The sequence below is a fragment of the Brachyhypopomus gauderio genome, chromosome 13 (genome assembly GCF_052324685.1).
Source record: "Brachyhypopomus gauderio isolate BG-103 chromosome 13, BGAUD_0.2, whole genome shotgun sequence".
NCBI classification, from domain to species: Eukaryota; Metazoa; Chordata; class Actinopteri; order Gymnotiformes; family Hypopomidae; genus Brachyhypopomus; species Brachyhypopomus gauderio.
In genome coordinates, this window is record NC_135223.1 from 20068862 (window position 1) to 20140170 (window position 71309).

General features: G+C 42.9%; 5 protein-coding genes across 21 annotated transcripts; 1 reads left to right on the forward strand and 4 right to left on the reverse strand.

Annotated features, from left to right (window-relative positions):
• Positions 1-1063: 1063 nt before the first annotated feature.
• On the reverse strand, positions 1064-5678 carry tent5aa (terminal nucleotidyltransferase 5Aa). The gene is made up of 2 exons (XM_076971596.1): positions 4931-5678; positions 1064-4573 (listed from the first exon to the last, which is right to left on the reverse strand). Exons 1-2 carry the CDS (start codon positions 5354-5356, stop codon positions 3794-3796), a joined length of 1206 nt encoding a protein of 401 aa, XP_076827711.1. The 5' UTR covers positions 5357-5678; the 3' UTR covers positions 1064-3793.
• A 7762-nt stretch (positions 5679-13440) lies between these two features.
• Positions 13441-32171, reverse strand: ibtk (inhibitor of Bruton agammaglobulinemia tyrosine kinase). The gene is made up of 28 exons (XM_076971597.1): positions 31833-32171; positions 29662-30577; positions 28978-29074; positions 28671-28795; positions 25960-26070; positions 25702-25872; positions 25497-25614; positions 24752-24932; positions 23041-23164; positions 22667-22844; positions 22426-22579; positions 21425-22039; positions 21254-21340; positions 21082-21164; positions 18907-18944; positions 18660-18756; positions 18456-18557; positions 18225-18342; positions 17906-17966; positions 17680-17807; positions 17083-17219; positions 16733-16863; positions 16527-16648; positions 16305-16400; positions 16030-16182; positions 15719-15913; positions 14234-14369; positions 13441-13976 (listed from the first exon to the last, which is right to left on the reverse strand). Exons 2-28 carry the CDS (start codon positions 29983-29985, stop codon positions 13845-13847), a joined length of 4014 nt encoding a protein of 1337 aa, XP_076827712.1. The 5' UTR covers positions 29986-30577; positions 31833-32171; the 3' UTR covers positions 13441-13844.
• Positions 32172-35406: 3235 nt separating this feature from the next.
• On the forward strand, positions 35407-44876 carry tpbg (trophoblast glycoprotein). 13 transcript variants are annotated; one of them, XR_013120702.1, is made up of 4 exons: positions 35428-35950; positions 39543-43090; positions 43717-43762; positions 44563-44876. XR_013120702.1 is itself a non-coding variant. In XM_076971603.1 (2 exons), the coding sequence occupies exon 2, from the start codon at positions 36057-36059 to the stop codon at positions 37203-37205; it is 1149 nt and encodes a 382-aa protein (XP_076827718.1). In that variant the 5' UTR covers positions 35473-35806; positions 35879-36056; the 3' UTR covers positions 37206-39190. The 13 variants fall into 13 exon arrangements, 1 of the variants encoding a protein (XP_076827718.1); XR_013120705.1 differs by having other exon boundaries at positions 35460-35950; positions 39543-39645; positions 42986-43090; positions 43717-44876; XR_013120701.1 differs by having other exon boundaries at positions 35425-35950; positions 39543-43762.
• Positions 44877-51842: 6966 nt separating this feature from the next.
• Positions 51843-65645, reverse strand: ube3d (ubiquitin protein ligase E3D). Of its 5 annotated transcripts, XM_076971601.1 has the most exons (11): positions 65458-65589; positions 64617-64743; positions 64265-64464; positions 63497-63587; positions 63152-63383; positions 62609-62684; positions 61688-61763; positions 61345-61453; positions 61045-61214; positions 59342-59480; positions 51843-52322 (listed from the first exon to the last, which is right to left on the reverse strand). In XM_076971601.1, the coding sequence occupies exons 2-11, from the start codon at positions 64667-64669 to the stop codon at positions 52302-52304; spliced, it is 1167 nt and encodes a 388-aa protein (XP_076827716.1). In that variant the 5' UTR covers positions 64670-64743; positions 65458-65589; the 3' UTR covers positions 51843-52301. The 5 variants fall into 5 exon arrangements, with proteins under 5 accessions (XP_076827716.1, XP_076827715.1, XP_076827714.1 ...); XM_076971600.1 differs by lacking the exon at positions 65458-65589 and having other exon boundaries at positions 64617-65451; XM_076971599.1 differs by lacking the exon at positions 64617-64743 and having other exon boundaries at positions 51848-52322; positions 62609-62681; positions 65458-65644.
• A 485-nt stretch (positions 65646-66130) lies between these two features.
• Positions 66131-70818, reverse strand: slc52a3-2b (solute carrier family 52 member 3-2b). Its single transcript, XM_076970504.1, has 5 exons — positions 70720-70818; positions 69487-69598; positions 67375-68457; positions 67152-67275; positions 66131-66752 (listed from the first exon to the last, which is right to left on the reverse strand). The coding sequence occupies exons 3-5, from the start codon at positions 68403-68405 to the stop codon at positions 66540-66542; spliced, it is 1368 nt and encodes a 455-aa protein (XP_076826619.1). The 5' UTR covers positions 68406-68457; positions 69487-69598; positions 70720-70818; the 3' UTR covers positions 66131-66539.
• Between the last annotated feature and the right edge of the window lie 491 nt (positions 70819-71309).

Consider the following 71309-nt stretch of genomic DNA (forward strand, 5'->3'; position numbering starts at 1 on the left):
AAGACCGGTTCCCTAAACACCAGATAATGACTTCTCCAAGTTGTGTTCTCTGCTATGCAACTGAAAGCAGAATATTGATTCATATACTTCAAATAAAATGTCATGTATATTGTCTTAGTATATTTAATACTATAAACAAAGCTTTATCACACAGTACCCAGCAGATATAACCAATAATTTGTTAATGACATTTCTTTGAATATGCCATTTATAAAATATGTTCAACCTACTTCTGGTCAATCGTACTTTGTTAGGAAATAATTCATAATCATAATGCAAGAATTTGAGAAGCTATATGCAAAGTCAAATATTTTGTCTGTGCATCATGCTTTTATGTAGACTACAGCATACAACATCGTAACTCACTGAGTGTGCCTGGCATGGCAGAGTAGTGACGGCTTGAAAGGTAAATCTACGAGGGTTTGAGAATCCGATGAGCAGGCGAAGATATTTACAGCACAAAAACGATGAAAATCACCCCCATTCACAAAGCACTTTTTGGCAGCTCCTAATATCTTTCTTTCTCACTCTATCTCTCTCTCTCCCCTCTCTCTCCCCCCCTCTCTCTCATCCTCTCTCCCTCTCACTGCCTCTCCCCTTCTCCCCGTCTTTACCCTCTCCCCCTGTCTCTCCCTCTTCCCCTGTCTCTCCCTCTCCCTCCTTCTCCCCCTTTCTCTCCCTCCCTCCCCTATGGCTGGAGTGAAGTGAACTCTGGTCTAGCTATTCCAGGCTAGGATTTTCCTTTGTGTGCTGGAAGCTTAGCCTAAAATTAAGGGATAATATGTACTTTTGAAACGAGAAATTTCTTGTATTAAAAGATCATATTTAGGAAAGCATTACATGAAAACATTATAAGATAACAAATGTTCATTTTGTTTTTGTTTTTTATTGAACTGGAACTACCCGTAAACTCAGACAATTGCATATTTCTATTTCTGGGAACAGTATATAAAATTAAAATCTTTTAGTTCCTCTCTAACCAGAGCTTAAGAACAACTACTGTGATTAGTGGACAACAAGTACAATATCAGGCTGTCAGGATACAAGGAATTCAGTGACACTATAAGTTTTAAATCTTTTTTTATTGAGGAGAAATCATTTAATTATTCGACCCTTTAAAAACATCAACATTTGCAAAAAAAAAGCAGTTCAGAAATCAACATTTAGCAGCTTTACCACAGAGTTCAAAGCAGAATGACAATTAGAGTGTGTAATACAGTCATTAAAAACAAGCTTAATAAAACACAGAAAAGAAGATGTCTCATTCAAAATTTTTGAACAACAGTTCAGAACACTGTGCAATATGGCATAATCTTCTACGTGCTTTTGCCAGTGGACAGGGAAAGCAACACTGAGCATTTGCAACCTTCATGGGGGGGGGTCCCAACTGTGATGCCCACATGTCATGGACAACATGTGTTACGAATATGTTACTAAACAAACAGCAAGGTTGGGCGTAAACAATGAATCAATCGACTCCAAAGCAGAGATGAGCAAATCAAATACCAGCACAGGAAAACAGAATGTTTACTTCTGCCTCAGTCAGCAGTAGCCACACAGCATAGTCAACGCACAGGCTGGTGTGCTTTAACTCTCAGCATCACACACACACACACACACACACACACACACACACACACACACACACACACACACACACACACACACACATAAGGGAAATAACCTCATCAGTAGAAAGCCTTTATGCGAAGCTGGCAGACGGGAGAACACAGTCTCTTGAGAGAATACTCGTTTCACGGTTATTCCCTCCACATTTCTCCCTATGTTGGAACATGACCTTGCTAACCCCAATCACTAAGGTCTTCTAACTTTTCACTAAAATGGACACACAAAACAAAAAGTTTCAAAGGTTAGTGATTATTAAAGCGTTCCCCATGCTACACTGCTGGCACTATGTATTTTTGTGCTATGTTAAAATAGTTTGTTTTCTGTCTCTTTAGATAAAGAGCCAGAACATTTTGAACTACAACAGAGATGGTTCCCATTAAAACTATTTGCAGGAGAAGATGAACCCCTTCACCAGTTGCACCCATCTCTCCAGTTCTCCTTTCCTCTCCTCTGCGGGCTTCACCTCCCCCACACACTCTTTCACACATTCTCTCCTTTCCTGACTTCTCTCCTTCTCCTTCTCAAGTGTAAATGCCTGCGCTACTGTCCAGACATGTTTCCTCTCTCCACTATCAATCAGGAACAGGTTAACTCTGTCTGCATGGGTTGAGCGCTGGGTTAATGCTGTGTACACAGAACGGCACGCTGAAGTGTGGAAGCATGAACACAGCCAGTTTTAGTCTCACCACTTCAGCGGTGGCTGTGGAATTCCCTGCTAGGGTGTTACATCAAATAGTGTCCCACCATCAGAAGTGCTTTGACAAATATTGTCCCCTATAGCAGCAGGAAAACACAGTCCCCTCTCTGTGTTAAATAAGACAGCTCTTTCTCTAACCCTTTACTTTTTCTCACCTGACACAGAGATTTTGTGTACCAGTCTGCTATAAGGCAAGCGTAACAGTTGATGAGAACTACGACCAAAATGTACAGCCAGCTCATGCTTCACAGCGAGACTGTCTTTTTGTTTTTCTTACCTTACAAAGCACTGAAAAGCTAACTTGTTAATAATCCTACATACAGTAACAAATTCATTCAGGGAGTCAATTCAGTTTGACTCTGGATTCTGCTTATAACAAGCAAAAATAAATTAAGAAATAGATAATGTGGCTAACATATTTTTTCTTCTTTTCTAATGCAGTATTTCAAATATAAAGCACCATAAATCTTGAGATGTCATATTTGATCTCTTTTCTAAACTGAAAATAGTCCTTTCTTTCTGCAATGTTACTACTGTCGGATTGAAATTTTACCAAAAATGAAACATCCTATACATTCACAAGCTTGGAGTCACTCTATTGTGTAGAATCATCATGGATGTGGTTTTTATTCACAAAACAACATATTAGTCTGCTTAATTGCCTTACTGTTTGCATTGGCGTTAGGCACTTAGATTGAATGTTTCACATATACAAATATAGACAACGATCTACAAATTTGGATGATAAAAACACACAATCATAAAATCTTTGGTTTTGTAAACACGTATAAAGAACATCACCTTTTTTCTGATATTAACTTTTTGCCTTTTGCAATGTAAATAGGTTAACGCCCCCCACCTCACTTGTGAGAGATCAAAAGAGCTTGATGGAGACTTGTTTTCCTTAAGCTCTTATTCTGTGCACCATACCTCTGAATGCAGACCACATGTAGAATGTTCGGGTGCATGCATGCAGGGAGATCTTCAATCCACAGCACTACCAGAGCCAGACTTCCATCCGGGGTATTGACTTTTAATGTTCACAACAGTGTTATCCAGTCCTAGGCCCAGTCTTTAACGACATCTCTTTTAAAAATTTGCATTCTCTAGAACTAGTTAGCTTAAGGAAACAAAAAAAGCTACAGATCATTCCAGAGATGGGCCAGAGAGGGCTACACTGCACCCTCGTGACATCCGTCATCAAGGCTGTCAAAAACTGCAGTTTCATAACAGAACAGGAACCCTGTCTGGAGCAAGGTCACAGGAGCTGATTATCATTTCTCCTTTTTAAAGACCAATTATGCTTTAATGCTTTAACACTGCGAGGAGCGTTTATTTCAGACTGGGAGTGGAGCTCAACTGCTTGCTTCAGCTTCTCTGAAATGCTCGGGACACATTACACATGGAGTTTGGCTTCTTTATGAAAATGCAAACTTCCTCACTCTCGTTCTCTAATTCTCCAAGCGCTCAGTTGCACGGTAACCAGGTGGAGTAGGCATGCTGCTGGCAGGCAAACACTGGCTGCACCTGAGCAATGTAGTAATTACTGAAGTTGCCATCTGCTACGTAAGGGGCAGGCTGGTAGTAGCAGGTGACATTCGCCACATTTGGTATGACATTCTGCTCCGCCAGCACCCGCACGGCCAGCATGGCGATTAGCCCTAACGTCTGTCTCCTCTCGTGTCCCATCAGGCACACCGTACTTTCGTTCACCACCCCGTGCAGGGTCATCAGATAGTCGTACTTGCGGTCCTCCAGCCCCACAAAGTGGTTCTGGAGGTAGGACTCCAGCTTCCTCTGCTGCTCGTTTATGTCTGAGAAGTCAATAAAAAAGCGTGAGCACATGTAGCGCTGCAGGGACTTCATCTCAGACTCGGAGGCGGCGTGGAAGCCCCTCACCAGCAGGTGGCAGTATTTCAACAGGCCCCCACCCCGGATCTCCTCGGGGTTCCGTGTGCAGATCACCTTGTTGCGTAGGTGCTCCAGGGCCACGGCGAAGTCTCCGTACACACTCTCGCCGATGATGGTGGGGTGGAAGGCCTTAGCCATGGGGTTCTCCGAGCACTCATAGAACAGGAGGAGAGAGTCCAGTTTGATCTGGAAGGAGTCCACGCTGAACTCAAACTGTCGCCGCAACGAGTCCACGAACTTGAGCTCCACGTTCTTGCCCCTGTTGTTGGAGAGGGAGATGAGGCTCCAGCGATCCGAGTCATTGCAAACTTTCACCATCTTCTGCACATAGGCTTCCTGTGAGGGAGACCAAAACCAAAACACCAAATCACATGCGTTGCCATCATTCGTCTTTAGTGTAATTTACATTCAAAACTGAGGCAGCGATGGTACCTACCTTTTCTGATATTGTCTAAGAAGCTGAGAATGCAAATTCAACTTTAAACAAGTTTAACACAATCCCATTAGCTATCAAAAAGCAATGCTTTACTAATAATATTTTGAAACTTATACAAATATAGCTGCACATCCTCTGAACCTACACTTTTTTTGTATTTTGCAACATCTATGTCCTGCATCTGAAATTCATTTGAAGGAGTAATAATAATAATAATAATAATAATAATAATAATAATAATAATAATAATAATGTACCTTTAACGTCAGCGGTGTAATTTTCTCTTTGTTTACCCCCTCGGGAAGAAAGTCCAGGAGACAGTCCAAAACTATGTCTTTCACGATCTGAAATTCTGTCTCGCCTTTGATGTCAGCACAGAATATGAGGTCGAGGTCTTTGTAGCCAAGTCCACTGTCTTCGTGCAGGACGTGGCTGGCGGCAGAGCCGTTCAGTCGCACGTCTCGGACGCGAATCTTACTCTCCTCCATGCGACTCCTCACAGCTTTCACTATTTGTCGAGGTTTCACTTCCAGCGTGGGGAAGTTGCCCCGGCCGTGGATAGGGATGGTCTCCGTCAGTATGTCGTCCAGCCGCTGCACTTGCTCCCAGTGAAGAACGCTGAAGCTGCTGCTCGCCGCATCACCGTGCGGAACGTTCGCGGTAACACTGTCGTCCTCCGCCATCGCCACACGTAAAATACGCACAAGTGGAAAACTTCGCAAAGTTTGCTGCACCTCAGCGATACAACGTTAGGCAACTTCAAATATTTTTTCCACTCTCCGCAGATTAAAAGAAAACGTCCGAACCCTTAATTTGATTGAAATAGACTTAGTTGCATCTCTGGACGTCGTACGTCGAATTGTGGTACCGCAGACTCCCGTTTGTGGGGAATAAACCGTGTCGTTAGTTCGGTCTATTTCTACGTCTTCCTCGATTTGAGCGTCCGCTGTTGTATCCGCTCGTTTCTACGAGGTGAGCGCAGTCCTGTTGGTCGCACTGTCGTCTCGGTTTGTATACCGGAGGTTCCTCTCAGGTTCCGCCTGCGACTCCATGTCTTCAGGGCACGCCTATTACTTCACATGAATATTACATTTGCACTTGAAGGAACCTTCAAGGAACCGTACGGGGAGTGACCACTCTGTGTATATTTCCCCAAGAAACCCGTCTTCTAATAACCATTAGTTTATGAAGGAAGTTATACGTTCCGTTTTAAAAAATGACAAACCGACGTATAAATATTGAATGCCACCTTAGTTCTTTTTTTCCTCATATGATAAAATAATCGTCTAATGAAATTCACACATCCACGTAGGCTGCCCTAAGTTCTCGAAGCCTCTGTGAATGATGTCTGCTTGATCAGCACCAGTCAGGCCGCATGAAACACCTCAATCTTCTTACTGAATGATGTCTGTATGTGCCAGGAGTCTTCTGGTACTAACAGTGTCCTTCACACTGGTGGCTCATAACGGTCAGAGGATGCAAAATCTTTGCTTTACAAGCAAGAACGACTACTACCTTTCATCTGCTTTATCCGATGTCATCAAAAAGAAAATGTACAGACTTTTAATAATTATATATTAATCTCAATTAAACAAAATAATGTATTTTAATAACATACTCTATGCTACGAGAGTTTACGTCTGCTCATCAGAAAAAAATAATAATAATACACGGACGCTTCTTATAATCCATCAGTGAACGCGACAAATCTTACCCCAAAGTGTCTTTATACTGCCCCCCGCTGGTGGAATGAACAGTTGTACAGTAATCACACTGAGAAATTTCAACGCTTCTGGTCTGAACCAGAATACTGTCCAAGGTTACCCAATTATTTAATGAACCAACGATGTCAACGGTGAAGTTTAACATAGAAGCTGCACCGTTAAACAGAGTAAACCGTGTAGTCTTGCCGTTCTCACTGCGATAGAACGGTACACTATTTTGCACATCACTCGCCAACCTCTCTACAAAATCACAGGTGTTTATTTAAAGACCCTCGATTTTGTTTTTATTGTTGTTGGTCCCATCTCCATTGAAAGTAAGCATTTCAATAAGGGCATCTCACGTCATTTGGCATGTGCACTCCCAGACACCTGCATCAGAAGCAGACTGTGGAAGATTAACCGAGGCAATGCTGCTCTCTAGGTTGGGATAAGGAGTAACAGACTGGGTACAACATCAGACTGGGGAAGTTGTCATGAGGCATAAATGCTCAAGGTGTGCACAGCTCTTTAAATCTAGCGTATCCCTTTAAATATGAACATTTCGCTCCTATTACAACCTGATCAATATGGAATATTTGACTCACACATGTACATGTACATGGACATGCATGTATGTCAGTGAATGGACCGTAGCCTTTAAATGCACACATACTTAGTGTGTGTAATAAATGCATTAGAATAAATCAGATGATTAGTGAGTCATATGCATATTTTAGTATGTAATATACATTTTATGAATGAAAGTCTTATTCTGCTCTATGTCTAATGTAATCAGGACCTTTTGACCTCTGGTTTTGTGTGTGTGTGTGTGTGTGTGTGTGTGTGTGTGTGTGGTTCTAAGGAGCACATCTCTGAACTTCCCAACCAATACTGATCAAGTCTGGGGACCTACCCTGGGTCAGAGGGATGACTTTGCCAGTGAAGTTTGATTAATGGTTACATGGTTGGCAGAGAATGATTTATTTCAATGTTCATGCATTGCCATCTAACTTGTACTAAGTGTTATTAATTATTGTACATCACCAGATGCCAAAACACTGTGAGCATGAATGACTATATTTACATTTACACATTTATTTTAACTTTCTTCAGACTTACTGCCAGTGACATTGCTGTTCACAGAGAGGAAGTAAATATGTTTGGCACAGCTACTACAGAAGAAAATGATGCAGGTTCTTGCATCACAGTGAGTGTTTATTTGTAGCCACTATATATTTCACAATTTATATTTTATATATTTTAATTGATTTTTTTTTCCTTTTTGTCCTATATGGTCATATTGGTAGTTATGCTTTTTACTGCAGTGTATTTAAATAAATACTTAAATTGCTTGAAATTCTGTTTAGAATTTTTTTCTATCAAAAAAACTATTCTGCTTGTTAGTATACTGTGGCTTTATAATATTTCAACAGTGTTGGTAACCTAGCAGTGATGAAACTCATGCTCAACATATTTCCTGTGAGATGTAAACTGCCAAACTAAACTAAGCTCTTGTACCATCCTGGCCAGGCTATGAGGTTAACCAGAGGTACATTAACCAGAGGGTAAGACAGCTGAACATTAAGAATTTTATGACGAAGCTACACAGTTATTACTAGAAACCTATCATCTCAAACATTTACAGAGGATTTGGAAAAAACTAGACTCAACAGTATACCAATGTTTTTTCAAGAAAGTGATTAAATTACACTAAATGAGATTAAACTTGAACATGAAAATTGTACATGGGAAATCAGTTGACTTTGAAGGCCCATTTTACAGGTTTCATGTTTTTATATCTTTTACGCTCTGCAATGTTAACAATAAAAAGTAACACATATCACTTGAATGGTATTGCATCCTAAAAACGTGATGGTGCCTTCCAGTTCTTTCTGTTCTCCTCCCACTGTGCTCCCCTCACCATTAATTGAAATACCAGGTGGGTCACGGAACCTGCTGGACCACTAGTCATATGGCTGTAGGGCATTCACTTAAGGTGAAATGTCAAATTAGTGGTCATCACATGGGGGCAAACTGACTCGGTCTCTTAGCTCCTGAGAAGCTGTGCAAAAAAATTTATATGTGGTGGGAAAATGCAGCTATTATGTATCGAGTTCCAGCCTCAAAACTGCTCTGGGTGCTCTGAGAATGATCAGTGACATGGTAAGCTCCATGAAGTGTACCATATTGTGTACCCGTCCCAGGAAAATTCCCTATTTAATTTATTTGATTACAGAGCTTTTGTGATTTGTCTTCCTGCATCAAGTTGCAAGCAGACAGCAGTACTGCAGAAGAGCTTTATCTGGTGATGTGTAGACCAGACGTGTTCTCCATTACCCATACCGTGTTTCCACTGCTGACATGCCTTATGGCTCTTACAGATAGGTTGCAACTCTGAATACACACCAAGCCAACTGTGAATATAGCCACAACTAGCTGTGAATATACCCCCAGCCAACTGACATTATAAACCAGTGAAAAATAAATTATACATATGAATGGCAAGGGAGATTTATTTCATACACAGGTGAATTCAAGGTGCTTTACCAATAAAAAATTGTTTATTTAAAAAATGAATATAAGACTGAAAAAGACCAGCTTAAAAGACAAATTAATAGTACAATGCTAAAAAAGGTGCCATACATGAAGCTCAATTACAGACACAAGAGAATAGAAGTTTTTACATTACTTTATGCTATGTCATCTTTCAGCATGTATTCTAAAAAAAGTATTCCATGATTTAGACAGTGAGGGTGAGATGAGGGTGAGAGCCCTCAGGACCACAGTCACATTCTGACCTTCTCTTGTAGTTATTGTGTTACAGATAAGCCTGCTGGAGATCCATGCTGACCACTGTGTGTTTTTGTTTATGGACTGGTCCTCTGTTGTTTATATTTACATATTGAATGCGTTTCTGTTTTAGCTGCATGTTGAGATGATTAGACTTACTTATCAGTGTGGCTACGCCACAAAACGTCCCAGTGATGTACCACATTGTAACAGTAGATAACCGGATGCTGTTATATTCATCATCCTACTCCATTTACTTCACTGGATGCAGAAACAGCTCACCCACTCTAGATCCACTGGGGAGGTTAATACTCCTACACCAAATCCTGAACTGAAATGTATGTCCAACCGTCTGGAATGCTGTTTTGCACTCATATAGGCTATATGTAACACAGTATATTATGGGATGTTTATACGATGGGGCGCTCAAGGGGATGAAGGTTTTCTCCTTGCACCAACTCTCCTCTCTGCTCCAGCCTCTCTCGCCATATCTGAGGGACACTCTCTGCCCACTCCTGTAGGCCAGAACATGCATCATATCACCACCGTAAGGTATTGGACATCGTTGCCATCACATGAACCAGAGGGCAAGTTTCAAATGCTTTCCACCTTGAGAAGCTACACCTTTAGCCTTAATCATTCAGAGCGGGTCACTAATGAAGTGGGCTCTCATAATCTGTTAAACGGTCTAATGATAGACCAAACAAGAGTGGGAGGGCAGCTCTGCTTGTTTTCTTATTCACAGGCCGAGCAGCAGAGTGGAGTTTTCAGGGCTGCTGAAAGGATGTCGAGACCTGTTCTCTCTCACATTCCACCTCTCATTCGTTTCTCTCTTTGCTGTGGCATGTTATGTCAGAGGCGCAAACTGATCGTGCCTTGTCCAGTTAAACCTCGCTGAAAGCTGTTCTGTGACGTACGAGAGGGTTTGCATTGCTGTGAGCACCAGTGAACCACTGCTGGCACACACAGCTGACAGCTGCCACCCTCAATATTTCGTGTTTGCGAGTGTATTCCTGTGAGTGAGTGGTTAATCAAACACAGATCTAAGTGACAGACCTGTCAGCTAACAGTTGTTTCTTAGTGGAGTCTAGGCAGTAATAATCAAGAGCCTCCCCCCCATCACCAGGCACGGTATCCAGGCTAGTTATATAAAGCATGTGAAATACACTCTAGAAAAGCACATTCATCAGTATAGTTCAGTATATTACTGTTTTATTTTTATTGTTTTCTAGCTGGAATGGAAGGAATGTAGAACAAGATTTCATCCAGTTGGCAATGACAATATAACCCTTGAATGTTAAATATTCCAACCATATGAAATTTAAAAACTGTTGTGTAGTCGGCACTTTGAGTTTGTGTGGGCTGAAGTGATCTTGGGTCCCAGGACAGCTCCTCTGTTCTCATGCTTAACAAACAGATGCAGTGGGCTTTGCTCTGGCCTGCCATATGAGGAGATCGGGAATTGACAGGGAATCCCACTGGGATGGTAGTCTCTCTGTCTCTTGCAAACACACTCCTCAGTTACACTGCAGGGAGCCAGATGAATTTGCCATTCCTGAAATCCAGAACGTCATAGTGCTCTTCTTTGAGAATTCTGATTAGTTAAAGCAACTGGTAGATACATCATTTAATGATGATCAATTGTTTAAATGTTTAGCCTCCAAGTGGTAAATATGTAGCTAAGATAAAGTCACTGTGAAAAATTTACTACCACTGTGCTGAACACTTTCATAATCACTCACTCTTTTTTGAAGCAACTTCCCTTGACACAACATTCTCAACTGCTCATTGTTTCTGCCTTCTGTAATAAAACAATCCGTCAAAAACATTGTGCACTAGGGACCCAAAAGCTCCATTCAAGATTTAACAGTAAATTATTGTACTACAGCATTCCAGTTGCATCTGACATGGAATTATGGGGCATTTTTCTAGGACTATTTAGAAACATGACGTAGCTGCACTACAAAGCAACACGCAACAATTATAATTATAATTATAGGGGGTCCAAACCACAAAATGTTTGGGGTCACTGTAGGGTCATGCACAGCTCTCTTCTCCCAGGCTGTTTAGTTCCTAATGAGAGAACGTTGATAGAACATTGAGAGAACATTAGATTCTGCACTGTGCCAAGCACATTTCTGCACAATTAACCATGAAGTCATGAAGAACTGCACCCCGCCCATCCCTTGTGCTTCTGAACTTCAAGAATTTAGAAACTGTAGATGTTCATTCTATGATTTCTAAAGTTCTGAGAGTGTAGATCACCTCTTTCCTTCTTGATGTAGCCTATATACTTCAAAATAGACTTGGCTTGCAGTCTCTGCTCTAATTCATTGGGTTGAGGGCAGGACACTGTGCATACCAGTCAAGTTCTTCCACACCAAACTCTCTTATCGATGTCTTTATGGACCTTGATTTGTGCACTGGTGCAGTCATGTTGCAACAGGAAGGGGCCATGCCCAAACTGTTCCCACAAACTTGGGAGCATGAAATTGTCCAAAATCTCTCGGCTTGCTAAAGCATTGCTCCTGAAAACCAACCCCACACCATAGTCCCCCTCCACCACCCCCACACCAATATCTGCCCCTCCATGAAACTAAAAACCCCACACCATAATCCGTCCCTCCACCAAACTAAAAACAACCCCACACCATAATCCCCCCCTCCACCAAACTTTACATTTGGCACTATGCAGCCAAATACTGTTCTCCTAGCAAATGCCAAACCCAGACTCATGCACTGACTTGCCAGACGGAGAAGCACAAGTCGTGACTCCAGTGAACACGTCTACACTAGAGTTCAGTGGCGATATACTTTACACCACTGCATCAGATACTGTGCAGGTTGTTTTGCTACCACTTTGTGGCTGAGCTGTCGTCATTCCCAGTTGCTTCCACTTTATGACCGTAGCAAGACAATTTCATGACTGGACATGTAGCTCGACAACATAGCTAGCTTACTTATTAGAACGTGTTCAAAAGAGCTTTATTAATGCTTGACAACATAGCTAGTTTTAGCTATTTATTTTTTCCCCATAAGCATCATACTTTCGTGACAAACTTCTCCCAGTCAGAACGTAGAGCACCTGTGAGATAAGCCGTTTCAGGACAGCTGTAATTCTCATTGATAGGACCTAACTCTGCTAATGAAGAAATACACTTTACAATACATGGATGTCAAGACCTCCAAGTGCTGCCCTAATGTTTTTTGCCAGTCTCAGAGAACACCTGCTCACTGGCTAATTGAGGCAAATACGTAATTGCTATTCTTTTCACAGGACTCATGTCAGATGACTAAATGGTACCATGTCAGTAATTACGGCCTATTATGGCCCATAATCAAGAGGCACTTTCTCATGGAGAGGTCATTCTGCCCGCTCTCAAAATCAGACAAATTTAACAGCATAATGAAACTTAAGTATTCACAAAGAGAAATGTATTAAAGACAACCTTATCAGAAAAATCATACTTATCAGGACATCATCATAAACAGATCAATACAAATGTAACAGGAACAGGGTTGACTCAAAATAACAGGCAGATCTAAACCTTTGCTCAGGAATATGTGTGTGGAGGGATTGTGAATAACACTGCTAATTTAATGCTTCTATAAGAATGGAATAATAACAATTCCTGTAAATTCTAAGAAAACAAATGTAGAAATTCTATTGGAAATGATTGTTCTGAATTACATTTTTAATTATATAAATAATTATGAGACAATCTGAACACTGAGCTCATATATTTGGTTCTTACATATTGGTTATAACCAACTTAAAATACAGTCAGACAAAATTATTTTTGTAAAATAAGTGTGTGTGCTACCACTTCCTAAAATATTAAGGCTCCCGTAGCTTTAACCTCATGTAGCATCATGGTATACATTTACACTCCAGGTCTGCCTGATTGCTCAACTAGCTGCCTCATACTCCTTTGCAGTTAATTCATTATTTTAGGTTCTACAATGTAAGTTTAGTTTTAACTGTGTATAATGTCAGAAAAACTACCAATTACACCACCAAATATAACTATAACTGTGAACCAACTTGTTCTCATGCATGTGTACCACACACGCACGCACACACACACACACAGACACACACACACACACACACACACACACACACACACACACACACACACACACACACACACAGACACACACACACACACACACACACGCAGTGGTGCCCTGCAACAATAAATACTATGTGCAAATGATATGCAACAGGAGGGTTTTGTTCAAATGAAGTGACTATCCAAAGGACATCAGCATAGATGCACATATGTTCTTTATTTCATGCCACTGCCAAAACACTACTGAATCAACGGGGGGGGGGGGCTAACAGAACACATGAGGAAAGCTGCAGTTATCATTCTCACCATCTGAGATAATGACCTTGTTACTTGTAGAACGCAAGTAAAACACCAGTTTTACACTTGAATAAGACCATTATCATTTTTAGTCCATCTTCATTGTCAGCTCCCTCAACACCAGGCATGAAAAACAGCGTCCAAAATGCACAACAAAAGAGCGTGAAGCAAAAGGCCCCTCATGTACCCTCATGTACCCTCAGCAACAGACCCACAGCCAAATGACTACTTCACATACGCCAACACGGACATACTGGAGCACACTAGATACGTAGCCAATGTATTAATGTAAAGTTGCAGTTATGCTAATATGAATGCTTGTTCCAGGTAGGGGTGGCGATAGGGCCTTGGGCGGACCTCTCCACCACGATGAGCTCATCAGGGTTGTTAAAGGCCCTGTAGTGAATGAGCAAGTCCTGAATCGCTCGCTCCTCCACCTGCAAGAGCAAACGGAGAACAGGAAAAACAGAAGGTGGGGAGGGAGGAAGAAAATAAGAGATGATCTAATAGATGCAACACATGTTTAAGGGTCTGGAAATTTAGAGCATAGCTACAAACCTCTCCTCTAAAGAGAAGAACTACAGTGTTAGCAAAACACATCCTGGTAGCACTGACGATACGGTCACTCCTGCATAATCTGTGCAGTGCTCTTCCTGACGGCGTGCCATCATACGTGTAGAATGCCACGCGTTACCTGGATCAGCGCCAGGGGCTTCTCCCGACTACGAATGAGGGCGGCTTCCTGCTGCTTTTCTTCCTCCACAATAGACGCAAAGGTCACTGTGGTGACAGCAGACGGGGGGCTGCCCACCTGCCCGAGCACCCATGGCCTGATGGGAAAAGGAAAGCATCCATGGGTGAGGGAGGGGTTTACTGTGGGAGAACGAGTGTGGTTTGTGCATACTGCAGCACATCATTTCATCTCCTTAGTCGGAAAGCTGATTTGCCAAACGCGGCGAGCAGTTTCTACGTGCGCGTTTGGGAGTGCACACGTATTTGTGAATTAATGTATAAAAGACGAATGTGTGATAGAGAATAAGTGCAAAAAAGCACCTAAAAGATCATTTTAGCATAAATGAGATACTTCCAGCACGACTCAAGAGAGGATAAGCTACAACACAACAGTAGACTATGCACAGAGTCCCTGGAAGACTAAAACTGTGATTCAATCTTGAAAGCTTGACACGTGCCAAGCGCTCGAGCCACTGGAGTCCTGAGACAGTATCAGCAGAGACGCATAAATCCTGTGTCCTCTCCTTGGTCGGCTGCATTCATGGTAAACTCAGAGTCGAGCAAAGTGAAAGATTGACTGTGACATATCCTACCCTTATCAACAGAGATTATGATGAGTAATAAAATATTGACTTGTACTGTATCCATTGACTCGCAAGTACTGCAGTAGAGAGAGCAAGACGTCAGGCCTGAAAAACTAGCCTGATTTTAGATCACCAGATGGAGAAATTTATCCCGAGACTCTGACAACATACCCAACACAGATGATGGTGAAACTCAATCATCATGCATGAAAAATGCACACTGCTTGCAGTTAAAACTATAGCTAACCAAGTAACCATCGTTACTTGGTTAGCTTGGTTGGTGTGTGCTTACATTCTACAGCCTACAGTCTTTTGTCCTGTACAGTTAGTCAACCATCCTGTAGTTGGTCATCAGTGGTCAGGGTCTACCAGCATGCAGCTTTTCAGCTAGTCTCTACCCTGATGACCATGGCTCAGTTTCGGACCACTGCTAACCACAACACTGCTGCTGTCTGGGTACTTTGGGGTGTAAGAGCAGTATTGTTCCAGCAGTACCATCAACCTATGTAGAAACCCCTGGAATTACTAATCTTACTCTTAATCTTGTACCAGCTCAACACTCACAAGCATACCACCATCAGGCCAGTGTTCCTGCTATGTGGAGAACAGTCTTTTACAGAGAGAATATCTGGTCACCTTCTCTTGTATAATTTCATGGTCATTAAGTTGACAGTGACAGCAGGGGATTCATTTGTGTCTGTAACATTTGCTACACGAGCCAAAAAGAAATCTCATAAAAGGAGGTTACCATCAAGTCCATATTTAAATGCAACAGTGCCCCCTAGGGGAACGCAGGCAGGTCTGACATAGCGGCCAAGTGCTGTGACTAGCCACGGTGCCGTGACTGGCCATTAGGGTCTCACCGTGCAGGCCTGTCGGCACTGCTGGGCTCGGCAGGCTTAAAGGTCACTCTTTTGGCACACGTGGACGGGGTGTTGGGGCTCGGCGGTCCTCCCGGGGCTGGGGCGGCGGGGGAAAGAGGCTTCCGACGCTGCTCCTCTTCCGCCAACACGTCCCGGAAGGAGAGCGAAGGAGGAGAGGACTGCACTGCTGTCGCCCTGAACACACAGAACACGACCTCATCTCACCACGTCCTGCGGTGACCGCGAGAGAGAAGTGGGAGAAGAAGGGAGAAGGAGAAGCAGGAGGAGGCCATCAGCAGAGACGTGCTCACCAAGCCCTGGCGGACTTCGCTGGGACGGCGTCGGGGGGCGACCTGCCAGCCACTCCCTCCACACTGCCCTCCCTGGAGGCCATGGCCATCATCTTCCTCTGCTTCTGAGACAATTTAGTGGGGGTGACCGATGGCTTGGTGCTGCTCCCAGATCTGAACGTGAAGAACATTTCAAATAGGTAACTGGAAACTTCAGACTCACGATCTTTACACACACTGTTTGACCAAAGTATTAAAGGTTGAGAGATACTGAGGCAACAAGCAGCAACGCTTACGAGCCAGGACTTTTGGGAGTGGCTCTGTGGTTCAGAGAACTGGCCTCCATCTCCATAATGGCCCTGAGATCCAGAACAGGTGGTGGGCGAGAGAAACTGAACACAGACACAGGTGTCGTCTTGACAAAAGGCATACTGTTCATAAGCACACAAGATACTACACTGTGTACTTCATGGTAAGACCAAGCAATAAGTGAAATAAATCAGGAGAGTGACACTCACTTTGGCTTAACCCTTGGAATAGGTTCAGGGGTGGAGAACTTGAGTGCAGGTCCACTGTGGTCAGGTCTCGGTGTGGGGGTGTTCGCTGGAGTCTTCCAGCCCACATATCCTGACTTATCATCCTGAAGTGCCAATACACATGTTATAAATAAATCAACACTCAATAACATTTAACTCAATGTTTGTACATGTTTGTGGGTGTTCACCTGTGCTTCAGTTCTGTCTTGAAAGACAGGTGACTGTAGGTCTCGGGGACTGCCCACCCCCATGTAACTGCCCTCTGAATCAGACGTGATCAGCTCATGAAGAGATTCCACTGAGCAGGTCTTCCCCAGTCCTGTGGGCATTAAACACCATGGTAGAAACTCACTTAGCATGTGACTTGTGTTGATATTGACCAGCTTGGCAATATGAAGTTGAAGGCGTATTCATTTTCCAACATATATTGCTTCAGTGCTGTAGCACACAGCAAAACTCACTGCAGTATACTTGCTTCTGTTGTTTTGTGTGGGATTGCTATAAATGTTGTCTGCTGTACTTAAAATATGTAGCACACCTGTAGGGGGTGCTGTTGGGATAACATTCGTGGGTGAGCTCTGGATGATATCAGACAGATTGTAGCCTCCTGAGCTATCCGAGCGTCGCCGTGGTTTCCTCTTAGCTTTCATCTTGGCTTTTTTCAGAAGCGCGTCACTGTAAGAAATACATGCAAAATCACAACATCGCACTAAAAACCAAGAGCAATCCTAGTCTTAACATGCAGTCCAGTGCTAGCAATTAACATACACAGAGTGAGAGAGTATGTCACCATTGCCTAGTACTGAGTATTAACCTACTGAATCAAGGAAGGACGTCTCCATAAGCAGAATAATGTATTCAGATACTGGCAGCCATAGAAACAAGAAGTGGGCCATAAATATGAAAACATGTCCACAGCTTACGGCCGGTTTATGTTTTCACGTCCTGCACTCGGCTGGTAGCAGTAGACTGATTTTTGGTTTTAATCTGCAGCTTACTGATGAAAAAAATACTCTGCTCTTAACGCTCAGAGGCCATCGGATCAGTTTCTTAAAATGACTCCTTTAGCAGGGCGTGAAGAACAGAGAAGGTTTGGGAACCCAGTGCCACAGGCGTGTGGTGAGCTGGGACCTACTTGCAGGACTGATCCTGTTCAGAGCCGGTCGCCCAGCTGTTGGCTGAACCCCAGCTTATGTCCTCGTAGGTACTAAGGTCCGGGGCATTGAGATAAGGGGTGATATGTCGTCTCTGCATGGCTGGAATCTGAGGAGATCACAGCATGACAGAAGAACCTTATAGCCAAGTCTGCAGTAGAGACGCCTGTGCAAAGCAACCAGCAGCCTGTGGGGACTGAAACTCACCATTTTCCTATACGAGTCCGACAGTTCCACCAACACATCATCACTCAAAATCTCTAGGGCCCTGGGACAAAAAAGTTTACAATTTTTGTCAGAAAATCTTTGGAACTTTCTCCAAAATAAAATTTTATAACCTGGCTTTACTGTAGGTTTACTGCAGGTTGATTTACCAAATAGTCCCCAAATAAATTTTACAACCAGTGGCTTATAAAAACATATTTCCCCCATGGTAGTAAAATATTTCTTTACTGCTGAACAAAACCATATATATTTAGACACTGTAGACTAAATTCTAACAGACAGTGTAAATTTAGAGTCCGACCTGGACTCGAGCATGGCGGCCATGTTGAGGCCGATGAACTGCAGACAGGAGAGTTTGAGCTGCTCTGCGCTGTACACCACGGCGAACTCCAGCAGCTCAGAGGCGTTCTTCAGAGTCACTGCACGCACACACACACACACACAGCGCCCACGTCAGCGTCTAACACCAGGTACGGCGCCTCGCACCAGAGACAGTAAAAAGAAGATCGGGCGGAGGACAGAGAACACTCACGGTTCTCCGCCAGGGCCACCTCGCACATCTCCTTCAGCCGAGTGATGAGAAGCTGATCGGCCACCACCAGCACGTTACACACGAACTCCACACTGAGGGACTCTGCAGCAGACACAGGGCCGCTCAGACACACGCGTGCACCACGACCTTTACATGCATTTTGCAGTGCGTTTGAAGGGGTTAGAAGTCCTCAGGGAAGAATACCTCTAATTGTGGGTGACTCGTCCGTGTAGGTGTACTCCAGTATGACCTGCAACACCTTGGCACTGGTGGGCATCTCCAGTGCATTGCAGCTGGTGGACTGAAGGGTACAGAACAGGCCAACATAACTCCAATAGCAGATGCAGTGGCCAAGCTGCCATAGATTCTGTATGCACACTCAAGTAGGAACAAAGAATGTACAATCAAATGAGAGTGTAATAACTAAGTTTTCTTTCAGTCATGTTCATACCTCTATCCAGGGGTTCCCCAGCATACTGTTAAAATACTCTGTAAAACAAAGTCAGTGGACAAACTTGAATACCCACTGCCTGAAAGGAGGTGAATTAAAAAAACTATAATGAGCAAGTAGCTCCGTCATCTCCTATTTGCACATTACAATTCAGTTACAGTTTTCTGGTTTGTCTCCGTTATCCAGCACATTGGATTTGACAGTGAGGTCAAAGTGCAGAACATCCTCTTTATCCCGAGAGACCTTAAATTAGTGAACATTAATGTTCCTGTTTCGATGTTTCATGGCTGGCTATGTTTCATTACATCATCCTTTCCAAGAGACACACTACAGGTCTGGTTCTAAATGTAGATAATCATTAAAAATGATGCCAGTGAGGTGAATAGGTTGACGCAACGACTCACACTCTAAATGACTGCATCAGCCTACACACCTCACTGGTATCGTGAGCAAGACCAACAGGCACAGCTTTAAAACCACCGAGGTAGCAAAATTATTTAGGCAACAGTCTTGCCTGCCTGTAATGTGAAATCCAAACATGGCCATCTATCTGCAGCAGGGAGCCTTACCACCCATCTACATACAGATATTACCATGTCATCCATGTAGGCCGTTTTCCCTAAACTGAAACTTTGTGCATAAGACACCGACATTTGTTAGCTATATTTGTGAAACGTTACATCAGAACGAACACCCCCTGGACTGTGGCTCATGCATGTATGATGAAGAGCGGTACTAGAGGGTGAGTCCGGTTCAGAGACCTCGCTGTCGGCCATCGTGCTGCAACCTGATCATTAATCACCTGCTAGCCATAGTGCTAATGTAGCATCACTAATGTGTCTTCCATAACTGCCTCACGACAACCAGCTGCAGGTAATTCACAACCCAGTAAGAGTGCAAAGAAGTTCCCTATAAACACACACGTGATTCCCATATGGTTCATGTTTTTGGGGTTTTTTGCCAGCCCCTCTTTGGAGAACTATTAACACTTTATGTGGAATTGTTAATCGTATATGAGGTAGGACACATAAACACGACCTGACGGGTTAAATATCAATATCGAGGAAAGAAAAGAGAAAAAACAAAATGGTGGTAATGTTTCTGAGATTACTGGTAAGGATTTTGATTACAGATTAATCACACCAACATAAACAGTTGATATGTCATTATTGAACAGTAACAGCAGTGTGTTTGTGTGTGTTGTGTGTGTGTCTGTGTGTGAGGGAAAGAGTTTAAGGATTTTGGTGTGGTTGTGTACAGGGTGATAATTGGGCATTGAATCACTGTGGTTACTTTTGTAGTGATATTGGGTGTTTTTTAGGCTACTAGACTAAAAAACTATTAGACTACTTCTGAGAAAGTTAATCACTGAGTTCCAAACTGAATTGCACTGGGCGGTTTTGTTTTGATGGAAGTGGATATATTTTCCATTGGTATATGACCCATGAGTGATTTTCTTCAGTGAGTAATTGTAATGGTGTTTTGTTGGCGATGGTTAGTGCTGTGAGAGGTACAGTGGTGGATCCTTACGTGGTATTAATTACTGATGTGTCTCCTAGAAGACATAATTCTGGAGAAACAGTGGTAATGATGTGTAAGCAGGATGTTAAATTAATGACTTCTTTCCAAAATTGTTTTATGACTGTGCAGTGTGCCACACAGCATGGATATAATTATCTATGGAGTTCTGCGTTTATTGTGAACAAATGTCAGAGCTGATGAATCCCATTTTAAACATCTTTTGTCCAGTGTAATGTGTTCTGTGGATAATTTGTATATTGTGCAAGTTGTAGATTAGTGCTCGTCATCATCATATTGACATGATATTTGTACATATTTGTGGGCAGAAAACAGCATTCAGAAAAATTGTTAGGTCTTGTTCCCAGTGCCGTTGTTTAGATGGTTACATTTGGATCTGGTTTACGGTTTTTGTTGGTACATTTGTTTGGGGATGATCTGATAAAATCAGCAATTGCAGGGGCAGGTTTAAAGTGTTTTTCAGCCCCTTTTATTGTGTAACGCAGTGAGGATTTAAACTGGTGGTACTGAAATTGATTCGTGTGATCAATGGTTCACATTGGTTCATGCCTGCTCTCTTAATGTCAATGTTAAAAAGGCATAAGGGGACACATTTCATTACCATATAATGTCATTACAAGACTAAAAAGAACTTACCAAGCCGCGCACACAGAACACACTTGTGGCAGGGGAACTCCTTCCCGTCATCAGACCTCAGGGTGACGTCACACAGGTCGGGACTGAGACGTACCACAACAGGATTCACAGTCAGAAACCTGAAGATCTAAATTATTATTTTTTTAAAGACATGGCTTGACTCTCAACTCACCATTTCTTTTGGTTGAATCTTGGCTTGCTGCCAGTCTTCTTCTGCACAACATTGATCTTCCCATTCTCATACTTCACTCCATCAAGCCTATGAATGACGAAAGACAATAACTACGGCAACTATAACTGAATGTCATTAAACAAATTAAATGATATTATTCCAACGTCTCACCGTGCAGAGAGACTGCCCAGGCCCAGTTTCCTGGCCACTCCTTGCAGCATCTTCACAGGATTGTGGCTGGGTTCTCCCACACCCCCACCCTTGTTCTTCTTGCCAGGCTTGGAGTTCTTGCTCTTCGCCTTGTCTCCATCGCCGGGAGCCGAGGGAGGGAGGGAGCGGTAGACGTCCAGCGCGGAGCGGCCGACCAGGTCCAGCTCATGCAGGCTGTGGATCAGCTGCCGCTCCTGCTGGGCCCCCGGGGCGAGGCGCGGACTGGCCGGCGCCGCTCCGTGCACCAGCATGTCGCACGAGTCGGTGTAGACGAAGCGCAGAGCCTGCTCCAGCATCTCAGGACAGACCTTCTCCAGGGTCAGGAGGTCACAGCCCACGGCGTCCGTGCCCCGCCTCACCTCTCCGCCCCACTCGTCGCCCTGGCCGGACTCTGGGAGCAGGAGCTTGCGGAAGTATTCAGAGCGGGTGGAGAGGACGTACTTGTGGGCGGGGAAGACGCGGTGGCCGGCCTGAAGGGTCACGTCGTGGATGCTGTCCGTTTCGTCTGCTTCGGCCAGAAGCTGCTGGAAGTTTTGGGTGAATGAGGAGGTGGAGACTGTGGGAACTTCATACAGGCTGTGCAGAGAGAAGGGAAAGTCAGAGAACTTTCTTCAACTACAGGGAGGAGCACAAATATTTACTGAGACGTGTATGTGATGCAGAAATATGGAGTCAATCAAATTATGCGGTTAATCAAAATCCCACTGGGTTTATGTTTATACCAGCAGACACTGGTCCTGTTCCTAGAGGTCTACAATCATGCAGCGTGTGTCCAATTCTCTAATAATACCTGACCGGGCTAATCATTGCCTTCTTTAAACCCTATTTAGCTAATGAGTTGTTGAGATACTAGCAAGAACTCAACTCTGCATGAAGATCTCCAAGAAAGAGGTTGGTGTCCACTGCTCTACATAATGACAGACCGCATGTTCCCGATAGATACAGTGTGTAGTTGCAACAACCTTGTTTTGGGGTCAGACTGCCGCACCCCAAAGTTGCGTCCCTTAGAGTCCATGGTGATGCTAACAGCTCGGTGGACGTAGGGCAGCTTCTCCAGACGAATGCGCTCATAGACCCCTCCACCTTCACAGTGAGCACTCACCTCCGCACACACGCCTGCAAAACATCCACTTTAGGGTCAGGTGCATTTCAGACAACCAGCAATGGGGACAAGTCACGAAAGAGGACGGTGGTGCGTTTCACCTTTCTTGTCAACATTCTTCTTGTATTCGCCAAGCCACTGGCCACTAAAGCCCTCGCCATCCTGCGTGACGAACATCATTTTGTTCTTGCCAAGAGCCATGTCAGCCATAAAGACCTGTCGCCCATAGGCCCACCTGCACTGCCTGACTGAGACGGACCCGGAGCGCCAACAGAACACCTGAAAGACACGAACGAGCAGAACACCTAGTGAGACAGACCGCGTGAGAAAGAGAGAGAGAGTGTGTATGCGAGACAAAGAGAGATCCAGAGAAAGGACAGAAGGACTTGAGGCTGTCCCGATCCTTTAAGTACATCCAAGACAGAGCACATCTGCATTTGTGCTTTCTAGTGCTCACATGTTTTATAACACTCACCCTCCCAGCTTCATCCAGGGCCAAGATGGAGATCTTCTCACCGCCACTTTCATTAAGGAGCTGGGGATTCACCCGATGGTCCAAACTTCCTCCACTCACCACCACTTTCTTGATATTCAGCTGCCTGCAGGACAGACCTCAACAACTTAGCATCTAAAATGTACTGCAACCCTCTTCTAAAATGTTATAAAAGCATCAAACATCCTAATAAAATTCGTTCTTCTCCATCAAATTCACTAGTAGGTGAGCATTCCGGGACACCAGCACGACCATGGGGACGATATGATGCCAATGTCTGACCATAACAGGTTAAACTGATTGCATCATTTCTTATGTCCACCCTCCTTAAATATTGCTGATGCATTTCCTGAGGAACACATCTCTCACATGGTCCTCTCTAATTGGACAGTGTCTCCTGGGACTACACTCACCTGGACACGCACTCTTCTGGGACTACACTCACCTGGACACGCACTCTCCTGGGACTACACTCACCTGGACACACGCTCTTCTGGGACTACACTCACCTGGATACGCACTCTCCTGGGACTACACTCACCTGGACAAGCACTCTTCTGGGACTACACTCACCTGGATACGCGCTCTTCTGGGACTACGCTCACCTGGACACGCCCTCTTCTGGGACTACACTCACCTGGACACGCCCTCTTCTGGGACTACACTCACCTGGACACGCACTCTTCTGGGACTACACTCACCTGGACACGCACTCTCCTGGGACTACACTCACCTGGACACGCACTCTTCTGGGACTACACTCACCTGGACACGCACTCTTCTGGGACTACACTCACCTGGACAAGCACTCTTCTGGGACTACACTCACCTGGACAAGCACTCTTCTGGGACTACACTCACCTGGACACGCACTCTTCTGGGACTACACTCACCTGGACACGCACTCTCCTGGGACTACACTCACCTGGATACGCACTCTTCTGGGACTACACTCACCTGGACACGCACTCTCCTGGGACTACACTCACCTGCACACGCACTCTTCTGGGACTACACTCACCTGGACAAGCACTCTTCTGGGACTACACTCACCTGGACACGCACTCTCCTGGGACTACACTCACCTGGACACGCACTCTTCTGGGACTACACTCACCTGGATACGCACTCTCCTGGGACTACACTCACCTGGACACGCACTCTCCTGGGACTACACTCACCTGGACACACACTCTCCTGGGACTACACTCACCTGGACACGCACTCTTCTGGGACTACACTCACCTGGATACGCACTCTCCTGGGACTACACTCACCTGGACACGCACTCTCCTGGGACTACACTCACCTGGACACGCACTCTCCTGGGACTACACTCACCTGGACACGCACTCTCCTGGGACTACACTCACCTGGACACGCACTCTTCTGGGACTACACTCACCTGGACACGCACTCTTCTGGGACTACACTCACCTGGACACGCATTCTCCTGGGACTACACTCACCTGGACACGCACTCTTCTGGGACTACACTCACCTGGACACGCACTCTCCTGGGACTACACTCACCTGGATACGCGCTCTTCTGGGACTACACTCACCTGGACACGCGCTCTTCTGGGACTACACTCACCTGGATACGCGCTCTTCTGGGACTACACTCACCTGGACACGCACTCTCCTGGGACTACACTCACCTGGATACGCGCTCTTCTGGGACTACACTCACCTGGACGCCAGCTTCTTGCACTGGTAATCCGCGAGCAGGTAGATGTCTCCTTTCTCTGTCAAACACACCGTGGCCCCGTTACTGGCTGCTGCCATAGCGATGGTCACGTCCTTGTAGTGTAGAGCAGACACTTGGCGAGGCATGAGCACACACTTCTCACCATTGGGGTCCAACAGGTAGCCTAGACAGACAAAACAGTTCAAAATATATAATAAAAGTCATTAACAGGCACTGAACATGGATTTCAGTAGGAATAAAATAGAAATATATATATTTTTTATATATTCCACAGATTTACAACTTTTGTAAAATAAAAGAATGTCAGCTAATAAAGGCCTTGCTTTTATGACCTACAGATATACACAGAAATCACTTAGTTTACATACGGACACCACTGTTAGTTTACATACGGACATCGCTCTTAATTTACATACGGACATCGCTCCTAGTTTACATACGGACATCGCTCCTAGTTTACATACGGACATCGCTCCTAGTTTACATACGGACATCGCTCCTAGTTTACATACGGACATCGCTCCTAGTTTACATACGGACATCGCTCCTAGTTTACATACGGACATCGCTCCTAGTTTACATACGGACATCGCTCTTAGTTTACATACGGACATCGCTCTTAGTTTACATACGGACATCGCTCTTAGTTTACATACCGACATCGCTCTTAGTTTACATACAGACATCACTCTTAGTTTACATACAGACATCACTCTTAGTTTCTTACCCAGCTGCCCCCCATTCAGCCCTACAGTGTAGACTGCGTCTCTGGTCCACAGAACAGTGTGAAACCTTCCAGCAGCAACACCAATCACACTCCTGCCTTTTAGAGACCTAGAGGTCACCTGCACTCAACAGTGAACACCAAACTCAGTGAATCATCACTTAATCCAAACACCTTCTACAGTCTGTTCACTTTCAGCTTTTCTCACCTGTTTGGGCACCTGGCTGGCGGCTGGCGGAGGTGCCAGGCCCAGCTGGTGGTACGTGTTGAGGCCAAACGTGTATACGTAACCTTCCTCAGTCAGAACCACTGTGTGGTCCCGGGCTGCAGCGATCTGGGAACAGTGATGAGACAGGAGCCCCTCTACCATGCGAGGAACCTGAACAACCCAGAGACACACTTCAATCACAGTGGGAAGAAGGTCTGGCAGGCATCACGTCTGACGCTGCGAGAAAGGGGGTCCCACCAAGTATGTCTGCTCATCTCCATGCCCAAGGCGTCCTCCCTGGCCATGGCCACAGGTGTAAACCTGGCCTTTCTGAGACAGGAAGACAGAATGGAACTTGCACAAGACAACCTGAGAACACACACACACACACACACACACACACACACACACACACACACACACACACACACACACACACACACACACACACACACACACACACACACACACACACACACAATGGATGCATTAGAATTCAACAAAACTGTTTAGATAAAAACACCTTAACACCTGAATAAATGCCCCTGATGAGATCTTCAAGGTTAGGTTCAGGAAACAGCCAGGAGTTTCTCTCTCTGTCTCATTATTCTCTGTCTTTTAGACCAGTCCAGGACATAAATTTCTCCAAGAGTTTATTGGCAACATAACACACACTTTGTAGAGCAGGTGTGTACTATTCATTATGCATGATTGCTGGGTATTTGCATGCCTTTGTGGGGTATGGATCATCCCGCTACATGTGCAACACCTTACTCCTGCTGTGGTTCTGGACACAGTTCCACCTGAGCCTTGCCATGGTTTAAACAGCAGAGATCCACCAAAACCAACATCATAACTAATGCAAGACGCTCTCTTAATAGGAAAGAGATGTTCTGTAAAGCATCCCACGCATAAGCCATAGTGAGTATTGCGCACAAACGCTTTCTCCCTCCGTCACATGCTGGGCTTATTGGATTAAAGCATGTTATTGATTAATTAATATTTAACTCTAAGCATCTGTAGAACAGTGGGGTTGGCACACTGGCTTCTCTTTCCATGGACGGGGCACCTGAAAGCTGATGAATGGTTGGGGAACACGATCCCCGACACACTGAACATTACGAAATTAACATGCACGGGACTTCTGAAATTAATACACCTACAACTATATGAACTGAAGTGTATCAAAGGACTACTGAGAGGCACTGCGCTGGCTCAGGACATGAATAGCAATGGGAAAAATGTGACCTCCCCAGCAGGGGTGGAACATTATTTCAGTGCTGTATGTTTCAGTACATACAGTGCAATCTGTCTCGACTTTTTCAGCATATGGGACTTGAGCAGTGCTGACGACAAGGTTAATGTGAAGCATGTCGAGCTTTAATTTGAGGATAATTGCATCTATACTAGATGGAGGATAAAGGATCAATAGAATAAAGTATATATAGTGCACCCCGTTTATCGACCACACTTTCTGCAAACCTTTCTGCAAACAGACTGAAAATTTCATGAACAATTTCAGTAACATAAGTAAATAATTAGACAAAATCAAACCCTTCAAAAAACAAAATCAGCACTTCCTAACCAAAAGTTAGTTAAAACAAAAGTTTTAAAATTCCACATATTACAGCTGGTTTTCTGTTACACAAGGGTTTATGTGAGATTAACATCAATGATTTGATTAATCAGAATATAGGCTTTGGCATTTTCCAGTTCAGCTTCAGAATTACAGTATAATATGTGGAAAAGCATCAGAATCACTGATGTGTGGTCAAGATTCAAAGATTCGTTATTGTGAATTGCTTGTGTCCTGCACACAGATGAATAAAGATGCTGTTTCTCTCACTCTTTCTACAGTAAGAAATTTAAAGAAGTATCAATATAAAATAAATAGAAAAGAGATAGAAAAGAAATAGAAAGGAAAAAAACTTCTGTTCTTTGGACCCCACAGGATTTCATGTGCAGTGGTAACTGGAAACAGAGTCCTATGTAGCGGCTAAACAATTTAATTGAATAGAGTAAAACAATTTCAAGCTTCGACGCATCCAGACATCAAAATCTGAAGCAGAGTGAGTGTGTACATCACCCAGTCAGCCTAAGTGTGGCTGTCCTGACATGCCTGCCCGAGGACCTGGCCAGGCTGAGCAGAGTACTGCTGTCCTGCAACATGTAACCTAACCTCACATTCTCACACTCTGTCACTCATAGGAGATCACAGACGGCTTCTCTTTTCAGAAATGCTTAAAAGCCCAGTGAAAGGTTGTCAATCTCCCCATTGCATGTAAGCGTATATTGTTTAACTGCCTGTAACAGCTATTGTAAGTGTAAATGAGACCCTGAGATCATTGACAGAAACGTAATATCCTCTGTTTGAAACATTTTATAGCCTTTTTTAAATATACTGTTTTTATTAACAGATTAGTTCAGCTGGCACATCTAGGCACGGCATTGTACAAATACTGAGGTCAGTATAGTGCTAGATAATAGATTTAAATAGTGCTAGATAATAGATAATGTTCTCTGTGAACATTACATATCTTAAATCAGCACAAGCACGAGCTTTGATCTGAGAAAAGCTAGGAATCTTTACACCTAAACGCAACTTTTCCTTATAAAACTTCTCCTTATTCTTTTAAAAGTTAAGCATTCCACTCAAAGCCCTTTATTTAATCAGCAGTTCCTAACTGAAAAACACTTTAAAATGTGTTCTGTAATACCCCACAGGTGCTGTATAACTCTAGCAACCGGAATGAGTAGCCATGTGACAAGAGTCATAGAATAAATGTCTCGTTGAAAATAATATGATGAAAGAAAGGTGCACAAATGGCACAGAATCTGACAAATAAAGAAATATCACGAAATTTCCTATTTTGGGGTGTTAATTTGGCTATCACAAAGTGGAGAAAAAAACAGGACCCTCTCAGTGTATTCGGATAACAGCAGGTTTCTTAGTGATTTCCAAAAATTACCTGCTTAATATATATTCCAGTTCTGGCAAACAGATCCACAATCTCAGGATGGTGTCTACTCTCCTGGTTTCCATGTCCAAGGCTAAAGTTGGTGTTGTTCCCCCAGGTATACACTTCAGTAGGATCTGGTAAATGAGAGCAGACAATTTCAGCTTTACAAAATATTCCACACTACAAAACATAAAGAAGACAGAAAAAAACAACAGCAGGTTGTGGGTATGAAGAATTGCTAAGCATAAGAATCCTGTTATGATTTTAATTCCCACTGATTTCTTGATCACAACAGTCTTGTGCTAATTTTGCTTACCACTGCTCTGGAAGACAACATGCGCAGGGCGATCCTTCATGGTTAGATCCAGAACGGACAATCCCTCCTTATCCGGAATAGACAGTACACCGCCATGCTGTAGCCCAAAGATACAGTGAGAATGTGCCATGAACTGGAGGCAGTCATGGTCTGGTGGTTTGGGAACCGATCTTGTGACTGGAGGGTTGTGGGTTTAATTCCCAGGCCTGAGGCCATGACTGAGGTGCCCTTAAGCAAGGCACCTAACCCCAACTGCTCCCTGCGTGCCGGACTAGGGCTCTGGGTGTGTGTGCATCACAGCCCCCTAGTAATCACTAGTGTGTGTGTTAACACTGCACAGATCACAATCACAATTGACAAATATAGCACATTTATATTTGAATTTATACACACACAAACATTATGTATATATACGTACGATATGTAGAGATATAAAAAATTGTAGTGAAGTACATAAAGTTTCCAGAGAAACAGGGTGTTTCAGACAGAGGTCCTTCATCAGTTGTGCAGGCACTTTGCTTCTTTGAGAAGAACTTTGCTTGCATAGCTGAAGGCCCTCTGTCTGAAACAACCTGTTTCACTGGCAATATCTCTCTCTCCCTCTCTCCCTCTCATATATATATGTATATATATATATAGGCACCCCATTCAATTTCTATTAGTGAGTGATCAAATTAAGCTGACCTTAACAAGGGCCAGAAGGCAATGGATTTGTCCATAGAAGGCACTACGATGTAAAGCTGTCCAACCAGACTCCTTGTCCTTCACCAGCAGGTCAGCGCTCTTGCTGTCCAGAAGCCACTCCAACAGGGCCCGTTTCCCAAGGGAGGCAGCGAGGTGAAGGGCAGTGCGCCCAAACTCGTCCCGCAGTGTTGCAGCGTTGTGACAGTGGGTTGACAGGAAGGCCTTCAGACGATCTTCGGAGCCGCCTGTCAGGGCAGCCACCACCTCTTCCGCGTGGCGTGGGGAACGGCATTTCGGTGTGCATTCCGGTGTCACTACACTCATTTTAACCCTCCCAAAACCCTAATGCTCACACAATCTGCAGGTAAAGGCTTCCCACTGTAGCCTCAGCTTCCAATAAATAACCTCAAAAATGATAAATAATGCCACAACTCCTTGATGAAACTCTACTGACAAATAAATATGACAGCTTACAATCAAACTTCCTGCAGTCAAAAGCTCCAACAATAAATAAAAAGCAAAAACAAAAAAGTACTCTTCAAAAAACTTGGAGTGCTAGAATTGTGCATGTGTTCAGGTTCCACTGCACCCTAGCAACCCCAGGGCGAAACCCCACCCTTACATCAGTCCACCATATCAACCATGTCACCCACACTAACCTCTTCTGGAAAAACCATCAAGAGCATCAAAATTGATAAATATTTGGCTATTTCTTTTCTGTACAAAATTTACAAATGTATATAATTAATAATGCAAAAATATTTCCTTGTATATCTAGTTTAGCTTATTGTGCAAAAGGCATCAAACTCTGCAAACCCCAAAAAGTCCATCTAAACAGTCCATCAAGTTGGAGGGGAAAGACCCCTTCCCCCCAAAACACATCACCTTTTTAAGCCTCCATAATTAGTAATGGTGCCTTTCCAAAACAGAAGAAAAAAGATCACATCAGGCTGACTAAATCACATCAGGCTTTCTCTTAGACTTTTCACATGTATTGCCATTACTGTAAACAGATAGTACTTACAGAACAGAACTTACAGAACATACAGATACTACTTAACAGCTGTTCAAGAACATACATTTCTTTGATTTCAACATTGAATCTGCATTTTTACAAGTTCAAAAAATGCTTTAGTACTTAAACAAATGTTTAAGGTAACTGGCTATTACTGTATTACATATATAGATTATATCCCAATTCATCAAACTCTACATAAAGTGCACTTCATTACTCTGCATTTAGTTTTTGGTTTACTTTACTTGCCTTATGTAATTTGGTCTCCTGTCTGTATTTTTAGTTATGCTGTATTATACAGGTGGCCTATCTCTTTTGCCATTACAACTACCATGTTCACCTTAAATATATGTTACATCCATCTGCATCTGTGCAGGTATTTAATAAAGTAAAAACAGACAAATTAATGTTCCATATATAAAAGTAGTAAAAAAATTGGAGAAGTGGAGATGTATACACGGTTTGAGAAATGGATATTTTGTTTATAGATAGTTCATTTTTACTAACTCTTTAACTATTAACATATTTTACTACAGTAAGCCACATTCACTATCTATGGACAAATAAAACACATTTAGCTATATGCTTGTGTATATATTATATATAGTTTCACCTTTAATAACTTATTATAACGTGTTATAACTAAACACCGCACACGTAAACAACTGCCCCATTTATCTGATCAGAAGTGACAGTACTCGACATATTGGGTAAAGGGTGATGGAGCAGGACTCAAGCTGTGGCACCTAGTTGGATGAATAGTTACAGCTTTCACATATCATTCACATGTGGCCTGTTGCACAAATATATGTGACATTTGTGAAATATTGGACAGACTTCCCAATTTGAATGCGGCCCAACTGTCATTACCTACACAGCTAGCTAGCATGCTACCTACATTTAGCTAGCTGGTTAGCCAACGGTATAGGACACTCTATTTAAGTATGATAGTAAATAGTGTGTAATCTCGTCTCATCCACACATCGAGCCAGACATGTTTATAATCAGTTGTGAATTAACGAGCAGCTAAAGGGACTGGCTAGCCTAGCTACAGCTAGCTCACTACACTTGGTGGGACATCGTTAGCTGGGTTAACTCCGAAGTTCCAGTCCTAGCTAAACCTCACGAAACAACCTGGACAGTTTGGTTTTCTCACCTGCCGCTAGATGAAGAAGAAAGCAGTGTTTGCGTTTGACTCGGCACAGCAAATCCAGACGTACATCTTCTCAGAAATTCTCCTACTTTTAGAAATAATCTGCAGAGATACGGCCAGTGCAAGTTAGCTTTGCAAGACCTCGGAAGATGGAAGGCTCGGATTGGCTCCCGGAAACCTGTAACTTCAATTTCTATTGGACCGTTTCACCTCGACGACTTTTATAGTTATGATTCCTAATTGTCGCTGCTTGATATAGCATGGTTTATTAACAGTTGTGTAGTCATTCCCTTACGCCCAAACGAATTTATACAGGGAAGCATTGCACCAAAATGTTTATGTTGCACCAAGTCAACACGCAAGAGAAGGACCTCCCTTTGGCGACCTCTCCTAGCATATGCTGGTCACTGATAGCGCAAGTGTCCCCCCTCTCAAGCGTCACGTTTGTGAGAATTAGTCGGAGCTCCTTGAACTCAAAAGCAGTGTAATCTGTAGGCTGTAAATAGCTTGAATTGTCAGTTCGTAATATGTATATATATATATCAAAAATCCCCATAAACACACTCTTAAACCTTGTGGACAGCCTTCCCAGAAGAGTTGAAGCTGTTCTAGCTGCAAAGGGTGGACCAACGTTATATTGAACTAGGGGTGGGCGGATCGATATTTATATCGATAGTATCGATACAAAGGTGAGGATCGGTATCGGATTGATACCACGGCGAAAATATTGATTCTTTTGCTGCAGTTTAGAGGTCTGCGTGGGACTGCTTTTTTAATCCCGCTCCCGCCCACTCCCGCTTGTTTTAATCCCGCTCCTGCCAAAAAATCGCTTGTTTTAATACCGCTCCCACCCGCACCTGCTTGTTTTAGTCCCACTCCCGCCCACACCGGCCGAAAAAATCGCTTGTTTTAATCCCGCACCCGCCTGCCACATACACATTTCTGTCGCCCCCGCCCGCAATCCTAATATGAATTGAATTAATTAGATTTAGTACTTGAAATTTTCTTATGTATTTATTAAAACAGCAATATAGCGATGGATCGCGCTGTCCCATTTCTTACCACAGTCCTAACACATGCCGTCAGGTGATGTACACCAACACTTTCTGATATCAATCACAACAAGCCGATTTCCCTCTTCATTAATTACAATGGAATATGACTTCCATACATCAGACTTTCCTGTAGTTGGCTTAATTGTGGTGTATTCGCCTGTTTTAATTGAATTTTCCACAGCTGAAACTGGTTGACCGTCTACAGCAGGGGTCGGCAACCTATGGCACGCGTGCCACCATTGGCACGAGGCATAATCACTGGCACGGACCAGCATCAGCAAAAATATATATAATTTAATATAAATTATTATATTAATGGATTATAATTTCAAGTAAAAAGTATCCCCCCAACGGTTTGGAAGTATCGGTATCGGTGATACTGACCAGTATCGTATCGGTATCGTATCGATACCAAAATTCCGAGTATCGCCCACCCCTATATTGAACCCTATGGATTTGGAATGTTGGAATGGGATGTGAATCAAGCTCACTTAAGCTTATATGTGAGTCAAGGAAATTGAGCAAATACCTTTGGCAATAAATTGTGAGTGTGAGCGTGTGTGTGTGTGTGTGTGTGGGTATACATAATATTATGAGATGCTGTCTTGATAAATACATAATGGTAAATAATAATGATAAATAAAGATATCTTTACTTATATGCTATCTCATAATTATGACTTACTATCTCATAACAATGAGACACTCATAATTATGAGATATTATATGGACTTATATATATATATATATATATATATATATATATATATATATATATGGTCCGAAAAAGAGAACTGAGCTGCAGTTCTGTGGGCACAAATGCCTTGTTGATGCCAAAGGTCAGAGGACAATAGCCAGACTGGTTAGAGCTGATAGAATGGCAACAGTAACTCAAATAACCAGTTATTACAACTGAGGCGTGCAGTAGAGCATTTCTGAATGCTCAACATCTCAAACCTTGAGGCAGATGGGCTACAGCAACAGAAGACCACACCGGGTGCTACTCCTGTCAGCTAAGAACAGGAAACTGAGGCTGCAATTCGCGCAGGCTCAAAACTGGACAATAGAAGATTGGAAAAATGTTGCCTCATCTGATGAGTCTCGATTTCTGCTGCGACATTCGGATGGTAGGGTCAGAATTTGGTGTCAACAACATGAAAGCATGGATCCATCCTACCTTCAGGCTAGAGGTGGTGGTGCAATGGTGTGGGAGATATTTTCCTGGCACACTTTGGGCCCATTAGTACCAATTGAGCATCGTGCTAACGCCACAGCCTACCTGAGTATTGTTGCTGATCATGTCCACCCCTTTATGACCACAGTGTACTCATCTTCTGATGGCTACTTTCCGCAGGATAACACATCATGTCATAAGGCACGAATTATCTCGGACTTTTTGAACACGACAATGAGTTCACTCAAATGGCCTCCACAGTTACCAGATCTCAGTCCAATAGAGCACCTTTGGAATGTGCACCTAATAAGGTGGCCGGTGTGTGTGTGTATAAATATATATATATATATTATATATATATATTTACCGCCCGGTCTAGGTCAGACGGTAACAGAAAATAAATGATGGAGTGATTGGAGGAGCGAAGTAATAAAGAGGAACCGACAAAAACTTAACCGTCTCAAAATATATGTAATTTGACAAATATAAATGCAAGGTGTTACAAGCATGGGCTTAGCACCAACTGACTTCAGGTAGGCCACGCTGAAAACGGGAAAAGAAAACCAAACTACAAAACAAACAGCAGCCTACCCTACCTGGTGCTAAGCAACATCCGTAAATCATAGCTAACAACAAAACAATGAATAAAATGAAACACCATAAACAACATACAACTACGCAAAACAAAGACACAGTCCACCACACACGGAAACAGGGGCAGTCTAACAACTCTTAACACCGGTTAGCTGATGTATATAAAAAAAAAAAATCATCCCAAACAGGGAGAACAAACGAGGACAGCCTGCCACTCCCTCCTGCCGTCCGCACTTCCAGGAAGCCTTTTGTAGCTGTGGACTCGTCAGGCACCGCCCAGAACCATGTGACACCATAATCACGGGTGCACCTGAAAGAGATTACAACACCACAGAGTAACAACTCATCACGCTCCCTTGGGAGAACAGCACAATCATACAGCAACAACTCATCACGCTCCCGTAAGAGAACAGTACTATGTGTACAGTAATACCTCATCACGCTCCCTTAAGAGAACAGTACTATGTGTACAGTAATACCTCATCACGCTCCCTTAAGAGAACAGTATGGCTGTACAGTAAGAACTCATCACCTTAGGACCTAACAATATATATATATATATATATATATATATATATATATATATATATATATATATATATATATATATATATTCAGACCGAAAGCAGATTTTCTAGATTTTCTTTAACTCACTTAAGCTACAAAATTAACAATATAAACAGCAGCTGAGAGGGGTCTTAAGCTAAGAAAGGCCGATTTATTATCTTATTCCTCCCTCGGAGACACGCCGAACACGGTTTTACTCTTTAGCTGTTCGAGGGTTTCCCCATCCTGCTGTAATGGTACGGTCCACAGAGTGGTTTGTACCCAGGTTTCAGGGAGCGGACAAAGAATGTAACTCATGAAGTGTCTGTGTGTGCCCAAGGCGTTCACATTAAAAACCATCCGACAGAATACGGAATGCATTAGGGAAATGAAAACAAAACAAAAAGTTTCTGGGTATATATCACCGTTTCCAAAAGTTTAAAATCTGAATAGTTCACAAGCTGGGTTGTAATTTTTGATACGGATAAGGCGCGAGCTCATATTTAACTTTTGAACTGATTTCACACAAGCCGACCAAAGACCTTGAACTGATGAACAAGAAGCAACACCGTCCGTGTTAGACCTCGACGTCCAAGAGGATAACTATGGGTATGTGAACTCGAGACCGATCCAGCAGGTCCATCTGATGTCATTTGCATGTTGTCTTTGGTTTTACTTCAGACCGTAACTACGTAAGACAAAAGTGGACACACAAGTGGAAGGAATGAAGGTGTTCTCCGAAAAACACAAGAGGTATACACGTAAGACGTCTTTTAATCGGCTCAGACGCTTGTAACATTGTTTCGTAATATATATACTTTTCAGTTACCTTGATTTATTATTTCAAATGTGTTAAAAAATGCGTGAAGTCGGCTCTTTGCGTGTACTGGTAATTAAGAAAAGAAAGGCCAGCCGCCACATCCTCACTCCGTGTGTGGTTCTCTTCCTTACGTGCTTTGGCACAACCTCATCTCGGGAATGTCCTGATAAATGTGGCTGCACGACGACCACAGTAGAATGTGTTAGTCAGAACTTAACATCGGTCCCCCAGCCTCTTTATGTGAACATTACGACACTTTTGCTCAACGGGAACAAAATTGCCCGTCTGCCCAATGGGTCTTTCCCCGTCCGCCTTGAACAGCTGACAAACCTGTATCTGTCTGGAAACCGAATAGAGGAAGTCGACCCTGGGGTGTTTAACAACTTGCCAAGTCTTCATTTACTTGATCTGAGTAACAATAAAATTCTGAATTTTGCTCCTGATGCCTTTCCTGGTTACAGTAAGCTTCAGGTCTTAAACTTTAGTGGATCTTTGTACAATGCCTCTTATGTAGGCGTTGTTTCAGAGGTTTTAAACCAAAGTTTTCCTGAACTTTCCCATCTCATCTTGTCCAACAATGGACTATTGGTCCTTCCAGATAGCATGTTTAACAGCTTGTTAAACCTAACGACTGTGGATTTGAGAAACAACTCATTAGTTCAGATTAAAAGAGGTACTTTCAGGAGGAGTCAAGCACTAAGTCGTTTGGACCTGCGGGACAATGCTCTAAAAAGACTAATCAATGGGACTTTAGCAGACTTTGACCAAATACCTGGGCTTCAGCTGTACCTTGCAGGAAACCCGTGGCATTGTGACTGCATCATTGAAGACATGGTGACATGGTTGCAGAGATCTGACCTCGTTGTGGACAAAATGAACTTGACATGTGCTGAGCCTGCAGAATTAAGAAACACCCAGCTCTTTAAGCTGAAAGGTGTAGAGCTGAAGTGTATTTATTCCAATGACATGAAGAGTGTTTTGGAGACCTCGTATGTCTTCCTAGGCATGGTGTTGGCCCTCATTGGGGTTATATTTCTGCTGGTACTTTACCTCAACAGAAAGGGCATTAAGAGATGGATGTATAATATCCGTGATGCATGCAGGGACCACATGGAGGGGTACCATTACAGGTATGAGATCAACTCAGATCCACGCCTGGCCAACCTCAGCCTCAACTCAGATGTGTAAGGAAATGCGGGGGTTGGCTGGAAATGAGAAAAGTGACTCGCACAGTGACTCAGCTCTTGATTTGCGTAGTTTCCACAAGCTTGTGCCCCAATATGCAGTGTGCCATGCCACACAGGAGATTAATTGGCTTCTGCTGGGGTGGACCAGTCATGCATGCCTCCTGCTGTCTTATGTCTGCTGATGTGTCATGTTTAGATGTTTTGCAATGCTGCATGAATCAAAAACTCATTATAGAGGTTTGTCAGTCCTTCTCCATAAGGTATTTTGGGACAATGTGGAGTGTGGTGCAAGATGACTGAAATGAAGTTATACATGTTGTATATTTGCTACTGCTTCACTTTTTTCCTTTCTTAAAACGTACAAAATGTTAAGATTGCATTGTGTTTTTGTATTTTTTTAATGGTCATAATATCATAACATCCACATTTTATCAGAGTAGCCCGTTTTTATATTCACATTTTTTTCATGGGTCAGCTTTTCTTATGAATATATTCTGTTCGATATAAAGGTGTTGCATTGATCCCTTTCTTCACTCTGGTGCTTTGAACTCCAGAGAGGAATTCAAAGCTGCCGGAACAGAACAGGGATTTGGCACGCATACAGACAAAGAGACACACTAACAAATACACATGCACTCACACATTCCAATGCCATTCTTGTATCATATGTTATAATAATATAGTCATCTTTGGGAATATTTCAGGGGGGTGTTTTTTCATTTTTGTTTTGTTTCTAAATAAGATGTTTAAAAGATAACCCTTAATGTGTAGTATGCAGTACACTGTATATTAGGAACAGTATATTCTAATAGCAAGTTCCAATGTGACTGTAGATAAAATACCTGTAATTTTGTAAGACATGATACAAAAATAAACATAAGACATTGCTAGAATAGTTAGATACAATGGAACTAGAGGTCTTTCCTGAAATAGATTTAATAACAGCCATTTACTGGCTTTTCATTTCATTCACACATGCTCTCAGCACCATTTCAAAGCATTCCAGTTCCAGTAATGTTTTTTTTGCTTAGGATTTTAAAGACGAACAGGTATTTGGGATACCGTAATCTAGGGCTCTGTCTCATCACGCACGCAAGAACAAAAAAATGTTCATCTTATTTCACAACTGTATTCTATTCTTTGGAATTGGATACTTTAGCAAAGCTTGACATTTGAGCCATCAATTCCAAGCAGGTTTTTATAAGCCAGTGTTTTCCAGATTTGTTTTTCCCCAGTAGAGAGTAGTAGAAGAAACATAAATAATTTACTATACTAAAATCTGTTTCAGGATTTTAATTTGTAATTGTAAATATAAAACGAACATGCAAATGTAAAACAATTTCATCAGTAGTTTTATTTTAGAAATTACCGCAATAACAGAAATAACATCTTTACAAATGATAGATTCTTAGAAGTCTATTCAGATCTTCATAGGCTACTTCTGTCATTAGATGTCAGCTAAAAAGCCATCACATGCCTGGACAGAAAAACTTGACAAAAAAAGTGGTAAAACACAAAAACCGTATACGTAAGGACACAACAAAATAACACTTCTCAGTTTTTTCACTGTATAGCTTACATGGGAAGCCAAAATGGGTGTGTGTAATATATACATTTAGAGAGAAGAGAATAAAATGGAGAGAGGGAGATAACTACCATGTACCGAAACCTTTGTGGTGAAAGTGTCTTTGCTCCAGACTTTTGTAGTTTCCACAAGTTTCTGTCCCGATATGCAGTGTGCTGTATCACATAGGACATTAATGGGTTCTGCTGGAGCCACTGATCGTGCACGCCTCCTGCTGTATTATGTCGGCTGAACTCTCATGTTTAGATATTGTGCAGTGCTGCATGAATCAATACCTCATTACCGAGGTTCACCTGTCCTTGTCCAAAAGGTATTTTGAAGCAGCGTGGAATGTGATGCAAGGGATGTTTCTAATTGTACTGAATGCAAGATGGCAGAAATGAATACATGTCTTAACATATGCTTGTCAGTGCTCGAGTTTTACTTTCTCAAAACTTGGATCATATTACAATGTGTGCATGTGTTTCTGTATTTTTTCAGTGGTCGTGATAATATTCACTTTTGATCATCACAGTTGTACATTTTTACACTGACCTTTGTTCAGTGGTCATGGATTGACTTTTTCTTTTGTTTTATTTTCCTTTGGAACTGTATACTTCAGTGATAATTACATTCTTCGTATTTAGCCACACAGTCAAATTAAGAATAAGTTAGTCTTTAACCTGTGCATCAGTTCCAGTCTTTTTCTTTCTATGCTAATGTTAAATCTGGTTGAAGTGTAATATATGTGTTTAATATGTGCTCTTTATTTAGGGAGTTGTCACTAATGGTACAGACCACCCAAAAAGCAGAGCATTCATTGGCTGCATTCTGCTTGATCTACAAACCAGGCTACCCAAACAGTCCCAATACTGAGGTGAAATGTTTTTGTGATGCACTTAAAGAACAAATAGTAGTTTTTAGTTGTTAGTGCTCAGTAATAATCAATGCCTGATGCATCATTCTTTTGGTTTTGGCATTGTTGGGACTAGATGAAAACTGGTAAAATCTTTATGCATTGCTCCTCACACATGAAATTGTTTTAGAACTGAGTAACATACTGTTGCAGCCCTGGCTGGCGTGATGCTTCAGTCACAACAAGCTAAACCGAAAACCTGTGATCGACGGAAGTTCGTCCAGTGAACGTGGCCCTCTTTATCCCATTGTGTGTTTTTAGCGGTTACCGGGTGTCTCGGGTCTCCTGTAAGGTTGGTGAAATAGGAGGATGGGACAGGAAGAGTAACACAATCTGCTTTATCTGGCGTGTTGATGCATGTGTGTCCTCCAGCCACACATGGTGTGGTGTGGAGCACTGTCTGCAGGTGTAGTCACCCTCTTGGCTTGTAGAAACGTGAAGCTCTGATACTTATTCCTGAAGGCATGTACACTAAGATAATGGCAAGTAAGATTATCGACAGAAGCTCCCAGCAAGTCCTTTAACTTTTCAAGGACGTATCGGTTGAATACCTTTTTGTTTGCCACACTTTTTGTTTTCAAATGCTTTACCGTCACTGTCTTCCCCTGCTAAAAGTTTGTGGCTGGTTTACACACAGAACAAAACCAGCTATCTGAGCAGAGGTTCATGTTTGTGTAAAAATGGCTCTTTGTGTTCAGTGTAATGGAGCAACTGATGACACCCTGAGGATCTGCCACACCCTCCCCAGAGAGGAGGAGCTCTGGCTCCTCTCCCTACAGGGATGGAACAGGTGCTCACTATCTCACGTTTCCATGGTGACGATCTCGACCTCGCGCACTGGCTGTGCGGCAGGCGGCACATGGTAGACTTTTATTAACGAGTTTGAGCAGCGTACCTCAGCCATGCCTGGTTGAACAGGTGTAATTAGGGGGTGAACAATAAAGGCCCGTGTGGGGGAGTCCTAAGTGCTGGAGAAGAAAGGGGTGGTGTTTCGCACTAGAGGACGTACCGTCCTTATGGTGCCTAATAAAATGAATTCCAAATATACTAAATACAGTTTCAAATTTATTGTACATTTAATCAAACAAATAGACTCGCTCAAGTAATTATTTTACATAGCCCATTTGTAGGGCTGTACTGGTGCAAAATTACAATATTACTTATGCTATTATCATAATTAATTCATAAAAAGATAATTCAGGAATGATAATAACTCTAAACAGTAATTATCTCATGCAGAATACAGTAGAATAGCAGAATGCAGTGACGGCTCATTCAGTCTCAGTGGCAGTAAGTTGCAGACATTCACATTAATGTCGTCCTCAGATTTCACTCAATCTCCTTTCTGGCTTTTTGACTGAAACAGGGCGTTGTACCGAGGCACACATGATATAACCAGATATGAACACTAGAACACACATGGATATGTAGAGTCCACATTCATTTACTAGTCCCTGTTTCTGGTTTCTGGAAGCCATGTACCTTTTTCTTCCAGAACTTTCCTGGTGGTAAGGGATTGAGCCAGTGTGTGGTATGTTAGGACACCGTTGATTTGCATTACTCCCTCCGTGAATCCCAGAAAACTAGCAAACCCACCAGACAGAAACAGAAGCACTTATGATGGAGACTGCTAAAATCATACATAGCTAAAATTATACATAGCTCACTGAATGTAAGGTATGGGGTAGACACAATGATTATTCATTTTGAACAAGCATCTTTTGGAATTATTGTTGTTATTATGATCATTATTCGCAGTGAGGGAAAGGTTCGTGCCATTAACAGCTAGCATCAGAATGCATTCTTATCGTATGGATGTATCTGTGCTGTGACTCTCACTACGGGAGAGACTCGTTTAGCCTAATTTGGATTTATGATGCAACATATTAGTGTGCCGTCTCTTTCCTCCCCACCGTGCTGGCTTAAACAAGCGGCCTGAGAAAGGAAGACTAATCGGAGGGGAGAGCGGTGCCACTTCAGCTGGGCCACTATTCTGGCCTCAGCTGGCCTCTCGTGGGACTGAACTAGCAGGAAATTGGAGAATGCCTGTGGTGGGAACGAGCAATGAGTCTCATTTATACAGATAACAGTCATTTTCAGACACCAAAAATGTAAGATTTATCATAATGTACTTCCATGATACCAGGTGTTATTTATATACCTATTCTTCTTCCAAATCCAGTTTTGGGAACCACAAACCATGGTCCACCACAACGTTCATCTTTGAAAGAGCAGTTTCTTACAGAGGGGTTTCATCTTATGAGGAGTTTCTTCTTGCTGAGCTGTAGATGGCTATTGGTATTTGGTGCTGGCAACAAAGCCAGTATTTGCTGTCTATTTTTCCAGCAAAACAAGCACTGCAGCCAAGAGTGAAAATGAAATTCTAATAAGTTTTAGAGGTGACTTGAGAACTGCACAGTATGCTTAGGGAGAGATCTATATATTACCTCATCCCCCTGTTCACTCATGTGATAACTCCTAACTGATGGTGCTGAAATAAATAGATCTAGCTTTAAGCAAGTCTTGTCAAGGTTGACATAGATGGAGTAGTCTGGTAACCACAACCTTGTCTTTGTGACACAGCAGTTCTCTTTTGAATCTGATCTTAGTGACGTCACAGGACTGCTTGGCTGTGGCCTAAGTAAGAATACGGCTCATCTGTGCTGGGACCTCCGCTCAGGACAGACAGCTAAACCAGGAGAACTGGCTGCTGCCCGGACTCTAAGCTCATTGAAAGAGGACTGTTCACCCATCCCACTGTCCCTGTCGGATAAATGACTCTGCCATTAGAGACAACAGACAGATTAAAGAGGGAAGTTGATCTTCACCATGAGTGTGCTGGGAGATTTGTTTCAAGGTTTTTATATTATTGAGGTTACATACGGTCACATTTCTTGCCTGTTCTAGTGGTGGTGTTGCTTAAAGTTGCCCTGTAAACTTTACCGCAAAATTGATAATCAGTTATTTCAGTTTTTTTTCTTGACGTGCAGTAAATTGTATTCATATAAGCTGGAAAGAGAAGTAGAGTGATTAAGTGAGCTGACATCGTGCCATAAATCGTTATGCGTTCACTGCTGAAGCTGATTATTTCTCTTCTGTTATGTGCGCGTTGGCATATTCCGCTTTGTTCTTGGCTCTTCTTCATTATAGATGTGAGCAGTGGAAGCAGGAGACATGGGTCAGGGAGAAACCAGAGTCAATTTCATGCCTCATTATCTTAAAGATATTACTGTGACTGCAAAGCACATCTGTTTCTATGAAAAAGTGAAAAAGTGCCCACACGCTCACATTTCCCTTGCAGAGCTAGGACTCCCGTGTCATCACTCTCTGCTCTTCCCAGTTTGGAAACGGTGCCCATGTTGCACGTGAGACCTGATCCAACTCAAGCAGGCCGTGTGATATGAAGGTGACTGGTGTGAGATAGCATTCATATACTGTGTGAGAGCCTCATGACCCCTCCAGCTTTGAATTCCCTTCCAACACTTGAACAGATATGGCTGCATATTTACAAATGTTCCTGCAAAATGTGAATATGGGGGAATAAAAACTGCATCATGCAAGTGATTTTTTAATTATTTTATTCCCAATTAATAAACTCTCATTACCACAAAAAAGAGACTTTATTGCAGTAAAGTATGTTAAATTGACGTTCCATCTGAGACAATGTACACAAATATTCATCCTATTCTTTCTATTGTCATGCTACTTTCATTACAAGATGACCTTTTGCTAGAAAATGAAAGATTGTGAATTTAGATTTTCAAACAAGCAATTGCAATAATTTTAATAATTATTAGATTAGTGCAAAATCTAAGTGATTGAAAAATGTTCTATTGCCAACTTAATCACCATTTACGGAATTACACTGTGTACATTTAAACTCATTTGGAACATGAACCAAACAAATGTATATTTCTCCAATACTAAAATATTTACTTCAATAATTATGCAGTGGTAACTGCAATATATTTTTCTAACCGTGGCTGACTGAATAAAACAGTTTTAACCCCAACTGTTTGCATTTGCACACAGAGAGCAGTCGTCGTTGCGGGGGACTTGTTCCTGAAGCATCAGAGATGCAAGTATTCTCAAACCTTTGGTAATGTGATGTAGCTCAGTGGAGCATGTCAGGATAATGACCTGACTCTTACAGCTACTCCACCTACTCAGAAGCAGGATGATCTTATGCACGCACACACACACACACAGTAGAGGCACTCCAAGGCCAAACAGAGGGAAAATTATTTCTAAGATATGTATTTTCCTCATATTAGAATGTACAACGAACCATGATGAGGTGATGTGCCTGAGCTCCCCCAGGATGAGAACAGGGTCTGCTAATATCTCACATGCTTTAATGCTTCTGGGAGGCACATATTCACACTGTACAGAGGGGATGGAGAAGGAATCGTTTATTTGTCTTCTATTACTCCGATAGCATACAGCTAAGTTGAAAGCTAGCATTAATTACTCATTTTTCTATTTTGTCAGAGTTCAAACCAGTACTTGTGAATTAATAGTGAAGAAACAATCTAGAAACTAGAATACTCAAAATAAAATATTTACTCTATGTAAGCACTGGAATATACAACTTTGCCAAAGATGGTGACACTAGAATGTGCACACAAACAAGGCTTGCTAATGCACTGTAAAGGGCTTCAGTAGTGAAATCCCATGTCAGTAATCTAGAGGGTGTTAAAATGATGCACAAAGCTAGGAGGTATAATAACGCAGTTAGAATGCTTTTAGGGGTAGCCACTGCTGAGGACGAATAATAGGATGTAATGGGCTGGGTAATGAGCATGCCAGCTATGGCACAACTAATAACTTTATTTTATAAGAACAAATTATGAACATGACTTGTTAATTACTTCACAGTTGTTGGGCGCCATCGTGTTGCTGGGGAGATTTGTGCTCTAGCCTTAAGTGTTCACGTAGCCCATTAATGACAGCACCTGCGCTCCATAGAGGCCTCTCTGCATCAGCCCGTTCTCCCTGCTCCTCGCTGATGACAGGAGGATTCCCTTGGACGAGGAACCGCTCATACACAGCATATGTTACAGTTTTCTTTAACAAAGTTTTCTCCAAACACAAAACTTTTTTTATTGTACTTTCTCACATAAAACTTAATAAAATTTCTAATCACATATGCATTGTTTAACTTGGCTTGAATAAAAGATGATTTGACTCGAGTATTAAGGAACAGTATTCCGTGTAAATATTTTACCTATTTACACAAGTCACAGTCCAGTGTGAATCATATATTTCAAGATGTTAGTCGTGATATAGTATCCATGATAAGTGTAGTATTAGGACCATAATCTGTTTAAGAGTGTTAAAACTTAATTGTCGTGCTTGTGAATCTTGAAATACCACAGTATGCATTTGAATTAGTGAGTGAGTCATGGTTAGCTTACAACCCCATGCAACTTGAATGCCTTTGCAAATATTACTATTCATCTCTCTGGTTACAATCACAGCCTTGTGCTGTCAAGTGGCGTACGCGCCTGCTTAAAAAAATGTCTGTCATTTTCCAGTCCTAATATGCCATGGTACAATTTTCCATGGGCAGTGTGCAGTCTAGCAGATGCCGTTTAGAATGTAACCCAGTGGAGACATATACAGACCTGGTCTGTCCCATGAAATGTAATATTGGTAAAGTGCTGTAGTAACCTGAGAGGGAAGTAGAGAGATCAGATGTATTGCACTGAACTGGAACACTTACCATCATCCATCCGACGCTCAAACCTATTACGCCTTCTCTAGTTACGCTGTCACTCAGCTCAGTGGAGATTATTTTGATAAAAGCCCATTTCTATGTGTGGTGAGTCACCCGTTCCACGAGCCATGTGTTTTCTCACAGCTAAGGGCTCAGGAGGGTCAGATTCTAGGTTGAGAAGCATGTTGACACAGCCCTCTTTTCTGGGCTGGTAATCCAATTAGTAGTGATGCTTGATAGAAGATAATTTAAAAATAGGAATTAATATCTTTTTGTTCTTTTCATATACTTTTTCAATTACCACAGTTTTTAAAAGTGACAATAAGACCTTAAACCGTTCTGGGTTTCTAAATGTTAGTTTGATTGGTGATGGTCATTTTTATACATAAGGTGGAGTTGCACCAATTTTGTTACTGCATGCACTGATTTTCCAACAGACATGATTTCATGTACTGCCCCTCAGACTTTAAGTAAACGCTGAGCTCAGTCATTTTTGTGTAAGCACAGGCCACAAATATCCACAGAAAGTCACAAAACAAAATGTAACTCGGTGTCTAGAGGACCCAATTAGTGGTGGGTGCATGAAGGTTGCATGTGGAAGGGCAGACATGGTCTACAGGTGGCAAACAGAAGAACATGTTGAGGAAAACCACACAATGTTCTATAAAAAGGTCACACACTCAAGTTGATTATTCTAATTGTGCACTGGCGTTGTGTAGCTTTCTCCAGTCCATGGTATTCCATCGCGATCTGTTTCAGTATTTGGTTTGCAGCGACGAGCTGACATTAGTGCTTACAAATATCAAGCCCTGAAAGGAAACCCTTCACCACAGGTGGCAGGTAAGCCACCTAATTAGGTTATGGCGGAGATGGAGAGTGTGTAAGACAGAACAGAGCTGGACTGAATGAGGAAGAGGGCGAGAGAAAAGATGGACACAGGTGGCGTACTGGCTGATTAATTCCTCGTATGGCTGCCAAACAGCTACCTCTCCCAGCAGGGCGTATGGGAAGCCGCCCCTATGTGGAACAGCTCTGCTGTGGTATGGCTTTAACACCACTACAAAGAAGAGCCACAGGCTCACACACATTTTCTTAAGGAATTGTACTGCTAATATTAAATGACAGAGTAACTGCATAAACACATTCCATAGAAATGGCAGTACTCACAGAGACCTAGCATCTTCCCTTTGAACTGAACGTTTGCAGCAGAAGCTGGTCATGTGCAGGCCGACACGCAGGGTCCAGCCCATGGGGAGGGAGAGGCAGGGTGTTATAAATATAAATGTGTGTGTGTGTGTGTGATGTGCTTCATTGACTCTTGGTGTCAGGATTTTAGGCAACAAAAAAGTGTTCCACTTTATGGAAAAAAAAGGAAAAGATAGTTTTTGTTTTGCAGATATGACAGCTGTGTAAAGCACACAGGTAAGGCTACTCACATTACCAGTTGTCTCTGGGGAATATTTTAATTAAAAGAGATGAAGAACACCAGTTTAGTTCCGAAACAGGCATCACGATGCAGAAAGGCCAGTCTGTCTCTCTCTCTCTCTCCCCTGCTGTTCTCGAAGATTGTTCAGTAGATGTTCTATAGTAGCTGGGACACTATATGTTTACCATTTACCAGGTGTTACGTCTACAGCAAAGAAAATCCTGCAGGAGAGAAAATGTACTTGAAGAAAACAGCAAAGCTTATACATCCTGTTTCACTGGCAGGTATAATGTAAGAAATACAGGTCAGTAGCTCAGGTTCAGATTCCCCAAGTATGAATGATTCCACAAATTATTTTTTCACGCAACAGCTACTTCTATTAATTGTTGTGAAATTGTGGTAGTGTCTCAGGGACACGTTTGTGTAAAAAAAAAAATCCAAACAGCTATGATGAGAACACCATGTATGTACCTGTAATTACTTATGGGAATTCTCTAAAATAACATCGTTTTTGCATTGAGAGGGAAGGAAAGATTGAGGAAAAGAAAAAGACCTTCTCTGGTCTTGAAATGAACACAGACCTGAAAATGACTAGCTAATGTTTGCCAGTGTGATGCTCTCATTTACTTGAGTTTCCAGACAGCAGTGCCACCCAGACCAACCTCCTGACTGACGGTGGGCATCGTTATAGCAGGTCTGCAGAGCAAATCTTTGGGCGAGGGGCTCCTTTGACTGGTCGACTCCGGGTTATGGAGCTCTGCTGTGATGTATACCTTTCCTATTTTATAATCAAGAAGAAAGATGTTGATAATGAACATGCCTAAATCTATGCTGCGTACAAATTTGCAACACACATGTCCATTGGCGTGCACGCGCATGCACACATACGGGAGCGGCTGCCCTATCGGAAGATCTGCTGGACGTTATTTCATTTTGGTTCCAGCTCTCATGAGCTAATCAAATGAATAAGATATTGCTCCCATGCCCACAAGCTCTGTAACCCACACACACAAAACCTCCCTTTGCTTGCTCTCTACTTTAACACTGAGTACTCGCTGGCTTGTTTTTAACCGTGGTACTGATAACACATATTTATACCCTTAGGGTATATACACCAGATATCAAACGTAAAAAACCCATATCTGCCAAAGGTAAGGCTGCTATAGTCCCCTCTAAGAGATGTGACAGGACAACCGTCCATATTCGCTGCAACAGCGCCCCACCCCCAAATGTCGCTTCACGCACAAGACTGTGTGCATAGGTGTGGCGTGCGGAACGGAGGTGTGGCGTGCGGAACGGAGGTGTGGCGTGCGTAACGGAGGTGTGGCGTGCGTAACGGAGGTGTGGCGTGCGTAACGGAGGTGTGGCGTGAGTAACGGAGGTGTGGCGTGCGTAACGGAGGTGTGTCGTGCGGAACGGAGGTGTGGCGTGCGGAACGGAGGTGTGGTGTGCGGAACGGAGGTGTGGCGTGCGGAACGGAGGTGTGGCGTGCGTAACGGAGGTGTGGCGTGTGTAACGGAGGTGTGGCGTGCGTAACGGAGGTGTGGCGTGCGTAACGGAGGTGTGTCGTGCGGAACGGAGGTGTGGCGTGCGGAACGGAGGTGTGGCGTGCGGAACGGAGGTGTGGCGTGCGGAACGGAGGTGTGGCGTGCGGAACGGAGGTGTGGCGTGCGGAACGGAGGTGTGGCGTGCGGAACGGAGGTGTGTCGTGCGGAACGGAGGTGTGTCGTGCGTAACGGAGGTGTGTCGTGCGTAACGGAGGTGTGGTGTGCGGAACGGAGGTGTGGCGTGCGTAACGGAGGTGTGGCGTGCAGAACGGAGGTGTGGTGTGTAGAATGGAGGTGCCTCAGGAAGCTCAGGGAACAAGCCCAACTGCTGCTGCAGGGAGACAAAGGGGACCAGTTGTGGCGATGCGGGCCAGCTCAAATTGGGCTATTCATCTTGGCTGTATGGATGCTAACAGATTGCTCTCCGACTTCACTGTCTCTCTATCATTAACTGCCCCCCCCCTCCCAAAAAAAGGAGGGGTCAAGACAGCTTGTCGTTTAATTCCGCTGACGCCTCTGTGTCAGGCCGACACCGAGTACTACTGCTGAAATTACAGAGCTTGCTTGTGCACTGCACGTCTGCCAACAGCTCTGTCTCTGTTCTCAACAGCTCCCAAATAAGGCCATAAGCATTCATGAAATTCAAATGTGTTGGTAAATGTCTTGGTTAGTGTGGCATTTTAATTTGTGGCAACTGTCCGTAGGAAGAAGCGGATGTAGGACTTAAATGACCTTTCCCTGTAGTGCTCACTTTCTGGGAAGGTGAGGAGACGACTTCTCTTGCCTCTGGGCTAACCAGAATAGTCTTATAATTGCTTTATTCTATCATTCCTCTTATTTCCTTTTCAGGCATCTCTTTGCATCATTGACAATCGTTAAATCTCTTTGATTTAGCAGCCATGCAATCAAGACTGATGAAAAGGCAGTTTAGATTTATTTTTGATGAAATTTCCAATTCATCAGGAGAGATTTAATCGCCCTTACTGAAAATTTCACTGATGCTCTTAATAGGTTCAACAATTTAATTGTACATAATTTGCATTATAAACATCATGTTAAATTGCTTCCATTTTTCAGTACTGCGCTCTGTGGTCACCTTGGGCTTCCCGTTTGCGCCGAGAGTGCTGAGCTCGTGGGCGCGCTGCCATGGTGTGCAGACCTTGCCTCTGGACATGGCATTTTTGCAGGTCCACTGTCACAAACACGTGGAGGCAACTTGCTACACTAATGAGACACAAGGGAATCAACTGGGAGTGATTGCTGTCAGAGAGAGAGAGAGAGGGGGGGGGGGGGGGGGATGAGTGCAGCACTGACGGAGTGATGCATTAATAGGAGTGCAGAGGCCCATGTTATTCACAGACTCCTTAACAGGCATCTTTCAGGTGAAGAGGGCCAGGATGTGGAGGGCTGGGTTGATGCTACCAGCGGACGTGTTTATAAACAGAGCAGAATGTGGTGGGCATGGAGAGGCACTTTATCCGAGATGATACTGTCCTATGTAACATTCAGAAATTAGCTCCCAAACTTTGTTAAAATGGATGAAAATGATGTGAGCTGATCCTACCTGTGAGACTGTATTGGTGGTTAAAAAAAAACAGAAAAGAGATAATATTGCTTGCAATATACCCCATCCCCCCAAAACAAAAACGAGCCTTGAGGGAATGTCTGTGGAAGGGGCGGTTTTTGTCTGTGTCAGCTGCACTGGAGAACAGTGCTTGTTATCTCGAGACATGTTTGTTTTTCTTGCATCTGGTGTAGTGCTGAACAAGACTGGCCGTGCAGTACCGTGCGTGATCAGCAGCGATGAAGAGAGACATATGCAGAAGCAGGCGAGAATATGGAATATGTCAATTTACATGGAAATCATACATACACTACAGAATTAATCGTACGCAAAAAAAGATCATTTTGGATCATTTATTGAGACCCTTACTGTATAGGCCATGACTAACAAGGAACTAAGTGTATGAAGAAGCCACAGAAGAACAGAAAACAAGACACGAAGACCTGAGCAGGCGGTTTCCTGGAGGTATTAAACTTTGGCTCTGGGGTGTCATTTGTGACAACCACATGTGCTATCTGTGAAACAGTGTGAGGAGAACACAGCCAACCCCGTTACATGGTAGAAGCAGATAGGCAGTGTCCCTACAGCACACCAAACAGCCCCCCCAGAGACGGGTACCAAGGCCTTGATGGGAGTGGAAGCCACTGGCAAACAGCTTTCTCCTCTGTATTAGGCACTGGCACAAGCACTTAAAGTGCATTTGTATGGTTGTGTAGTGAAGTACGGATCCCGCTCATAATTTTGTGGTCTATTGGATAACAGGCAACCCACGAACCTGTGCAATTACCAAATCTTCTACAAGTGAGTTTTAATTTGGTTCCTTTGCAACCATTCAAATGGAGTTATTTGTTCCTTCTGCGTGTTAAATATCATTGCTGGTTAGAGAAGCTAAGCTAATTTGTTATTGGACACCTATACATTTTTTTTTACCAGTTTATTACAGTTTATTTATTTTAAACTTAAAGCATCACAAATTGAATTAGCAACCCTAGGCACTCCACTGGACAACTGTCAATTAAAATCAGAACAGTCCTTATAAGCAGACGTACTCATCAGTTAAGCATTATGGGAACCTATCAAGCATAACTGTAAAAACAGCTTTGCATGAGAAGACAAAACTGAATCATTTTAACTTTTAGATAGCCTCCAGACTTTTTGCCAGTGTTCCTGAGAATGTGAGGAGTAGCAAAGTGGTTCTTGTAAAAAAAGAACAGGAGACAGGGTGACCCAGGACTCTCCTAGATTTGAGAGATGTACTTACATGTAATACCAGAAGCTTAAAATAAACAAAGAAGTTATTTTTCATTGTACAGGAGCATTTCTTTTTCTTTAAGGACAGCCATGGACATAAAAAGTCCATCTATATTTGGTGATGTCAAAAAGTGCTTGCAGAATGGCCAGAAATGCAAACAGCCTATTAAACTTTCAAATACTATGAGAATTTCATTTCCAGAAAGCTTTTCAAGGTGGGCCACTTCTATTTTCACTTTAGAGACAGTACGGCTGAGGTGTCTTAAGTACAATTAATCCAAAAATAACCTGCATCTCAAACATTCAAAAGGTAAACTGCGGCCTCAGTTGTCAGAGATTGCATATAATACACTGTAATTACAGCAAATAGTAGCTGTCGCAGAAGGTCTAATGCCCTGTCTGGGCACCTGTTTCAGTCCCTCTTAGGACTGAATCTTTATTTATTTGAGTATGTGGGGGGTGGGGGGTGGAGCATTTATAATGAAATAGAGGAAGTGATTTGGGATAATTTACAGGAAAACAACATTACATGGCATGACAGCCAGGTTTCAAATCAGCTATCTTTCTGGCATTTAGCCAGTTTTAGCAAACTGTTAAAACTACTTTACAGGATACATGATAGCATTATATAGCTGCAAAAAGCAAACAATAAGAAGTGTGTCTGGTACAGTACATCAGCCCTGAAGCCATTATAACCTTTGTACAAGCCCTCAGGAAACACAAGGGGCTTTTACTCCTGCAAGCATGCAAGTAAGGGTTCAGTGCACATGCATGGGGGTGGAGGTGTGTGGAGGTGGAGGTGAGTGGGGGTGGAGGTAGCCTTGGCTTGAAGTGTTGTGTGAAAGCTGAACCAGTCAAGTTTTGTACAGAGTCACAAACACGATACACCAGATATTCTGCCAGCATGCTTATGTTTATTATGCTTATGTTCATTACTGTCCTGCCAAAAGTGGCTACGAAAGGCGCAATAAAAAGTGATGCATGAAAAAAATATTTTAATATTAACTTTATAAAGTACATCCTGTGTGTAGATGTCTGAAGGCATCAGACATGTTCAGCGAATGCTGTTGAATGGATCCTGTCCACTCCCGGTAATTTGTTCTCATGGTGTCATCTTTTCAAATAAGCCACCTAGACAGAGATAAAGTATAAATTCACCCATCACTAAGCAGATATAGCAGCACACAGTTTCAGAGCCTAGAACCTGTCTCACCAGTCAGCGGCATCTGCGTGCTCTGCAAAATGACATCAGAGGCGACTTTTCCACCCTTCCAACTTCTATGTATTATTATACCCTGAACACTGCAATGACCTGAACAGCAGTTCGCTCAGGAATATTTCTACCATTACGTCATTAGGAGTAATCTGAGCTTACTTTACATAGACAACACAAATAACATATCGATCTAGGTATATAAAACATTTTAACTTGTTAAATAGCAACAAAGTGATTTAGTGATTTTGTTTGTTAATTATTATGATGGCGCTCTGGAAAATTACACATTTTCCCTTTAATTGCTAAAGTCTGTTGTGCAAACAGAAGTTTACTGAACCAGAGCACATTGTTTTAAAATTGCATAAACAGTCATTCTTCCCCCTTCTGAAAGCTCTGCAGAACCATTAAGGCCCCTGAAATTGAAATCTCAGTATATCTTTCTTAAAAAACGATTTATATAGAACACGAAAGAATTTCCAGGTGTATGGGATACTTGTGGATTATTTGAGCATCAACCTGGATATTCTCAATGACAGCTGTCCAAAGTTGTGTATGAACTAATATAGTGATAAATGCACAAGATCTGTTATCAATATTAAAATTCACTTTCAACAAAAAGTAAATCAATAAAAACCAAAACAGGTGCAGGCACTCTAGGACAGGAGAACTTGGCAAGCTTCAGGGAAGCACATTAAGCAAGGTAAACTCATGCGGAGGCAGCCGGCTAAGATGGATGAGGGGGAACTGGAGCTCAAGGATTTCTCCCCGGAGTGTGCTGCTCAAAGCCCAATTTACTTTACAAGGACGATAATCCATGCACATAATACAACCACCGCAACCTATCCAAAAAAGATCAATCAGAATTTATCTTCATCTCAAACCCCTGGAGAATTACAGTAAAACCTCACAAGCAGCTGTGGAAGGTTTTGACACATGGTACTTGTAACTGTGGAAACGCAACCATGGATTAATATTAATGAGCGAATTGGTAAGCATTTTCAAATACCGTTGCTCCATGCCCAGCAATAACCTTTAGATCCAAACAGGGCCTTGGTTAAATGCAGATTTGGGTGGCCTGGCTGGGCTGATATGGGGTGAGAGACCTCGAAAAAGGACGAGCTTCTGATGCTCCTCCCTGGTGTTTCCTTATCTGAACCCTTGGTGAGGTGACTGATGAACAGATTTCCACCCGGATGAAAAGTGGCCGAATGGCTGCTGTGTGATTGGAGACAACGAAAGGGAAGAACTTTTGCCGATATGAAGACATTACGAATGTAGCAGCAGCGATGGCAGTGAAGGAGGCACAGACGTCTGCCCAAATGAGCCCACACTGAGAATGCTAATGCGAAGTTAGGCTGTGCACAGAAGTGAGCCAAAATGTTCACTACTTTTCAGAAGAGCTGACATATCACCAAGTTCTCCTTTATTTCAGTGGCAGTGTTTTTTTTTTTTTTTGCTCGCAGCTTTTGCAGTTCAAGTGCTGACATACAAAAAGTACCTTTTATTCATGCCGTTTTCTGGCATAAATACTTCTCAGTATATTAGCCAAGGTCCTTTCAGGCAGGGGACCGACCGGTGTGTGATGAATACAGAGTGTTCTTCTCTCATACACATGCACCCACGCTTCTCTCTCGCCCTGTCCAGCAGACAGGCAGCTGCAGTGCATCATGACCGCCGCGGTTATGCTCACGGCACAACTCACGCTCACTGGGGCTTGCGGCAGACTGAGTACACAACTCCATCTCCCGTAACTGTATCTGATCTCAATCATCTGATTACCCTGGCCCTGTGCCCAATGGCACCCTCACCGCCTGCTCCAGACACAATCGTAGTGTGCAAACCATAGACTGTATACACAATAGACAGTACGTCACCATTGATTCCCATTGTCAACTTCTGAAGTCACCAAATGGCCGACATGGAAGCTACTATCTTGGGGGCGCTTGCAAGGGAGGGCTCCGTCTGAAATGCCCACCTACACAGTACACCCAATCAGTATGCGATGAAGGGTATGTCCAACTACATAGTATGCATTAAACAGTAAGCGAAAAGTACCCGCATGGCTTACTGAATCGGGAGCCATTTTGAAGTATGTGATTGCAGCACACTGTCCTATCCCATGATTCAACTGGAGCGTTTAACTATGATCGTGTGACGTCATGCGACATAGGTAAAATGGCGGACACAGTGTGTCTGAGGTTGTATGCGTACTGCCCACTGAAAGAACGTACTACATTGAAACTTAGTACGTACTGCTTAAGTATGCCATTCCAGACTGACACTGGAGCATGCGCATTAGAGACAGTAGGCGGCACCCAATCCAGGCTACGTTTGTTAGAGCACATCGTCTCTCTTAAATGCGGAAAGCAAACACAAAGATTATCCAGATTATCCAACATTTGCCTTCGTTTCCATCAACCGCATACTGGAATTAAACTCTTCATCACAATATCTATGCAGCTTAACTAGTAAAGCATCTGACATTTAACGTTGGCAAGCTATCAAAATAACCCTACATGAAGCATCTTAACTATAGCTTCCATATTCAATCCTTCGAGATAAAATAAGTCGATTATTAAATATTTTAGCTAATCATTTGCATTAACATTATAATTATTTTAGTTATTTAAGCTTTCAAAGTAATATTCAAAGTAAAGTTTGATGCCACATGCTTCAGCGACATAAACTAGCTAATACCTTGTTTACATAACATGGAGAAGTTAGCCGCATAGCTAGCTACATTAGCAAACTAAGAAGTTAATCCGAAGATTTACTCCAAATACGTCAGACCTGTCAAGTCAGTGTTAAACAGCGAAAGGAAATAAAATAAGAGAAGCTTATTATAGCAAAAGTCGAATCAGCCGCCTAAGCATTCTTGTTTGTCAGTATTTCCCGTCAATTGCCACAGCTAATCGCTGTCAATCACCTCATCACCACACCCATTACGTATCATAAAACCAGTTCATTATAGAGAAGAGAAACTTTTATTATATATATATATATATATATTAGGGGTGGGACGCGATCAAAAAAATTAATCGAATTAATCGGAAGCTTTGTAATTAATTAATCGAAATTAATCGCATTTTAATCGCATTTCAGTATTTAACATGAGAAATATTAATTTAAGTTTGAATGATGAATGAATCAATGAACATAATCATAAACTTCAACATCTTGTTTATTTTTCCACCAGTCTACTACATAGACCAATAGATGAGTGCAGAAAACAGTTCAGAACACTGGAAATTCTGACCAAAAATGTTGTTTAATTTTGGAAGTTTTGCTCAGGATATTGGAAGAATTGAAGTAAATCTGAAGATGTTTTTTAATACCATTTTAGATGGTATATTTTTCTTTAATTTCCCAGGCCTCTGCCACAGGGATCTCCATAGTGCCTAGAAGTGGTCTTCTGCATGCTCAAAGCAAATGACTGGATCTTCATCATCTATAGATCAGGGGTGCCCACAGTTTTCAGCTTGCGAGCTACTTATAAGATGACCAAGTCAGAAAGATCTACCGGGGTGGCGGCGAACGTAATTTGTTGAGTGGATTGCAGATTGGCTACCGTGAATGTCAATCAAAATACAACCGTCAGTGCAGATGTGCGATTCATCTACTACTATTTTATGTGACGCGATCTACGCACATTCCTTCGCGATCGACCGACACTTCCTTCGCGATCGACCGGTCGATCGCGATCGACGTAATGAGCACCCCTGCATAGATTCATCATCTATAATATGAGCTGTCACACCAATATAATTCTTGTTGCTAACAGAGGTCCAGTGATCCCCAGTCAGAGCCACATTTGTGGCGCTCTTCACAATAACCTGTTTTACTTCCCTTTCCTCATCATACAGCTGCTGGATTTTCTTCGACATTAGAGGGTTTTTCATCCACCGAGTTTTTGCGCATTTTGAAAATGCGCATGAAAAAAGCTGGATGGAAAAGACCAAAATTCGAAAAAAGCCCCAAATATCGCAAAAAGATTTTTGCGCTAGGAGGAGGTGGAAACGTTAGACTATCGCATCGCCAAAATTCGAAAAAATTGGATGGAAAAGGGTTTTTCGCATAAACGATGACTTATCATGCCTCAAATCATGTGGTTCTGTACATGATCGCGATGTAAAGATGGCAAATGCATGCAAAAACAGTTCTGGAGAGAGCAAAAATTGAATTTAACTTCTCCATGTATAGAAAAGAAAAAGAAAACAATGTTTCAAAACCTCAACGTGCAAAAATGCGTAACTGCCAGATGGACGTAAAACCACTATTGTTTGGCGTCCTCTCACGTGATCTAAAGTTTATTCGCATAACTGTAATGAATGGAAACAAGGCTTAATTCGCATTTTTTTCTGCCGAAACTTGGAAATTGCGCATTATTTTTTCGAAAGGTTTGGATGTGCAGCGCTTCTTGTAAGCCTTTATCTTCGACCACAGAGAGCGAACAACACTGCAAATAATATGCCGCGTCATGTATAAACGCGTGCGGAGTCGCGCGCTGCGGTCACTCGCGAAAGTTTAATCCAGTCTTAATGGTCCAATGAAGGTAATTTAAAAACCAGGGGTGGGTTTCCCAAAACATTCTTAGCGCTAAGTACATCTTAACCTCGTACGTAAGAACGAGGTTACGAAGTACTTAGCACTAAGAACGTTTTGGGAAACTCACCCCAGGACATTTCCTCACTTAAAAAAAACCCGCGACGACCGGGACAGGATGTGAAATACGGACATGTCCCGGGAAATACGGACGTTTGTTCACCATATAGTACTAGGAATACATTTAGCAGCTAAGTGATCATTACTGACGTTGAGGCGGTAACGAAGGTGCTCCTGTGATAAGCGAACTCCTTCCTACATAAAGTGCAAATAACACTATTTTTGTTTGTAATTCCATCTTGAAGTTTCTTGTATTTAAATTTCCCATTCTCGTGCACGGAGAAACATTCCACGGTGCAAAAGTGTCCCATGCGTTAAAATGCGTTAATATTTTTAGTGCGTTAATTTTCCTGTAATTAATTAATCGAAATTAACGCGTTAAAGTCCCACCACTAATATATATATATATATATATATATATATATATATATATATATATATATATATATGAGAGATATTAACGTGATGGGACGGTTAAGAGAATTGACAGAACATACCTGCCCTCTAATTAGATGAAATGAAACTTTTAAAAGTGTCTGAGCCATTCACTTACATGAGAATGGGCGGGGCTAAAAGTCGTACAGCATCCAGCCACCAGAGTGTCTAAGGCTGTGTTCGAAATGGCCTACTGCATACTACTGGTGTACTGATTGGGCCCCAAATCAGTATCCAGTATGCGAATAAAAAGGATGACATACTACTTCTGCAAAATATTCCAGTACGTGAACAGAGCTATCTTCGTGGTGTACTGCATCCCATTTATGCAATGTTACGTTCATGTGACCCTGTAGTATGCCTTGCTTTTGTCGCATACTGGAAACTGTACTGCATACTACTACGAGGACCAGTATGCAGTATCCAGTATATACTTAGTGCAGTATGCAGTATCCAGTATGTAGTAGGCTATTTCGAACACAGCCTAAAGCTAGGTTTATACTTGACGCGTCGTGACCAGTGCGAGGGTCCGCGCGCTGAAAATGACGTAATCACAGTGGCTCCGCCCCTGCACGAGGGCCCTGCATGCTGTCACTTCGGGAGGTTGTGCACCTCTCGAATTTTGTAACTTCGCGCGCAGCGCTACAGCGCAACAGCACAATGAACAAAGTCATGCTTGCAGGGTTCATACACCTTCACAAGGTGGAATTCAAGCACTTGTGCGTCACTTTCAAGGTCCATTTCAATATTTCCCAGCGCCTTAAACTTAATTAAGTTACATATTTATACATATCATATTGCGTGTCATATGCATATTGCCTTTGACGCGCTACTGTCCCATCCACTTGTACATACAGTCTATGGTACAAACCCACCAACCACTCTGCTTGCAAACGTGTTCACCATACCGCTTCACCCGTCCGGTGGCTCTACCTTCTTGCCTGCTCTTTTGAGTCTAATGGCTAACCCGTCCCCTGGCAGCGGCCTGGCCTCATTCCTGCAGCCTGTCTGCAGCAAAACAAAAGCCATCCATGCAAACGAACATTTCACAGGTTGGTTCAGACCCCCATTTCGAATCCTAATAGCTGCCAGGGCTTGCAGCATCACAGTAGGCAGCGCTAAAATGACTGCTTTATATGCCAAAGATGATGGGCCTCTCTGCACCAGAGGAAAATTACAGAAATGTCTTTTTTTTCCACCCCTTTTCATAAAATACTTGGACATAACAGCATCTGCTTGGCAGCTTTATGGCCTCCTCCTGCTCGAGCCAGGAGACCTCCCAGTGCGTACGGGTGAAGGGAGATGTGGAAGCGAAGCACAAAGCCTTCTGCCTCTGATTAGGAGGCTTCCAGGAAGGCCTGGCAGCCTATCCACTATTAAACACTCGTATCAGGGACTTTTTTTTTCTGGAGAGCTAGTTAATGGGCTACGTACCTCCGTCTCAGTGTGTGTGTATGTCTTCTTAAAAGGCATGTTAGATCTCATCGCCTACGAGTTTTTAAGCGTCATGCAGCAGTAATGTTCTCTTTGCTATTCAAAGGCACAGCACTCTTACTGCAGGTAAGTGGGCTGATGATTACGCAAGGCTTCTAAGCTGAGGGCTGACAATTACCATCGTCAACCGTCAGCTGTGGTGAAAGGTAAATACGCCGTCCATTAACACCAACCCACGTTTGTTAATAGCAAATGCAACAAGATGAGAAGATATTTCGAATGCAATATAAATCCAGACCATACCACCAGTGTGAAGAAAAAAATAAATAAATAAATATCACACAACTGCAAATAAGCACTTCAAAGAGCTATGAGGTTACTGCTTTCAGAGGTGACCTCTGACCTGGTAGGAGTTCATAGAGCTCAGCGAAGGGGGCAGTGTGTCTGTGCAGGAGGTCAGCAGCTGGAGCAGCTCGTCACACGTGCTCCGGGGGAGAACCAACGGATGGACACTGATGTCCTTTTCCCAGGCAGCAACAGCCCTTAGAGATATGGAGGGAGACAGAGAGAGAGAGAGAGAAATAAACAGATAGAGAGACAGAGAGAAACAGATAGAGCGAGGGAGAGGCAGACACGCATAGACGAAGAGAGTAAGTGAGTGAGGACAGTGAGAGGGAGGGAAGGAGGGAGCAAGCAAGACATAAATTACATTAATCCGAGTTTGAAACATTACAGTTTTAATCACGTCACAGCAATTTGTCAGTGGCGGAGGCCGAGCACAGGATGAGGACGTGTGAGAGGAGCAGAGAGAGCCGTCCCGCCACACAGCACTGATCTATCCAGGACATTTCAGTGACATTTAGCCATCTGTGCTGCGGTTCTGTGGGAGGAACAAAACTCTGTAAACGTGCTGGTGGGGCCCGGCGAAGAGAGATGGCACCAGCACAGGCTTCAACAAGCACGTTTGTCACCGACAACTTGGATCCACACCTCAGGAGTAAGCCAATGTTCGATCGGCTTATTAGTCACATGACCTCAGCACTGTGACCTTACTGGGACCCACAGACAGTGAGAGCGACATGTAGTGCGCATCACTTTGTGTGTACTAGTCTCCTATAATCAATCTGAATCCTCCTTTAAGCCTGCCCAGAGAGATCTGCCCGGAAACAACTACCCAGAGGCCTCGGCAGAGTCCAGAATGGAAGAAGTGCTGGTTCACACTCTCCGCCATTGGTTAATTTTATAAATGTAAACATAATAAATTGGAGAAAACGCTTAGATTAGAAAACAGACAGATTAACATGCTGAAATGAATGTGGCCAGTAATATGTGATGGACTCGATGATTCTATTAATACTCTGCCAGCTTCAGTGTGCATGTCACGAGTAAACAGTAAACAGAGCACAGCTCTTCCACCAGACACGTCACATGACCATCCCAGGAACAGGCCCCTGCAGCTTGTGTCATTAGCGCGTCTGTGAGCAACAGAGGCAGAGGCTCCTCCTGCAAAGCAGAGAAGAATTCTCAGAACCGACGCGAGCTCAAGCCGTAATGACCCGCCGGCGTCTGAGAGACAAAGGGGCCGCACACCCACCCTCTCCCCACGCAGTGCTGCGGGCTCTCCTGCCGTGCGGCCCTCAGACAGAGTGCTTCTGGGTAGCGAGCCGTAAGTGTCTGCAAGCACAGGCACAAGTGTGTGCATGTGATCTACAGCACTGAACCGAACGCTCCGCACATAAGCCTAGTTGCCGAAATACTTTGGAGCACAGTTTAAAAACATGTCACCCCCAGCCCTTGTTCTAAAAAGACCCGGGTCGTTTGCAAAAAAAACTATTTCACTTTCTATATAAACAAAAAGGCTGTAAATACTGAAAGGAATGAGTGGAGCCACGCGACACAATGAGACGCATCACCGTTAACAGCCCTAATGCTTAGATAAACAAAACAACTTTTTATGCAAGTAATCTAATCCAAACAGGAAGCAGATTGAGGGAGAGAGCCCACGCTGGAGTAAATGGATTAGATGAGTGGTTAGACACGGTAATCAAAGGGCTGGATGAGAAGAAGAGTGAGAGAGAGTGAGAGATGGGGAGTTTTACCACTCACTCCTGGAGCTGGGTGTGAGCGCAGGGCAGGTAGAGGACTTTGACTGAGCTGGCTGCCTGGCATGACCGATGCTCATCCAGATGACGGCCACTGGAAGAGATGAGACCATTACTGCCGCCGTCTGTCCCAGAGAACGAAGCAATCAGAGTATCCGTGTTCAGAAGCCAGAGCTGGTGATAAAAAAAGAGGCACATTATCTTACATTCACCCATAAAAACACTTAGAAAACGTGTGTGAAGAAAAAGTCACAAGCAGAGGCCCAAGTTCTTCCTCCATCTTAGGAGTCTAGAATTGTCTTACCATGATTACAGATTGTCCATCTGGAGTCTGGATGGAAAAACGAAATATGCTTTGGGCAGATGACAGCTCAAGAAGTCTGGAAGCGAGGACTCGCTCCAAAAACTGCAGCCTGGATCACAAAACGCACAGAATTGTTTAGCCGTCACCACATGTTAGCAAGTTAGCAAATCACGAGAAAACCAATAAAAGATTTGTACTATTATCATGTTTATCTTGTCAGAGACCAAGCACAAAATACAGTAAGAGTTGCACCAGAGTTAGAAAATAAGCTGAAACAAAAATATATTCATAACTCTGTACAGCACCAACATTTTTAGACAGCAACCTGAAATGCAGAACTTGCCTACGCTGTGGTACAGTAACCTCTTCATCTTCACTTCGCCTCATCACCACTTCACTTACAAAGAGTTTTAATACATCTAGAACAGAATCAGAAAAGAATATCTGGAGAAAGACATACAGGTTGCAATATGACTCAAACACAGGCCAAGACCCCATTCTGTGTAGTTCTACCATGGAACGCAAACAAAATAAGGAAGGAGGTCTCATGGAAGGGTAGACAAAACCCAGATGAGCAGAGTGTCACACACAGGCCTCATCACATCACAGAACCATCTGGAAGGAGACCCTGCCTAAGCTACAGTAGTTCAGGCTTTTTTCACACACATTGCATTCGGTTTGCCACATCAGGCAATGCAATGTGTGTTTTCACACTTCTGCAGGAATGTGCTAGAAATATACTATACTATACTGATTATCGTGCTGATTATGATTACAAATCAAACACATTCTCACTCTTAGTCATCACTGCAGTATGTTGCAACTTCTATAAAGTTACTTTTGTCTAATTGTTTATTCTCCTTTTGCAGCATTTAGATATCGGCGCTCATGCTGCCAAATTCAGAAAAACTCGGTTCAAAGTTGCTGACTGCATTTCTTAAATACAACACATACAATGCAATAAGATTTTGTGAAAAAGGTACATGTCTAGTATATCAAATACACATTTCTAAAATTAAAATGATTTTGGAAAGACTGCATGGAAAAAAAAACCTCCAAAAATTAACAATAATCTTGGATTCACAAAACTACCTGCAAAAGTTTAATAATGAGGATAAGATGCCTCATGCAGACCAATAATAAACCTGATTATATTTCCAGCTTTTCTTATCGCCTTTATATGGCCAGTGGACGGAGGGGCGTCCAGCAGGTGTGGAGCACCACAGCACTCACTGCTGGGATGAGTCTGCTTCTCCACTCCTACCTGTCGTGACTGCTTCTCCCAGCACGGCCGAGCACTTCTTACAGAACACCACCGGGTTCCTGCGGCCAGCCGTCTGCTGCGTGAAAACAGACACCAATCACACCAGACAGTTGACGTGAGAGCACAGCCAGACTTCATCCACAGCGAGCTGACATCAGTAAGCACGGGAGCAGCCTAAACGTGCGCTCGAACGGGGAGGCGCTCTTCCTCCTCCTCCTCCAGCCTTCGGCGGCAGGCCAGGGGAGGAAGATCTGACCCCTGAAGCATGGGCTCGAGCTGGAGCCTTGCTGAACCCCCACTGTGCTTCCAGAAGAAGGATGAGTTCCACCTCCCCTTCTGTGGCAGTGTGGATGGAGCACAATGTTCTTCGAAACAAAACCGATGACTAAGCAAAGTGTGGAGATCCACTGACGCAGGGCTACGCTTCCGTCTCACTTTGAGCGTAGGTGACGTGCCGCGGTCTTGGTTGGAAATAGACGCGATACGGGCTATTCACAGCAGTGCTAACTTGAAACCAGTGTCAAGTGCAGAGAGGTGACGTACCTTTCCTGAATACCGACTAGTGTCCAGGTTTGAGCACGACGGGTCGTCTTGCTGCGTTAGGCTATGGTCACAGCTGCTATCCCTCGTCAAGAGGAAGTAAGTGTCACCAGTTAGGCACTCGTCTTCTTTAGGAAGAAGCTTCTTGTTGGCAAAAGGATCAGGGTGGCAGCACCAGTCACCCACTAACGCGTTCCAGTTCCCGTTCGGGAGGGGGAGAACTCGCCTGAAGACCCTTAAAAAAGCACACACTTATTAATATCAAATACTTCTTCTCATTTGTTTAATAGACTAGAGCTGAGAACATCAACTTAATCCTGGAGCTGAATAAACAAAGCTGTGCCTCACTTTTCCTTCAGCAGCGTGGCCCCACAGGACTGGCACAGGAAACGATACTCCTCCTGTTCCTTCAGACGCACAGTCACGCCGTCTGAAGCCTCTAGAGACAGCAAGCACAGCAAAACAATAAACACAACCTTCCTCTCAAAACACACCAGAAAAATAACTGCAACATGTTGGGATAGATTTTCCGTTGGTTGCCTTACTGAGACAGCCATTAAATCATTTTTAAATTAGACTTCTGGAGCAAAAGGCTATTTCCGACTCATTGTGAAAACATTGCGATCGAGCCAGTAACAGCACAACACCATCATCATATACATATAAAATAAGAACCCGATTAGCTATATTACAAAATTAAACAAATGATGCAATAGGTGTGGCTGGAGAAAAGCCTCCAATACTATGAAGGTGGAAGAATGTTGCATCCACGTTCCGAGAGCAGCAATATGGCCACTCATTCAGCTCAGCAGGACTTTCTCTGAAACAGAGTGACGTCCTGGCTCTGAGCCAAAGGTCACGTGGTCTGCGCATTCTGCGTCCATCATTAACCTCAGCTAATCTGTGGAGTGTGATGATGTGCGGAGGAGACCCAGGACTGGCCTGTATTCATTACTCAGATTCATCAAGTAAATCCAATGAGCTTCAGATGGCTCTCGCAGTTGTGCTTAATGACACTGGCCTGCAAGAGCCTCCGTGTTCATTATTATAATCAGTCTACTGGAATAGAGGAGCTGAGGGGATACAGTTTAGAGGGTGAGTGAAGGGAGCGCGTACCTGAAGGCTGGTCCACCCTCAACCTTAATCTCACGTGCAACCCGTCAGCATTCAGTTCCGGACTCTTCTGCCATGACCCCTCCACTAGACTGACCCCTGGAATTAGCTTCACCTGATAACCTCCATCAGGTATGTGGATGTCTATGGCCGAGTCTCCACTCGTCACATTCACCTCAGCTTTGTCCTCAAAAGCGTCGCTCCTGGAAAAAATCAACAGGGTGAATAACTACTGAGAACCTTTAAAAGCCCAATAACAAATGCTAGGCATACCAGATATATAACAATAGTGTGAAATTGAAACTATACCAAACATGGTGCCGGAACAAGTAGCGTGGTATTGTTTTCTACCCACACTGCTGGGACAGTTCCATCTTTAGGCAAACAGAGAAGGTGGAGGCCCTTCATCAGTACTGTTTACTATGTGTCCTCAGCCCAGCTCTCATGCCTTGTGCGAAGCTCAAATAGCCTTAATGACAGAACTGCAGCCAGAGGAACACCAAGAGAATCACAGGACACTCAGAATGGCATGATCTCTGTTGATATGACCACGTGGGCGCAGCAGAGTTGAAATAGCAGCTGCCTGATGTCACTGATGATATTAACCATTTTTGTAGGCTTCTGTAGGATATTAAGCACATTTCCTGCAATACTGAGACAATAAATGATATGTGATTACGTTGCCATAGTGCAATATCTCTAAAAAACAAAGTGAAACACTAGCAAGTAGTATTACTCAAAATTCCATTACATACAGCTCCAAATATTTTGCTCACACCCTTAACCAACACCACCACCTACTGGTGAGAAGCAGCATCGCAAGTAGGAGGTCATATTCATGATGGAAATCGTTTTTGTTAACGAGGAAAAAATATTACCGTTTAATTATCACGACCTGAACACACAAAAGTTGTATTGTAGTCACAGTGTCATAACTGATGTTTTAATTAGAATTAGGACACCGTCCTGCCATCACATGCCATCTGAATGTGTGATCGAGCTGGCAGGTAAGTAAAAGCAGCCGTAGACTTGTTAAATATAAAAGTAGGCAGGTTCTCACAGGTTTGTAGAGTAATAACTCACATTAGCTGCGTGTCCGCGACACGTGATCCACACACAGCTAAGGTGGGCGCTACACTGCTAACTTAGCTAGCGATCAAAGGGTTTATAATGTTACAAACAAGAGCAACACTTGCCGTATAACCAGAAGGCCGCTTTGCAAACGTTGTCTCAACTCCAGGAAAATGAGGTCTTGTTGTTTCGTGCTCTCCATTTATATACGAAAGACAGTACATTTAAAAGAACGTTTCAAAAAGGCTGCATTCAATCTTCTTCTGCGGTTATGGCACCTGGTCGATGAGACCCGCTACTGCTACCCAGAGGACTGGCGCATTAAGACGAACCCAACAACAAGTTATATTTTTGACATACTGATTAATTATATGTAATTATTAGCACGCATTAAAGCTCAATAAAATGAAAAGCTCAGTTAAATTTGTCTTGCATACATTTTTTGTGCTATTTTTGTTATTTATGTTTGTTTTCTTTTATTTATTCTGTAAAGCACTGAGTTGCACATATGTATTAAAGGTGCTATAAACATAGATTATATATATATATATATATATATATATATATATATATATATAGTTATTACTATTTAGAACATTCCAGCATTTCTCAGCCTAACTTCCATCTTCCTTACTGAATAACGTAAATATAACTGAATAAAGTAAATATATTTGTTCTGTTCCTTTATGTTTGTCTAATGTTTTTTGAAAGATGTTTATCTTTCTGCTGCAGACACCCTATGAGAATAGGCATAATGCAGAATTTCATTTGACGTTTTTATTCAAAACAGGAAATAAACAAAACAGGAATTTATTTAAAACATGAAATAAAAAGTCAAATCTGATACTAGAAAGTATTCATAACTGAGTAGAAACCTTTACGCGGTATAATATCAAGGCACTTTTCATCAGGTGTCTGTTTAATTTACATTAAATATAACAGACATATATGACGTTAGGCTTTGTTACTCAGGCTAACCAGTGCACTTAATTTAATAAATATTTTAGCTGACAATTGGCTTTTAATGCTATTATATAACATTTCATTAGGGTATCTGGAGCAACAAACACATGACTTGTCCAATACTGTGTGTTACATCAGTGTCAGGAAACCCGTGCATTCACCTTCATCTACACAGAGGAGTGAATTGTAACACTATTTTTAGTATAATTTCATTTTACTAAAATGCTAAAACTTTACTAAAACATCATTTAGGGCATTTGGTGTTGCAGGGATCTCCTGATCTAAAGAGTTTATAGACACTAACTATTGGAAACATTGTCATGGCTCCTATCATGGACCCAAGTTGTACTACAGCTCCACACCACACGAGGGCGCTGTGTCCTTCATCTCTCAGGATCACTCCAATGATCACCTTCACATAGGACAGGGTGAGGACAAACATCACCCAACTTATGACCTGTCATCATGACAAAGGATAAAAGAGACAGACAGTCATATTTAATTATTAATAAAATACATTGTCTAAAGAGTCATTTGTGTAATAGAATTGCATAATTAAACAATGAATAAATAAGGTTTAAGTAAAATTAAAAGGTTTAAATTATGCATATCTAGCACAGTGTTTACTATAGCAAATTTACAAAGCATTAACTGAGCCCCTAACAAAGAACTACACATCATTCATACACACACGTTTATATATATCATATAGTTAGGATGTAATACAAGCTGTAGTTATACATAAGCTATAATTGTTGCATTGTATCATTGTAATGATTTTCAGTGGCATAATAGCACCACGCCAGTCATTATACTTGGCTGCTTTGGGTTGACAGGTAGATTGTGTTGGCCTTACCATTAGTGCAGCTCCTAAATCATGATAGACCAGTAGCGGGCAAGGACTCAGTGTGGCCATGGCCATGTTGTACGCTCCAAAGCCTGTACCAGTTACTGTGAGCACCCCCATCAGCACCAGTGACCTGAAGTAGAGAAATAACTAAGTCTGCATCTACATTAAAGTAGATACAAGTAGTACATTACATTTATTTATCTTGTCTGGGTGTGTCGTTTGACCTCACCTGACTGGCACAAACATGGCAATGAAGCAAGCCACAGGGTTGGCCACAGCAGCCATGATGGTTGCCAGGTGATACGCCTGATTTCCATACGGCAGACAAGAGTAGGACTGCACTGAAGGGAGGACCGCGTTAGTTAAGGCGTTGACCCAGCCCAGGAGCAGGAAGATGAAGACCACTTCTGCTCTGCTGTAAGTGCCTTTCCCAAAGCTGCTACAGGGTTCCTTTGCTGAACCTTCCAGGGGATCCAGCATAGGTTTCTGCTCTGGAGTGGAGCTCTGTGCAGTCAGGTTAATGCCAGCCCTCTCTTCGTGCTCTGCATCATTAAGGTAACACTTACACGGGCTTTCATGCGGCACGGCTGGGTGGTGGTTCAGCATTAGAAAAGCAGCCAGGCACACCGCCATCATAGCACTGAGGAACAGGAAGAAGGTCTGGGTGGTGAAGTTTGCCGGCTGGTAGTACGCTTGCAACTCACCATTAGATTCCCAGGTGGAGTTCTCCATGCTAAAATTCACCTTGCTTGTAGCGTTCTTACAGTGCATCACTCCCACGCCCTGCACGAGAGCTACCAGTGCTGGAATCAGGCCACTCAGGCCTTCCCCGATGAAGTAGGTGGTGAGGTACTGAGGCTCCAGCCTCATCATAAAAGGCAGGAAGGTGACGGAGGAGGTACAGTCCACGACCGACAGCAGGAACGTGAGCGACAGCAGCGCTACGCTGTGCGCGGAGCCTCCCAGCACCAGCGTATGCTCCCAGAGAAAGGCCAGGAGGAAGTTGGCCAGCACGCCCACCACCACGATGGCGTAGACGATGGGCCGCTCGTCCAGCGATCCCGGCTTGAAGCGGTGCATGAGCGTGATGAAGAGCGGCCCGATGTTGGCCAGCTGGATGATGACAGTCAGGTAGGAGGGCAGGTGCCATTTCTCAGGAATCACATGGACCATGAGTGGGAGCTCCACCCACATCCCGTTGATGGCAACCCATGAGCCAATGCCGAAGAGGCAGGACAGCACATGTGTCAGCAGAGACATAATGGGGACTATGACTGTGGTTAGTGGATATGTGAGGGATCGTGTAGATCATCTGAAAAACATACATGTTTTTGCATAATTCTCACAGTAATTTGACTTTTGTTCTGACCTCTGACTGCAATGATATTATTTACAACATCCATAAACTGATAAAATGATAATTTAATAATAATTATTAAATAAATAAAAATATCTGACTAAGGATACAACATAGACAATGCATAAAAAAACTTCTTAGGATACTTTTGTTAACTGAACATGAAACAAGGAACATTATAATATATATTGCTATTCATATGCATACATACTCCTCAAGTGGAAGTTACACTCAAATCTATTTGCTGTTAGGATCAATCATGAAGTCATAATGGGACTCAATTCATGATTCAATTCAGAGTTATAGATACAGCAACAAACAGCTGATCCCTAAAAACTTGAATTGGAACTCTACTGACTCTGGAATGAAATTGAACACTGTCATACAGTGACCTAAACAGGAAGGAACATTTTTCTTGCCTCTGGAGTTTTAGTGGCTTCTAGAAAGAACTGCACTCTAGAGCAATCACACATCTCAAGCCAGCTGAATCAATGACTAATCAAACTTACGCCCTTCATATGTTTCAAGTAAATTTAGTCAGAACATCACGTTGCATCATAATTAAAAACTAAATGACTGCCAAGTAAGCTCTTGCAAACGACAGTACTACTGAAGAGTTTCGAATTTAGACATTTTAAATGTTAAAAAATACAGTAGTCATAGTACAATTATGCATTCCCCAGAACTACTCTGTGGGTCAGTCATTTGTCCTGTGACCTTTCCCCCACAAGCACACTGCTCTACAATTTATCATCCACACAGGCTCATTCATAACATTAAATCACCTACTAAGGAAATGAAAGCCACTTTAAATAAACATGCAATAATTTTAACTCCTGTGTCGCTTTCGTCATGCAGTCTTTATGTTTATTTCCTTCATGTTCCCTAATAATGTCAAATTCATTCATGGAGCCCAGGCTATGTCTGTTATGGACCAAGGAACCAAAGCCCTCAGGATCAAAGCCCCTAGTTCATTCTGCCTACCTTATAACGCCACTGCGAGGAGATTTTACTCCACCATTGTGTAAAGACTGTGTCCTGTTACATCAGCCTGCCTGTGAGAGCGCTGCATCTTCCACATCGTCTTGCTGTTCACCTGACCACGGAGGGTGCACATACACAGACGCACACACACACCCACACACACACACACACACACACTTGAGCGTCCTGCGTGAATCCTTTAACCCAATGGGAGACTATTCCAAAGGCACACAGCCACGTGCTCAGCCCCCGCACACGCAGCCGTGACGAAGTAAGGAGCAAGGAGGGGCGGGGCTGTAGTGACATAGACAGGCTCCTCCCCCTTCTTCCTCCCCTAGGCTCGTGCAGACCAGCGCTCGCTCGCAACAAGGTTGCAGGCCCTGTGCTCAGTTTTATAACGTCTGGCAAGCTATACACGAGTATGTGTTTCAGAGACAAGTTCTTCAGTTACAACTTAAATGTGACTGTTAAAAACTAATATCCTTCAAATGTCCTCCAGCTAGCACAAACATCTACTTATCTATTTGCTTTTTTCATTTTCTGGCCTTATACACAAATAAAACATGATGAAGTCTGCACCATAGTAAGTATTGGGTTAAATTCTGGCGAAGAAACAATCACTGAGCCTAAGCAAAAGAAACACAAACTCATTAGTTGTCCTTTGATGTCAATAAAACAGAACCAAAATCTGAATGAAACAGTTTGCTGTAAAGCACACCAACCACTTCAGGATACGTAGACATAGCTGCCATCTGTCTACAGACATACACATAACACATTTTGTTACAGGATAGATGTAAGCATGAAATGGGAATAAAAGCTAAATAATCAGCATCCTGATACTCATAAGAATCATATAAATCAAGTAATTTAAACCCCACAGGAAAAATGTTGACTCTGCACTGACCACTGAACTAAACATTTAAGTAACTTGTGCATTTAAACTGCCCTCTAAATTCTTATATTCTTTCCATACCCATACCAATATAATACCAGTTAAAATGCCGTTACCATTATAATACCAGTTAAAATGAACACTCAGTTCAACCCTTCCTATTTAAACAGTGATGTTTTTGCTGTATTATGAAAAACAGTCCAAAATTTCCCAAAAGCCATTTATCTTGATTTTAGAAACAAAGTCTTCACCACCATTTACAAATGAATGAGATTCTTCCATTAATGATATGTCAGCATGTTGTGGTCTAGACATCAGTGCAGTGTAAGTACTCTCACCTGATTTTGAATTGCTCCAGTCCTGAATGTAGATCACACTGTAATGTGAAGTATGAGTTGGGGATTTTGAAGCAGACTGTTGCTACTCTGAGCTGAGACTCCACTATCAGTCTGGCCTTGCTCACTCACTGCCTGTTTGCCAAGCACTGTGTGCCTGCTCCCATGATGCAGTGGGAAGGACAGTCAGACTCCACGTTGTTGGTCAGTGTCGGCCCAGGGGAGAGGACAGGGGAGCTGGGCCCAGAGGTTGTATCCATACTGCTGCATAGCATGATGTGTATACATGCTTAAAGCAGCCATGTAATGACATCAGACAGAGGCTTGCGATTCCTGGCAGGCTTGAGTTCCCTTTAGTTTTCTACAATTTCCAAATCAAGGGAACTGACCTCAGAGGGCTGAAACGCCATGGGATTAGAACCTTGTTTTTCTACCCTCCCTAATTTTTTTACCCTCCTTAACTCTTTTTACCTTCCCTAACTCCCTATGTTTTTGATTGCTTTAATGAGCCTTTACAAAACTCTGAAGTTGATGAGTTGTGAATAACTGATGAGTTTTTTTTATATCCATACACTAAAATTGACAACGTCATG

Bases quoted from the DNA above. Each gene is read 5' to 3' on its own strand.
- slc52a3-2b (XM_076970504.1), bottom strand. From the start codon at position 68,405: ATGTCTCTGCTGACACATGTGCTGTCCTGCCTCTTCGGCATTGGCTCA. The intron at 67,276-67,374 runs GTGAGGTCAAAC...TCTCTACTTCAG, and splicing joins GCCATGTTTGTGCCAGTCAG to GTCACTGGTGCTGATGGGGG. The intron at 66,753-67,151 runs GTAAGGCCAACA...TCATGATGACAG, and splicing joins ATTTAGGAGCTGCACTAATG to GTCATAAGTTGGGTGATGTT.
- tpbg (XM_076971603.1), top strand. From the start codon at position 36,057: ATGCGTGAAGTCGGCTCTTTGCGTGTACTGGTAATTAAGAAAAGAAAG.
- ube3d (XM_076971598.1), bottom strand. From the start codon at position 65,534: ATGGAGAGCACGAAACAACAAGACCTCATTTTCCTGGAGTTGAGACAA. The intron at 63,384-63,496 runs GTGAGGCACAGC...TGCTTTTTTAAG, and splicing joins GCCACGCTGCTGAAGGAAAA to GGTCTTCAGGCGAGTTCTCC. The intron at 52,323-59,341 runs GTCAGAGGTCAC...ATCTCTGTCTAG, and splicing joins GCTCTATGAACTCCTACCAG to GTGGCTTATTTGAAAAGATG.
- ibtk (XM_076971597.1), bottom strand. From the start codon at position 29,985: ATGAGTGTAGTGACACCGGAATGCACACCGAAATGCCGTTCCCCACGC. The intron at 18,945-21,081 runs GTAAGTTCTTTT...TTTGTTTTACAG, and splicing joins TGTTCTGTGTGCGCGGCTTG to AGTATTTTAACAGTATGCTG. The intron at 16,401-16,526 runs GTGAGTGTCACT...GTCTGTGTTCAG, and splicing joins ATTCCAAGGGTTAAGCCAAA to TTTCTCTCGCCCACCACCTG.
- tent5aa (XM_076971596.1), bottom strand. From the start codon at position 5,356: ATGGCGGAGGACGACAGTGTTACCGCGAACGTTCCGCACGGTGATGCG. The intron at 4,574-4,930 runs GTACATTATTAT...TCTCCCTCACAG, and splicing joins TTACACCGCTGACGTTAAAG to GAAGCCTATGTGCAGAAGAT.